At 43.5% G+C, this 71,667-nt stretch overlaps 2 protein-coding genes across 5 annotated transcripts in view; one reads left to right on the top strand and one right to left on the bottom strand.

Annotated features, from left to right (window-relative positions):
• The window catches only part of QTRT2 (queuine tRNA-ribosyltransferase accessory subunit 2), a 24,117-nt gene extending 21,005 nt beyond the window's left edge, over positions 1–3,112 (top strand). For 2 of the 3 annotated variants that reach the window (XM_059391940.1, XM_059391941.1), the window contains one exon: positions 960–3,112. In XM_059391940.1, the coding sequence (XP_059247923.1) occupies positions 960–1,191 (232 nt within the window). In that variant the 3' untranslated portion in view covers positions 1,192–3,112. The remainder of the gene's footprint in view (positions 1–959) is intronic. The other variant, XM_059391939.1, reaches the window with a different exon arrangement.
• A 34,697-nt stretch (positions 3,113–37,809) lies between these two features.
• On the bottom strand, positions 37,810–70,100 carry DRD3 (dopamine receptor D3). 2 transcript variants are annotated; one of them, XM_059388118.1, is made up of 7 exons: positions 69,831–70,100; positions 60,336–60,448; positions 51,061–51,203; positions 43,458–43,654; positions 39,320–39,455; positions 39,173–39,220; positions 37,810–38,006 (listed from the first exon to the last, which is right to left on the bottom strand). In XM_059388118.1, exons 1-7 carry the CDS (start codon positions 70,098–70,100, stop codon positions 37,810–37,812), a joined length of 1,104 nt encoding a protein of 367 aa, XP_059244101.1. The 2 variants fall into 2 exon arrangements, with proteins under 2 accessions (XP_059244101.1, XP_059244100.1); XM_059388117.1 differs by having other exon boundaries at positions 39,173–39,455.
• Positions 70,101–71,667: the final 1,567 nt, after the last annotated feature.

Raw genomic sequence — 71,667 nt, 5'->3', positions numbered from 1 at the left:
TCGGTTGTTTTGTTTTGTTTTGTTTTTTTAAGATTTTATTTATTTGACAGAAAAAGAGCAGCAGGGGGAGCAGCAGGCAAAGGGAGGAGGAGAAGCAGGCTCCCCACTGTGCAGGGAGCATGACGGACGTGGGGCTCAATCTCAGAACCCTGGGATCATGACCCGAGCTGAAGGCAGACACCCAAGAGATTGAGCACCCAAGCAGCCTCCCCCTTTTTAAAAAGATTTTATTTATTTATTTATTTGACAGAGAAAGAGAGAATCATTTGCTATATTAATTCATTTAATTCTTATAATAACTCCCTAAGGTAGATGCTGTTATTACACTTATTATCATAGCAGATGAGAAAACAGATACAGAGGGACAGTAAGTGACATGCCCAAGTGAATTGTGAGCCAGACATCAAGCCTAGGCTCTATAGCTCTGGAGGCCTTCCTCTCGAACCCCCTAGTGGTCTTCATTGGGAAATGACCGTAAAAATGCCTGTCTTCAAACGTGGTTGCAGAGATTCAGTAAGACAGTATATGTCAAAGTGCTTTGCAGTCCACCCACACACACAAACTCTGGGAGTGAAAGGTCGTACCGTGTCTTCTGTACTAGTTCTAGTGGCGAGGGTGAGAAGTGTGTCATGCTTCAGAACAGCATTTACTCTCACTGTGTGCCCTTACACTATGACTAACAAAGCTCAGTGTGCAGGAGTGATCCCGGGGCTTTCGATGCTCTCTGTAAGCCTCAGTCCAGGAGGTTAGGTCTGTCAGGAAGAAGACTCCCAAGTTTCCTGACTCATCATGCTCTAGGTTAACTTGTTACCACATTGTCATCCTAAGCAGGTGCTCAGCACTATATTTGCCAATGAGGTTATTAATTATTGCTTATGTACTGGCCGAATAGATAGCCTAGGCTGTGGATGTCTTGTAGTCCTAATTGTTTGGACTATCACTGTGACTTCCTTTGGCAGGTACCAGGAGGACTTTGATCCACTTGTGAGAGGATGTTCCTGTTACTGCTGTAAGAATCATACTCGTGCATACATCCACCATCTGCTGGTGACCAACGAGCTATTGGCTGGGGTCCTGCTCATGATGCACAACTTTGAACATTATTTTGGATTTTTCCACTCCATCCGGGAAGCACTAAAAAGCGACAGACTGGCACAGTTGAAAGAGCTCATCCGCAGGCAAGCATCTTGAGACCTGGCACACGCGAGTCTGACTCTTCACACTGAGCCTGTCCTGCTGTTGGAATGTGGGAAGAAGAGAACAAGAAATGAACTTGGCTTTAACCATTTATATCGGAGAATGAGATCTGCCCATAAATAAGGAACGTTTGAACTAAACTCTGCCCACTTGAGGCTCAAGAGATTTCTTCTCAGGACTTAAGTGACCCAGACTGATCAGAAAGAACTGAACCATGACCTTTAGTATTTCAGTGCTAACTCTTTTAGCAAATGGAGATTCATTAGTCAAAGACAAAAGCTTTGGTTGTGAAGGGACAGCCTTGAAGTGGGGTTGATGAGATTATGTGGGTTCGTGAAGTTGGATCAGAGCTTGAAAAGATGATTGGTCCCGAGCAGCATGACTTCTGTAGACGCATGCCTGTTGACTGTAAAAGGAATCTGGCTGATTTGAGAGCTTCATAGTTTTAATCCTTATATTCTCAGGAGCATCTTGGACACTTCTGCCTTCCCAGCTGTCTCCCTGCTGCAATCAATCAGAAAAGGCTCTTGTGACTTAACTAGGCTCATGTCTTCATGGGATGTGGGGCTCACACATCACTCCTAGGACCAATTGGCCCCAGGCACATGCCTTCATTTGACCACATGATCTACGTGTGACTTGTCTCCCGAGAGCCCATGTAGTTGCCCCTTACGAGCCAAAAGTTTGCCTAGATGCTTTCGTCTGATCAGACAGATCCGCTGTGGTCTACCCTTCAGGCTCATTAATAGTCTCGCCACATAATAACTGTGGCTCCATCACTTGGGGAGATTCATTCACCATGTGTTCACTTGGACAGAGCCCTGGCCCAGCAATTGGAAGACTGGGTTTCAGTTCTGCTCAGCTATGACACCAGACAAATGACTTACCCCTCCATGCCTATTTCCTTCTGAACAAACGGGGATAGGCAAGGGGGTAAGACCACATGAACTTCCAAGATTCTATCTAGCTGTAATGTGGGGGGAAAAAAGTTTTAGATTATCTCTGCAGCCTTCTTGTATCCTGATCCCTGTTGGCCTGGTATAAAAATGGAGTGGTTCCGGGAATCAGGCAACAGTAGAGACGTTTGAGAGCCAAAAAAGAGGTTCAGGCTGTGACTTCAGAAGTGGTTGGTGAGTTGGCATCAGCAGATCCTGAGACTGGGAAGACCTTCCTGGATCATCTCTAATTCTATGAGTTTTTTCTGCTTTCACCAGAGGAGTGACATTCATGTTGATGTGACAGGTGATTTTTATTTTCTTTGGGCTTTTCTCTGTTTGTCGTGTTTTCTGTAAGAGTATATCCACACATAGTTTTTGTAAAAGCAGCCAACAGAACCCAAAAAACACCTTTGTTTTTGTAGGCGCATGGAATATATTTGTTTTACTTTCTTAGGCTATAATTTGCTATTTTTTCCATTTCAGAGGGCATTACTGAACATCATTTTTAATTATTATGTGGTTACTATATTTTTATGTGTTAGATATCTTTTTTTTTTTTAAATTAATGGTCAGGAATGTCCTTGACATTCCTATAATCTCTCCTCCATGAATGGCAAACGTAGTTAAGAAAGAGTATCCGCTCTCAAGGATCTGCTTGCTTTGAAGTATATTGGACTAGACTTGTTCATATGTTTATATTCCTGTTCAATGCCAAATCCATTGTTGGAGGAATATTAATATCCCAGAATCCATATTAAATTTCTGAGTTTTATTTATGTTCAAAATACTGGATAGTCTTCTCAAGCATTGTTCATTTTTCTGGGTCTTTTTCTTATTAGCACATTTGGAAAAAATGGTTTTTTCCTTTAATGTAAGTCTGTTAAAGTCAATAGCCAATAAATATTTTTAATTAAAAAAATATACTGTCTTGTTTCCTGTAAATAGTAGTGAGTCTATTAAGCAAACCATTAAATTTCCATGATACTAGAAATGTTCTCCATTGGAAAAGAATTTTTTTCTACATTTATTTCATCTGCGGTCATTGTTTTAAGTGCACTCATACTAAATGCAGAATCCAAGGAGATTTAACAATGTATCTGTCTCTTTAAATTATACAATTAGGGACCTTAAGGCCATGCTAGCACATAATAAAAATAATAATAACCATAAACTATTGAGAGGATTTTTAATGTACTGGACACCTTAGTAAATGCTCTCCTTATATATCTTGTTGACCCTCAGAGCGCGGTTATGAGGTGTTGATATTGTTCCTTTGTTAAGAACTGGGTTTCAGGAAGGCTGAGTAGCCTGCCTGAGGGCCTACTAGGAATTTCTGGAAGGTTCAGTAGTTTGCCTAAGGACCTAACACTAGTTAGCTCCTAAGTTAAACTTCAGTTGTGTCTAAGATTCTGTGGTTGAGCATTGCACTGAATAGCCTCTTGTGACTTGCCCCTGGGTTGAAGGGGCTAAAAGAAGGGAGAGAACTAGAAAGGCCATGAGGCCCTGAGGTGCTGGAGGCTTCTAGAGCCTCAGTGCAGCATGTCCTGGCTCCTACTCCCGCCATGGGGAAGGGCCGGCACTGGCATGTGTCACCCACGGTCCCATGCTGGCCCCCGCAGGTGCTATTCCACATCCCCCACTTCCTCTCGCCCCCAGTCTTGGAACTACAGCCACACCCTGAATGGTGTCCAAAGGGCTGGGGTCTGCAGTTAGTTCAAGCGGACTCGGAATCTGGGAGTCTGAGGTGTCCTAAATGTCTTAGAGGAGCACCACTCTAGTCTTCTCTGGGAACAAAGTGAAAAGAATCTTCCAAAAATTTTTTTTAGCCAAATACTTGGGTAATTAAAGCATTTTAATAAAAATTTCAAACAAAGACCATCAAAAGGTCAAGAATCGAGTGTGTAAGCAGCTATCTGATCCAGGATTTTTTTTTTTTTTTTTTTCCCTGTCGAGGCAGCTTGGAGCTCACTGAGGAACCACAGAGTTAAATGATGATCCTGTGCCTTCCTGATTAGGAACAGGCTGCTCTCTGCAGTTTGATTAGTCTCGCTCGGAGCTGTGGGATTACAGCTTATTAAAACTGACAGTGCTGTGGAGGGGAGCCGGGAAGGTCAAACTTACACGCTGAGCCAGCCACTAGCAAGGCTCTGCCTTTACCTGAAGGTTTTGTGTAATTGGCATTCATTTTAATATTCCTTTTTGTTTCTTTCCCTGTTCTTCAATGTTCAGGTCTCAGCCTCACTTTACACCTTTTCTCTCCCATCCTTCTCAGGGGAGTCCCTGACTTATGACCACACAACCCAAAGAACAGAATGCAAAAAAAAAAAAAAAAGCCCAGGGCAAGCAATGTGAATTAGGGTAACCATACATCCTCCTTGCCCAAAACGGCCCTGGTTTGTGTCTGTGCATCCAGGCATAATTAAAAAGAGCACTTTCAAAAGTGCCATAGTTTGGATGACAAATTATATGGTCACCATGATGAGTGCTAGAGATGCTCCAATTGGAGAGCAAGTGCCTCATCTAAATGGGACAGCTGCTCCCCACCTCTCGCCACTCGCCGCTGTGGGGCCAGAGCTGTCAGAGCTTCTGGTCTTTCGGCAAAGCCCCAAATCTGGATTTTCAGAAATCTCACAATTTGTAAACGCTGGTTCCATTAAAAAGAAAAAAAAAACCTCTGCCAGCCAAATAAAACCTAGGTGCTCCGAGCTGGCAGCCTCAGGTTTAGAATTTGGAGGGAAAGCTTTGTGACATCTTTAGCATTTTAAATTTTTTCAGTGACTCATCAAAACATACAGAAAAAGCACCTCTGGTTTCTAGCTCCTGCGCTGATTAGATTCCCACATTAAGAGATCCCCACGTTGTCCCAGCCCCATGGCACGGATCCCCAGAGAACTCCTAGCTCCATTTTAAATCTGCTCAAAGAGAAGGAATGCATCGTCCTGTTCAGCCAATTTTATGGATGAGAGCGCTAGGCCTGGAGAAGGACGACCAGCAGTCAGTAGGTCTTTGCTCTCCAGGACTTGAAACAGATGCATGTTTCTTCCCAGTTACCACTCTGGCTCTCCTACGCTTCCCCCGTCTTCTGCTGAGCTGTGCCCTTCCAGTACTCACTTTCCAGTGAGCCTTTCTGACTCACAAAACCGGTTTGTACCAGGACATAAGGGCTCCCATCGCACCTTCCAGCATTAACAGCAATCGGCCTGGCTGACACAGTGAGAGCTCAATTACGGTGCGTCAAGTGAACAGATATTCTCGGAGCAGCTGAGGCCTTCTCTGCGGATTGTAGCCAGCTGAGCGCTGGTTAGAAGTGACTCGCACAGCAGTGCATGGTGGGACCTGGGCTGAATGTCTTGTCAGTAGTGGCTTTATCTCGCACTCGATGCTTTGCAGGCTCCCAGTGACCTGGCACATTTCTTTTTTCTTCTTTTACTTGGTTCGCTTTCTACCCATTAGCATCTCCTAGGGCTGGCCTCAAAGCAATTTCCCCTGCTTTGACAAGAGGAACTCGGAGTGAACTTTTCTTTTGTTCTCATTCCTCACGATGCACTTTGAGACCAGGCTGAAGCTGCCAAGAAGTTCAAACGGCCCCGAGCTTCCGCTGGTACAATTCAGAGGGATTAGCACGTCCTCTTTGCACACTCTCCCTAATGGTCGCCTCCTTCCCTGAGCCGCTGTCCCCTGCGGTCTGCTCCTTTGTCTGAGAAACACATTTTCTCTTATTATCACCTAGTTCCCTGCCTGTTTCGGATGGCTTCAGCTCGCCTCCTAATGAAATCAAGATGTTGCTATTAATGGTCTTCTCTTTGCTAACAGCTTAGACTCACTTCCTTTTATTTAGTCCTTTTCCCCTCCCTCCCAAGCCACATACTCATCTCTGCTTCAAATAAAAATTTCCTAACCCTTTCATAACTACTGCTTTAGAGCTGCTACCAATAAGTCGTGACAGGGAGGAGATAAAAGGGGACAGAACCCAAAAGGTGAGGGGGGTGGTGTGGAAGGGATCCTCCAATAATTGAGAACAGGGCTAGCATCTTCAGGAGTCCTTTTGAGTGAAGAAATTAGGCGACATTAGCCCCCCAGACTGAACATCATAAGCCCCGCGGTCTGGTGAAGTTTTCCTCTAGTTCTTATGGATGGAATGGGAAGATCATTTCCCCTCTAAAAAATTTTCTTCTTTTCTAAAAGTTGAAATAATGCTTATCCCCATCTTGGTATCACTTATATTCATCATAAATCCATTTATAGGATCTAGTGACATAAGAGATGTAAGAATTTTTCAAATCATGCCCCCCAAAAGTTAAAATATTTACCCCCATCATCCAGCATTTTGCATTCCCTACTTACTTATTTTTATTTTGGTTTAACAGGCTTATATAACATTTCCATCATAATTCCGTTTATCATTCCCCATGCTGAAGAAAATACAAGCTATGCAAATATACTCAGTTCCCCCACATGGTAATTTACACATCAAAAGAGAAAAAAAAAGATAGTGACAGAGTATGTTCAGTTTTTTCTTTTTTTACCCTATATCTGATTTTGGTTTGACTCTCCAATTTCATGTTGTTTGAGTAGAAAAGTTGCTTCTAGTCATGTTGAAAAAGTCAGTTCAACTTCACTTTTTCACTAGAACGTTCGCTATTACCCCAAATCCCAAGTGTCAAAAGCCGGATTTATTCTCCTTCGTCAAACACACTGTTTTTTTTTTTTTTTTTAAAGATTTTATTTATTTATTTGACAGAGAGAAAATCACAAGTAGATGGAGAGGCAGGCAGAGAGAGAGAGAGGGAAGCAGGCTCCCTGCTGAGCAGAGAGCCCGATGCGGGACTCAATCCCAGGACCCTGAGATCATGACCTGAGCCGAAGGCAGCGGCTTAACCCACTGAGCCACCCAGGCGCCCAATCACACTGGTTTTCAACTTCAACTTCCTTACCTCTGTCAGTGGCATCTGTCTTCCAGTCAGTCCAGCTGGAAAACTTACTTCTTGGATACAGAGAAGGGATCTCAAGAGAGAGAGAGATCAACAAGACTTGATGACTGACTCAAAGGCATGATTCAACGCGGATTTCCACCTGTTCTGCCCTTCTCGTCCCCTTTCCGACCTCCCCCACCCTCCCTTCCTGATTTACCTTTAGTATTCACTGTTACTAGGCTAAGCTGTCATAAATATTATCTTCTACAGGATACTCCTTGACTCAAAACCTTCAATGGCTCCCAAGTGCCATCCAGGGCAAGGGTGGGCTGGCTGATGAATTCCTAGGCTTGTTATGATCTGAGAGCCAAATTGCCCATAAAAACTTGTTTTTCTAGAATCCTAGACTCTCAGGATTGAAAGAGGAAAGGCTTCTATTCTGGTTTTCTCGGTTCATCAAGGCACCAACAACCAGTGCTCTAGGCATTTGGTTTGCTCAGGTCTTCAGTTCTGTGAGCCTCATCTCCCACCCAGGCTACCAGCTCTGTGAGGAAAAGATAATTCCTCATGGAGGAATGTTTTCCCTCTGTGCATCCTCCCCGCTGCCCTAGCTTGCAACAGCTGGGACCGCTGACATAATGAAAGGGGGAGCATGTAACTAGTTTCCTTCCCAGCACATGTGTGTGGTGTGGCCTCTGCTCCTCTGCCTTAACATATTGCTTGTCCCATTCTGCTTTGCATTACGGTTTGTTCAATAATTCCTGTGTTTTAGCCTATTACCTTCTTTACTGTTCATGGAGGTCCTGCGAAGTTAATATTCTCCGATTTACAGAGAAGAAACTGACTCAGAGAGGAGAAGTGACTTGCTCGAGCATACAAAGCAAGAGACCCATGATTTGAACTGGCTACAATGACTCTGACGCCCAGCATTTTTCCATTTCACTCCCTGACCTCCCCAAATCGTGTTTCTCTTATACAGAGCATCTGCTCTCCTTCGGGAACAAAGGCCAGAGGCAGGTGCAGGCCTGTGCCAAACAAAACTTTCTCCTGTGATCCATCACCTCTCCTGGTTGTCCTCTGGGCTACCACCACCATTATGACTCCCTGGCCCTCCAGGAGAGGTAAGTCAGGATGACTTAGTACCTGTTTTTCTTTAACCTTTTTTGTTCCCAGAAATCTGCCGCAGCATTTTAATAATGAGAGGGGCTGAGGAGTGACCCAGAGATCATAATTTTATTTTGGTCAAAGGCTCATACATTTACATTTAAATGAAAAGCAAAAGGACATGTACATTGTAGAAGGCGGAGGTGGAAATTAGCTTAGCCTTTCTCCGTTTCAGAAAGAGAATTCTTTGGTGACACAGAGAATAACATTTTAGGGCTGGAAGGAATGTTACAGATCATTTATTCAACTCCCTCAGTTTACAGAGGTGGGACGGGGGCCCAGAGAGATGGTGTGCCTGACCTGAGGTCCAACAGGAAAGGAGAGGCAAGGCTTCCTTTCTCAGCCCAGCCCTTCTCCCCATCCCTCTCTCTTGTTCTGCTTGGATGCGGCCTCAGTATTCTATAGCTCCTCCATCATAGACAGCGTGCTTATGGTGCTTAATTTTATATGTTAACTGGACTGGGCTAAGGGATGCCCAGAAAGTTGGTAACACGTTATTTCTGGCCATGTCCGTCAGGGTGTTCCAGGAAAAAATTAGCATTTGAGTCAGTCGACTGAATAAAGAAGAGGCTATCACCAGTTCAGTGGGCTTCGTCCAATCTGACGAGGGCCTGAATAAAAGCAAAAGGTGGAAGAAGGGTAAATTGGCTTTTTTTTGCCAGAGCTGGGACGTCTATCTTTGATGGATCAGTGCTCCTAGTTCTTGAGCCTTCAGATGTGGATTAGGACTTATACCATTGACTCCCCTGGTCCTCAGCTTCTCCAGGCCTCCAGCTTGCAGATGACAGATAAGATCTTGGGACTTCTCGGTCTCTGTAATCGTGTGAGGCAATCCCTATACTAAATCTCCCCCTCCTCTCTCTCATCTCTCTGTCTCCTATGGACTCTGCACCTGGGGAGAAGAATCCTGAGTGATATTATTTCGACACTCAGGCAGTGGCTCTGGCCTTCCCAGCAGCTGGGATAATGGCGATTCTTCAACACAGAGGTTGTTAGTGTGGCCAGTGATGCGGCGGGCACAGAATCACACGAAGAGGGGAGCCGCAAGCAGGACACAGTTCATTCTCTCTCCAAGGGAGGAGAGGGGCCAGACATCTAGAGAAACACCAGCGAGTTTCTGTCCAGCTGAGCCTTTTAAGGAGTTTGGAAGAATGTGAGAGGGTTGCAGCTATGTTCATGGGGGCTGTGGGGGTGGGGGGTCAACTCTTGGCCAGGTAGAGCAGGAGGTGGCAGGTTTTTCAAGGGGGCTCTGTCTGGCACTCTTCCAGGATGAGGGGTGTGGTCAGGCTCGAGAAGAATATGTTTTGTAGTTGTGATCTATTCTCTGAGAATGTGGGGCCCCGTGACCTAGATAAAACAAAGAATTAGGACCCAGGCAGACACCTGTGAGTTTTGTCTGTCAGCTTGGCTGCGGGGTGGGGGGTGCTTCTGAATGGATTCCTTTCAGGGATTATTCTGTTTGTAGATACATTCTTAAAAGACTTCATTGACCTCGTTATGATTGTGGGCATCATGGAAGTTAGCAAAGTCGTCTCAAGCCCTTTCCAATGTAGGATGCCATTTATAATCTCCTATGCCCCCTCCCATAATAATAAAGGGCCCACTGATTTTTGTGGAATGCTGGTTTGTCTCAGGAGAGGGGAAGAATGGAGTAGTGGCGCTTCTCTTCTAGGGCCCCAACAGATGATCCTATCTCTTTCTCATGGGTCCCTAATGGCCTATGGAATTTAGTCCAGCCAATCAGTACATAAAAATCCACATCTTGATCTGGGACTTCCCGTATTTTGTCACCAGGGATATTGCTTCGTCACATACATCTTCCTCGCTCCAATTCTCTTTAATCCCCGTATTCATTCTTGCATCCAATCAAGAAAAAGCTATCCACTTCCAAATATGTGTCAGGCACTCTTGATACTTGGGATTCAATGCCAAACAGCTCACAGAGAGCACTTGCCTTCTTGGAACTTTCAGACCACGAGCAAACTCCCAAATTTCATGGGTTCTACAGAATCAGAAAGTTTACTTCGCTCGTGTAGTCTACTAAACCATATCCTAACTACAGAAGATTATAAAACTTTCCTAAGAGACAAGAAAATGTGGAGAACCACTAGATGACAATGTGTGTCGATAAAGAAAAACAAAATGTTAGTTTTTTACTATTCATCATCAAAGGAGCAGAACTATGGGCCAGGTCAGTGAGCTGAGTTCACCTCCAAGCTGGTGGTTGGGGCACTCCTGCTAATTCAGTTTGCACAGAGTTCATGGTAAGGCTCCCAGCAAATCCAGAATCCCTCCAAAAGATACAATCATTCCCATTTTATATTTGAGGAAACAGGTGGAAACAGTAAAATGGCTGCTTAAAATTACTTTGATTTGGGGAATACCTGGTTCTGAAGCCTGCGCTATTTTTTCTACCCTCACCCCCTCCTTGCTTACTGGTTCAAGGGGCCAGGGTAAGTCTCTGCAAAGGGCGGCAAGATAATATAACCTGCCTACTCTTAATAAACATGTTTCAGGGCATTTGACTGGCTCAGTCAGGGGGAACGTGTGACTCGTGATCTTGGGGGTGTGAATTGGAGCCCCATGTTGGATATAGAGATTACTTGAAAATAAAATCTAAAAAAAAAATTTTAAACCAAATTTTGAAAAACGTCATTTAACCTTGATGTCTGAGAAGATCATCATGGGAGTAGAGACCTTTTCTAATGACCCTGCAATTTGTCAAAAACCTTTTGGAGCGACATCTGGAAATCAAGTTTAGGAAAGGAGTTCAGACCAGAAAGCCTATCAGTGAGTACTTATGATGATAACACTGTGTACGTGCTTTAAATTTTAGAAACTAACAGAGGACCATGTCAATCCTTGTTCCATAGAAACTAACAGAGGGCCATTTCAATCTTTATTCCATGAGATGGTCAAGCTAAGTAATTCTGGTTATTAGTTTTATTTATTTACTTGACAGAGAAAGAGAGAGAGAGCGCGCAGCAGAGGGAGACGGAGAAAGCAGACTCTCCGATGAGCAGGAAGCCCGACGTAGGCTCCATTTCAGGACTCTGGGATCATGATCCGAGCCGAAGTCAGATGCTTAACTGACTGCCACCCAGGCGCCCCTGGTTATGAGTTTTTAAAGGGCATGGGTTGAAGTGACTGCGAAGTACTGTACCGCTGCTTTTCTTGTGTGATTTTGGAGTCCCTAACGAGATCCTAGCCACGTAGCCACCTTTGGAGTGTTCTTTTGGAAATTCAGAAAGCAAAAAAGCTGCCATTTCATGGTATTAACCTGTTAGGTGCTCGGTGATACCCATTGATGAATGATCTGTTCATTCCTCAAACATGTGTTGCCTTCTTATAATCCCACATTTGCTAGATGGTGGAGATCCAAAGGCGAAAACGTCAGGGTTTTTTGCACTTGGAGTCACAGCTTACGAGAGAAAATAAACGCTTCGTTGCAGAACGGCACAGTACCCACATTGCTGGTGGGGTAGACAAAGCACCATGGTATGAAAGTGAACAGGTTTCTTTTGCTATGGTTCCTGAACCAAAATAAGAACGTGTAGTTGCCGAATCTACTTACAGGTGTCATAGGGAGCATAGTTGACCTGGCAACTCAGGAAAGGATGTGTAGGGTTTTACCAAGGGAAGAAGATTCCAGGCCACTAATAAAGTGGTCTGAGAATTCCTCCCAGATCTGCCTTGTGTTCTTCCCACAATGCCGTCGCCTCTAATTATCATTCTGTTACTCATCACAGACCCATTCAACCAAAATTGGCTGACAGACGAGGCAGGCAGTGTCAGTGATACAAAAGAAAGGAGCATTGCCTTTTTTTGATTAAAACAACAACAACAACAACAACAACAAAACCAACCACCCACAACCTCCAGAGTTAAGCCCTGGAGGAAGATGGTGCTCCATGAGGGGATGGCTAGGTAGTAGTTCCAGTGGGCTCCCTCTGAGATTGAACTTCCTCTGGCGGCCGTGGACTGTCTCCCTCCTGTGAGCTTCTCCCAAAGAAACACTGCTTCACACTGGATTTGAAACATTGGTTTCCTTCCCAGAAAGCAGGTGAAATTCCATTTTCTTCACATAATCGAGCAGATTTAGACCCACAGTCTTTTTTTCCCCCACTTCAGCACTGGTGGCAGAGGGAACACAGGGGAGATAGTGCCACAACTGGATGTCTCCTTCCAAGCCAGGGGAGGCTTTCCAGCCATTGTCATGCCACTCTTGGAGTCAGAAGTGATTAATGTATCAACAGGTGAATCTACCTTCATTTTCTCCTTTGCAGTGGGTTCCGTAAACAAAACCTTCTCCGTTCTTTGACGGTAACATTAAACAGCGAACGGGTGCCATTTTCTTAATAGTGGTCAATCAGCTCGTGTCCACTCTCATCCCTTCCCCTTACTCTCACCTGGATTATTTTGAAACAAATCTCAGACATTTTATAAATTCAGTTGTAAATATTTCAATATGTATCTTTAAAAGATAAGGACTCTTTTTAAAAAATGTAAACACAGTACTATCATTTCATTTAAAAATTCATAATACCTTACTACAACCAAATACCCACACAATATTAAAATTTCCTCCATCACCTCATAATTTTATTTATTTATTTATTTTCAGCATAACAGTATTCATTGTTTTTGCACCACACCAAGTGCTCCATGCAATCCGTGCCCTCTATAACTCTATAATACCCACCACCTGGTTCCCCCAACCTCCCACCCCCTGCTGCTTCAAACCCCTCAGATTGTTTTTCAGAGCCCATAGTCTCTCATGGTTCACTTCCCCTTCCAATTTCCCCCAACTCCCTTCTCCTCTCTAACTCCCCTTGTCCTCCATGCTATTTGTTATGCTCCACAAATAAGTGAAACCATATGATTATTGACTCTCTCTGCTTGACTTATTTCACTCAGCATAATCTCTTCCAGTCCCGTCCATGTTGCTACAAAAGTTGGGTATTCATCCTTTCTGATGGAGGCATAATACTCCATAGTGTATATGGACCACATCTTCCTTACCCATTCGTCCATTGAAGGGCATCTTGGTTCTTTCCACAGTTTGGCGACTGTGGCCATTGTTGCTATAAACATTGGGGTACAGATGGCCCTTCTTTTCACTACATCTGTATCTTTGGGGTAAATACCCAGTAGTGCAATTGCAGGGTCATAGGGAAGCTCTATTTTTAATTTCTTGAGGAATCTCCTCACTGTTCTCCAAAGAGGCTGCACCATCTTGCATTCCCACCAACAGTGGAAGAGGGTTCCCCTTTCTCCATAAAAAGATGCTAAACATTAATGGTTTTACATTGATAATGTGTCTCAATAATAGTACTTTTATATATTGTGATAACTAAAATATAGTATTAAAATTAATTTCACCTATTTATTTTTACATTTTAGATGTGGCTAGTAGAAAATTTTTAATTATCTGAGGCACCTGGGTAGCTCGGTGGGTTGAACCTCTGCCTTCAACTCAGGTCATGGTCCTAGGGTCCTGGGATCGAGCCCTGCATCGGGCTTTCTGCTCAGTGGGGAGCCTGCTTCCTCCTCTCTCTCTGCCTGCTTCTCTGCCTACTTGTGATCTCTGTCTGTCAAATAAATAAATAAAATATTAAAAAAAGAAAATTTTTAATTATCTACGTGGCTTACATTCTATTTCTATTGGATAGTGCTGATCAAGAGGCTTGATCAGTTTCAGGTTTGATTTTTGTTGTTGTTGTTGTTGTTGGCTAGATGCTTTCATAGGTGGTGGTATGTTCTTCCATGTGGAGGCACATAATGGTTGTTTAGTTTTTGTGCTGTTAAAGATTGATCAGTAACCCCAGCATTATATGATCTCTCTCTGTCTAGTATTCTATTAGCTTTTCACCTGGTGCTTTGAGCAGCCACTAATGATCATTGCCCAGATCCATTCTTGCATTAGAGGGTGCTATGGACTGAATGCTTATGTTCTTCCCCAAATTCTTATTTTGGAAAAAACAAACAGGGGGAGCAGCAGCCAGAGGGAGAAGCAGGCTCCCTGCTGAGCAAGGAGCCCAATGTGGGGTTCCATCCCAGGACCCTGGGATCATGACCTGAGCTGAAGGCAGATACTTAACTGATGGAGCAACCCAGGCGTCCCCTCCAAATTCTTGTTAAACCTAACCTCAATGTGATGGTATTTGGAGGTGGGGTCTTTGGAAGATAATTAGGTTTGGATGAAATCACAATAGAGTCCTAATGATGGAGTTAGTGTTCTTAGAAGAAGAAACCAGAAAATTAGCACTCTCTCTCCACCCTGTGAGGATACAGCAAGAAAGTGGCCATCTACAAACTGGAAAGAAGGCTCTCACCAGGACCCAAAACTGCGGGCATCACTGGCCTCCAGAACTGTCAGAAATCAGTGTTTGTTGTTCAAGCCACCCAGAATATAATATTCTGACATATCAGCCTGAGTTGATTAAGACAGTCTGTCATTCTTTCTGCCATTATTAGTAAGACTATTTCTATTAAAAAAAAAAACAAAAAACAAAAACTTGCCTCCATCAAGGATTCGGTTATAGTGAAGTTCAAATTATATGGAATGAATGATTCTTTCCTGTGTTTACCAGTTGTCAAAACAATGGGTTGGTTCTTTGGCATCCTCTAAAAGTGACCAATGAGGATTTGAAAAAAACTTAACATTTTAAGTATTATAATGAACTTCTGGATTTAAACCGTTTAGTGTTTTAAAAGCCATTCTAGTTATCTTTTTTGATACTCAGATTGTTTCCACTTTGGTCAGAGGAGGGACTATTTCTGTAGGTTTCTGATTCTGACCCAACCTCAGTCTTTTTAAATATTTTTCTTTTTGGTATAATAAGATGTTCCAGGATCACATTTTAAATTTCCTGCCCCCAAGTGGGAATTAATTATTTTCCTTTAAAAAAAAATGTGTTATGTTAGTCATCACACAGTACATCATTAATTTTTGATGTAGGGTTCCATGATTCATTGTTTGTGTATAACACCCAGTGCTCCATGCAATCTGTGCCCTCCTTTAATACCCATCAACAGGCTTACCCATCCCAACAACCCCTTCCCTTCTAAAATTCTCCATTTGTTTCCTGGAGTCCATAGTCTCTCATGGTTCCTCTCCCACCCTGATTTTTCCTTTCTCCTAATTCCCTTCTCCTAATGTCCTCCATGTTATTTCTTATGTTCCACACATAAGTGAAACCATATGATAATTGACTTTCCCTGTTTGACTTATTTCACTCAGCATAATCTCCTCCAATCCCATCTAAGTTGATGCAAAAGTTGGGTATTCACCCTTTCTGATGGCTGCATAATATTTCATTGTGCATATGGACCACATCTTCTTTACCCATTCATCTGTTGAAGGGTATCTTTGCCCTTTCCACATTTTGGCTATTGTGGACACTGCCGCTATGCCCATTGGGGTGCATTCCAAACAAGTTCTGATTCCTTTTATTGGAAAGTACTTTTTCAGAGGCTATGGTCTGGATTCTGGGAGTACTTATTGCTAAATTTATGGTCATTGCTTCTAAGTTCTTTAGTGGGAAGAGAAAGGAAATACATATTTTTTAAAAGAGAAAATACACAGTGAATTCAGGTCCAAACTTTTTATAGAAATTTCATATTTGCTATTTGTACCTCTTAATACTAAAATCTCAGGTCCTAATGACAGCAGTCTAAATAATTATTTTGCTTCATCTATACACAGACATATGTAATAATGTCAGAATGACAACTTTAGCTTATTACTGACAAGTAATAGCTCATAATAATCTTAAGATTCTTTATAAATTTTTCATGCTCTTGGAGACATACATGTCTTAGAGAAGAACAGTCAGGGGTGCCTGGGTGGCTCAGTCTTTAAGCGTCTGCCTTTGGCTCAGGTCATGATCCCTGGGTCCTAGGATTGAGCCCCGCATTGGGCTCCCTGCTTGGTGAAGAGCCTGCTTCTCCCTCTCCCTCTGCCTGCCTCTCTACCTGCTTGTGCCCTCTCCATCTCTCTGTCAAACAAATAAATAAAATCTTAAAAAAAGAGAGAGAGAGGTACAAATTACTGTGATTTTTAAGTCACTTGAAATGACTCCTCTCTCTGATTAAATTAACTTTCTTCACAGACTCATTTATTTCATTTTGCTTTTAATTTTTACAGGTTGCTTCTTGTCATGAATATTTGATCCGGATAAAGGTACATTTTTTCTTTTAGCACTTCAATTTTTCCATTCTATTCTCTTATTGCATACTTGGTTTTTGAAGAGAAGTTTGTTGTAATTCTTATCCTTGTTCTCTACAGATTAAGTTGGTTTTTTTCCTCTAGCTTCTTTCAAGGCTTTTTTCCTCCCTCTTTGTTTTTGGTTTTCTGTAGTTTGGATTTGACATTCCTAGGTGTAGCTTTTATTTTTATTTATTATTTAAAAATATTTATCCTGTTTGATGTTCTCTGAGCTTTCTGGATCTGTGTTTTGATGTCTGTCATGAATTTTGGGCAATTCTTGTCCATTATTATTTCAAATATTTCTTTAGCTCAATTTATCTTCCTTTTCCTTCTGGTATCTCACTACAATATGTTATACCTTTTGAAATTGTCCCACAGTTAATAACTACTCTAGGTTCATTCTTTCTCCCTCTCTCTCTCTCTTTCTTTCTTTTTTAGAAAAGGAGGGGTGTGTACAGAGGGAAAGGGAGAGAAAGAATCTTAACAGGTTCCATGCTCACTGTGGAGCCCAGTGAGGGGCTTGATAGATCCTAGCCTGAGCCAAAATCAAAAGTTAGACACTTAAGCGACTGAGCCACCCAGGCATCCCCGTTTTTGTTTTTATTCTTCTTTTTGCATTTCAGTTGTGGAAATTTCTATGGACAGATCTTCAAACTCGCTGATTCTTTCCTTGGTCATATCCAGTCTACTGACGTCAATTGTACTCTTCTTGTCTCTTATTGTGTGTTTTTTTTTTTTAAAGATTTTATTTATTTATTTGAGAGAGAGAGAGAGAGAACATGAGCAAGGAGAAGGTCAAAGAGAGAAGCAGACTCCCCGTGGAACTGGGAGCCCTATGCGGGACTCGATCCTGGGACTCCGGGATCATGACCTGAGCCGAAGGCAGTCGTCCAACCAACTGGGCCACCCAGGCGTCCCTCTTATTGTGTTTTTTATTTCTAGCATTTCTTTTTTGATTTTTCTTTGAGTTTTTATCTCTCTGTTTCATTTCTCCCATCTGCTTTTGCATCTTATGTACTTTCCCCATTAGAATCTATAATACATCAATCATAGTTATTTTAAATGCCCTGACAATTTGAAAATCTGTCATAGCTGGGGCTTAGTTTGTTTCTTCACCCTTTCTGATGGCTGCATAATATTTTATTGTGCATATGGACCACATCTTCTTTACCCATTCATCTGTTGAAGGGTATCTTGGCTCTTTCCACATTTTGGCTATTGTGGACACTGCCGCTATGCACATTGGGGTGCATTCCAAACAAGTTCTGATTCCTTTTATTGGAAAGTATTTTTTCAGAGGCTATGGTCTGGATCCTAGGAGTACTTATTGCTAAATTTATGGTCATTTTTCTTTTTTCTTTTTTCTTGTCTTCTAGTATGCTTTGTATTTTTTTTTTTCTGTTGTTGAAATCCAGAAATGATGTATCAGATAGTAAGAACTCAGGTAAAGAGGTCTTTAGTGTGAGGCTTTATGTTAATCTAACTAGGAGTTGGGCTGTGCTTAATGTTTCTTTTAGCTATAGGTGTTGAAAGCTTCAGATTCTTATGTCCTTGTTTTTTCCCACTGTTGTTTTGGGTTTCCTTAAAAACTCCTTCTTAAATAGAGCCTGCGCCTTGGAGCTCTTTCAGCTATTTTCTAGTTCTTACACTGGGGCCCTGTTGATATGGCAGTAAGGTGTGTGGGAGGGGAAATGTTCTATAATATTATTGTTAAATCTCAGTCTTTTAGAGGGGCTGTGTCCCCAAGGTGACTTTCAGAATGTTTCTTAGTTTTTTTTTTTTTTCCTGTTTTTTTGTTTTTGTTTTTTTCTTGCTCCCTGCCTCCCTGCTTCCTGCCTAGTAGGTGAGGCAGGAAGGCTAGAGAAGGATTTGGGTAATGACCCTTCCCATGAAGTGGTATAAGACTCCGGTAAAAAGTCTTTCATCTGTAATATAGGTCTTTGCTATGAAGAAAACTCTGGGCACATTTCAAAATGGTTCTAGTTACCCTCTGTTGCAAGAGACATGAAAAAATTTTTCTTTGTTCTTCATCATGAGAAGCTGGTGTGGGACCTCCCAATACTGTGGCCCCTTAAAGTCTCTCATTCTCACACTAGTTCATACTCAGCCTCCAGCAATCTGTTACAATTACCACTGAAGAGTTCCTCTCAGTTTATGGTTCTAGAAGCTTCTGCCCCAGGTGAGCTGGTATCAGAAAAGCTGTGGATTTGCTCGTATTGCCAAGTTTCTAGGTGGTACATTGCCCAGAGACCTCAATTCGCTAATGGGTCCAAGAAAAATTGTTGATTTTCAGTTTGTTCAGATTTTTTCTTGTTGTAAATATGGGAGTAATGTCTACCAGCTTTTTACATGTTGGAACTAAAATTAAAAGTCTTTACACATTTATTTTAATATGTTTGGGATCATCTGATTTGTATACTGATATTAAAAAAAAACCTTGAACTTTCATTTATCATAAGAATGTTCCCATGTTATGAAAATCCCATATAAATATTATTTAAAGTATTTTCTAAATTCCTACATCTGCTTTGGACCAATGCTGTCCAATAGAACTTGCTGTGATGATGGGAATATTCTAATATGTTCTGTTTCTCGAGTGACCACTAGCCACAGGTGGTTACCGAGTACTGAAAATGTGTCTATGCAGCTGAGGAACTGGATTTCTAAAATTTTACTTAACTTTAATTAATTTAAATTGAAATAGTCATATGTGGCCAGTGGCTACTGGATTGGATAACACAACTCTTGACACACTACCTTTCCTTCAGAGCTTCTTTTAAAGCTTGAACTTACAAATGTTTTTTTTTCCCCTTCTGGGACCTTCATGGATGTTCTTTGCCTTCTATGGAACAAGCTTCCCCAGACTCATTTCATGGAAAACTTATTTCTATCCTAGAGGTTTCTCTATGTATTACTTCCTCAGATCGGCCTTCCCTGGCCTCTCAGTCTATAGAAGGCTAGTTTTCCCTATTATTCTTACTCACGAAAGCCTCCTTCCCTCTCTTGTAATATTACCCCACCTGATAATGATATACTCATGTGTATGCATCTTTAATGTCTATTTCTCCTGCCAAGTTACCAGCTCCATGAAGATAGACATCCCATTTGTATCGCTCATCATTATGTTTCTGGGGCCCAGCATAACCCCTGGCACATATTAGAACTTAAACAATCAAAGGCAACAAAGTAAGTGGGATTGTTTGTGCAGCTACCAGGACAACACAACAAGAACCAAGTAGTTATTTGTTCTCTTTCTGTTTTTGTTTTCTTTGACAGGAATTCAAACACACATTCCTATTTCAACCGCCATGATATTGCTTATGGTTAGACAAAATTGAATAAATAATTTAAGAACTTTAGAATTTCTCCTACATTGCCCTAAGTTGAAACCTGGCAAAGGTCTGAAGGCAACAGCGGTAGGTGAGTGGAGGGGTAGGTGGGGCAGAGTTAGCAGGTATGCTTTGCTTTTTTCCTTGTTGAAAGAATTTACTCAGTTTTCCAGCTTTTCTAGAATTGTCACAGAATTCTTTCTTTCTTACTAACATGTCTTACAGCTGCTCTTTCTTGTTTCTGTACCAATATTTAATGTATTTTCACTTGATAAAGCTATTTTTCTCCTTCCTCTCCATTTCTACCCTACTAGAATACCTTCCCTTAACTCACAAGAACTTGGCTTCTTCACTTCACCTGTCTTTGCAAATCCTGAGCAAGTCTTACCCTTCTCTCCATCCCCATCTCTCTATTTCAGTCTTCTAGACAGCTTTGTCTTTATAATATTTTCAAAAGTGAAATAAATCATCTAAGAAGATCATCACTTCGTTATCTAATGAAGCTTTGTTATCGCCTACTTCTTCAGCCTTTTCCTAGTCCCTATATATGTGAGGACAGGGCAATTCCTGATTAAAAAAACTCAGTGCTCCTTGTTGTGATGAGTACTGGAAGTTGCATGTAAGTGATGAAACAACGAATTCAACTCCTAAAACCAATATTGCACTGTATGCTCACTAACTAGAATTTAACCAGAAATTTGAAAAGAGAGAGAGAGAGAGAGAGAGAGAGAGAGAAAGCCCTCAGTACTCAATGTTCTTTGCTCAAAATCTTCCCTCAAGACAATTCATTTCTACTCAGTTTCACACTCAAAATCTCATCCTTGCTATTTTTAGGCAACATACCTATGATTAAACACAAGTAGTAGATATTCCTTTATAGATAGATCACACTTACCAATCTAAATTTTCTTACACATGATTTTCCCCTCAGAAATTCTGTAGTAGAGAAGACAGTAGAGAGGACAGAGAACATGCCTTCATTTTACTCCCCAAGAAGCTGAGGCATGGAGAAGATTTATTCCTTAGAATTTTTCAGCAGAAGGTGAACTTTGAAGTTTATAGAAGCAGGTCAGTGAGGAAATGGAAACCCTCAACTGTTAGGGGTTACAGAGATAGCCAGTTCCTTCTAGAAGTGTTTTCTTCCCTTGGCTCCACTCATGGACTTCTCTGGAGACAATGGTAGGTGAGTTTGCCTGGTACCAACAAAGGCTTGCTTCATACATGAATAGCAAGTATTAAAGCCCAGGGGCCTTACGTGCATCCTGGAAGGAAGCAGGAAAACAACCAGAGGGGAAAAGGACAGGAGGACAGTGGGGGGGGGGGGGGGGGAGGAGATTAAGTGACAGAGGAGGAAAAAGGTGTGAAATAATTTGCCCCTAATTGGTCCTTATGAAAATTTGATATATGAAAATTCCTACTTGAAAACGAGATAAATAAAGAGGGAATTATTTGCATTACAAATTAACTCTTCACTTCAAAAGAGTATTTACCACAGGTGTGATTCTGTGATGTGAGAATTTAGAAAGGAATATGACTTGGGGGAGGGAGGAGGTTTAAACAATAAAATCCTGATTATATAATATAATAGGAAATAATCCACAGATAAAGGGGGAGACATCTAAAGAAAGAGGTGGTTGTACAGGGAGCTCTCTGCAGAGCTCAGGTTTTAAAAAGGTACACCAACAAAAGACAGAGAGAGGGGATTATAGATAAGCTTGAACACAAAAGACTATCATGCACCTTCAAGAACAAAATAAAGGAGGCTAAAGTCAGGAATAAACCTAGCTTTACAAAAAGTGCTAAAGACTGTTATAAGGATGTGAAAGCTTTGCTTAGAGTTGAGAGAACAAACGTGGGGCAACTTGCTCTTTGAGTAAGTGAGGTGGTGCAATGTTAACGGGAGTTAGGTAGTTCTTACATTTTTCTATTATTTATTTGCTTCTGTCTTTTCCAAGGTGCAAAAAGACAGAGGAAATTGGATTTTTCTTAGGTGGTGTGGAAGGAGTGTATTGATATTAGTCCACCTGGGCAAGGAATGGAGATTCCCAGGGTCTGGGCATCAAAGACAGGAGGAGACCTGGGGTTCCCCAGGCCAGATTTGGGAAATAGGTGGGGAAAAGACCTAGGGAAGGACGAAGTCAGGAGGACGGTGATCTGTCCCTTCCCTCTTCCACAATCTATTCAGATCTTGAGTAAATTCCACTAAAACTTATTGTTTACTATAAGTGGATTTCTTATAGAAATAGAAGATGAAACTCAGCTTGGTTCCCCAGGGGACTTGGGGAAGATGAAAACCCACTTTCAGATGCTGGGGACAGAGAAAAGAAAGGGACAGCAGGATATACCACCTTCCATTCTGAAAGGAAAATGCAGTGAGAATTGAAGTCCCACATGGGTGAGAAAGCTAGAAAACGGGGAACATTTCTAAATAGATTTAAGTTTCTAGTGCTGGAAGCATTCAATGCCAGGAAATTGAAGTCCTGTGCAGAGCAAAGGGGTTCTCAGAGCCTTTATTATAATCTATTGGTGATTACAGCTAATGGAGGAAGTGCCTGGAGACTGAAGGCTTTTCACAAATGGAAACATGTTAGATTCTACCAACTGTGAATCAGTAATCCCTGACATCCATTCTACGGCAGATGATTCCTGTAAGCTTAAGCCAATCATGATATTCCATTCCCTTTGCCAGGATGGATTTTAGAGTGCAACAGTGACTTACTCCTGGTTCATAGGACACAAGCAGGGGGCAAGTGGCTGCCTTTGGCTCAGGTTATGATCCTGGGGTCCTGGGATGGAGCTCCAATGGGGTACCCCTGATGGGTGGAGAGCCTGCTGCTTCTCCTTCTCCCTCTGCCTGCTGCTCTGCCTACTTGTGCTCTTTCTCTGTCAAAAACATAAATAAAATCTAAAAAAAAAAAAAAAAGACACAAGCCGAGGTCTGCGAGGGGTAACAGGCAAAGAAATGACATGAAGAAGTGGAGAGTGGGTCTGCTGCTGGTGGACATCGTTGTGTAGGACAGGACTCCTGAACTACCCCATCATTACCTTGTACTAATGGAGGTAGGGAGTGAGGAGCCAGCTTCTGTGCAAAGCCAATACAAAATTCCCGCCGGGATCTGAAAGTGGAGTATTCCTGGGAAGTCTTTTATTAGCTGATATGGAGTAAAGTGAAGAAGCAATTGCCATTAATTTATGTAGAAACATTTGAGCATTCCCTAAACACCCCCCCCCCCCAATAACCTTTTGGGACCTTTCTGATACCTTAGGACACACCTTGCTAACAGACGCACAGAGAAATCAAGATGAAGTACAGATGCTCCCAGACACCATTCAAAGCTCTGATAGCTGGATGCTGAGATGCCCTGTGGAGCTCCCGGGGAAGGAGATGGGCGCAGCCATTTTGGCTGCCCGGAGGGCCTGAAGCCTCACTAAGGGCTTGCTGCGACATAAGCTCAGAGCACTACTTTTGCTTTTCACCTTCTTTTGTATAAGAGAAAATGCTCTTTGGATTTCTTTGGTTTGCAAAAACAGGTGCCACTATAGGTCTTTGTGAAAGCAAAGTGGTATGACTAGAAATTTCAGAAGGCAGGAGATACCTATACCCGGGGGCAAGCAGAGAGGTGAGCTAGAAAGAGCCTAAATCCATTACCCTGATCCCCAAACCAGGCGAAGACCACACCAAAAAGGAGAATTTCAGATCAATATCACTGATGAATATGGATGCTAAGATTCTCAACAAGATCCTAGCAAACAGGATCCAACAGCACATTAAAAAGATTATCCACCATGACCAGGTGGGATTCATCCCTGGGTTACAAGGATGGTTCAACATTTGCAAATCAATCGATGTGATAGAATTGAATAAGAGAATCACATTGAATAAGAGAAGAGAGAAGAACTACATGGTCCTCTCCATTGATGCAGAAAAAGCATTTGACAAAATCCAGCATCCGTTCCTGATTAAAACGCTTCAAAGTATAGGGATAGAGGGAACATTCCTGAACTTCGTAAAATCTATTTATGAAAGACCCACAGCAAATATCATCCTCAATGGGAAAAAGCTCACAGGCTTCCCGTTGAGATCAGGAACACAACAAGGATGCCCACTCTCACCACTCTTGTTCAACATAGTATTGGAAGTCCTAGCAACAGCAATCAGATAGCAAAGAGAAAAAGCCTAAATCCATGATGACGTTGGTAAGTCACTGAGTCTGCCAGCCTGAAGCTCATACTACTTAGAGTTCTTCATAAGTGGTAGCAGTAAACTTGCTCCTTAAGGCAATTTGAGACAGGGTTTTCTGCCATTGGGGGCAAAGAAATCCTAACTGATAACAATAGTATGTATTGGATTCAAAAAACATTTTACAGATATTTTCATACCAGCCTTGATATAAAACTAACCCGGGGCTAGACAACAGTGGCAAGTGTCTCTGTGGATGGCCAAAAGAGTGGTAGGAACCTGTGCATATCCTGCAAACATTGTTTGGCTCTGAGGATTCGAGCCAGCCTTGATGTTTTACCAATATCCTGACCACATTCCCTTTGATATCTTCTTCCATTTGAAGGTAATTCGAATCTCAAATCCAGTCTAAGGCAGAAGACAGAGTTACAGTTCAAACGGACTTTGCAAGCTGGAATGCTAGGATACAACCAACAAGTTGAACAGATGACAAATACAAGATCCAGCACTGGCTCCAAAAATCTAGGACACATCTTAGGACTGAAGTTCAAATGAGGGAGACTTGGTTTAGTAGAATTTTAATGGAAGACATCTGGGAACTTTAGGTGAGTATGGATTATGGATGTTATTGTCTACTGCCTGGATTCCTCTTTCAAAATGAAAACAACAATTCTCCCAGCTGTGGGGGTTTTGGTAGCTAATGGCCAATGGCTCTCAGCTGAGTCCCTCTCCAGACATGGTCCTCAGCTGAAAAGAGTCATGCTCCTCCCAAGTTGAGCCTTTTCCTTGGAGATAGCTGCTTTTCATACTTGATTGATATGTGGGTATAAAGGCCTGGTCCATGTACCTAAGGGTGGCAGAAGTCTGAAGGGCTGTCTCAGATCCAGGGAACCCTATGTGATCTGCTAAAGCCCTTGTTATAATTGAATTGTAGTAATTTGGCTCATAAGATCTGGGGAACTCAATGGCATAGGAAATATCATTGATAAGAAAAATGCCCTGTAGATTTAATGGTAAGCCTCAGCAGGAAAACCCAAATCGACCCCTAAGATTCAGAAGTGAGGCAAGCTATCTGTAGCAGGGAAGTATATACCTTTAGAAAAACAGCTCCTGGGGCGCCTGGGTGGCTCAGGTCATGATCCCAGGGTCCTGGGATCGAGCCCCACATCGGGCTCTCTGCTCAGCAGGGAGCCTGCTTCCTCCTCTCTCTCTGCCTACTTGTGATCTCTGTCTGTCAAATAAATAAATAAAATCTTAAAAAAAAAAAAAAAAGAAAGAAAAACAGCTCCTGGTACGCTACTGGTTCTTGGCAGAATCAGGGGAACTGACCATATGATACCAAGGGTCCGTGCAGCCAGAACTGCCCATCACAAATTCTGTCAGACCCCCAACAACAATCTGAAGGAAAGAAAGTTGTACATCCAGGGTCAGGTATGAGCAGAGCCAGAGAGCAAAAATAATAAGCTGCATGGTAGGTGGCCCAGACCTCTGTGGCATTCACCACTCTTGCACTAATACTTCATGCTTAGCTCATAATTATGGCTACCGTGGGGTGAGAAGAAAAGCTGAATTTGGTCTATGAGTAGGTAAAATCAGCATGTGATTGAAACTAAAAGTAGCCTATGGCTGTACTTCATGGGTGCCATCCACTCAGGGATGTCTCTGAAAAATAGAGATAAGTGGAATTCTTCCTAATGGACAAAGCCTGTCAAAAGAGATACTTTGAGATAAGAATATATATCACTCATGGGCAGTAGTGAATGACTTGACTAGTGAACTCTCCACAACCTAGGAAATATAATGTCTTAGCTAGTTGATGCTAGCCAACTTGTATCAGTGCTGGTGCAATAGGCACAGTTAGGGAGAGATGGAGTCACCATCCTAGCAAGGTTAATTGATCTTGATCATCAGGAGAAGGTAGTCCTTCTCTTACATAACAGAGATAGAAAAGAATACTTCTTTGCCCAATTTTGATGATAAGGGACAAATACAACAGACATAGCCTGAGAATGGTGAGGTTGTAGGCTATGTGTGGCCCCAAAATGTGGGCTCTTTCTTGCTAAGGCTGCTCTAATTACTGCTACTGTTGGAATATCCAGCCTCCTAGCAACAGACACTTGCACTGAGCTCCCAATATGGCCCCAGCTCTTGAAAGATCAACCAGCTTCTTAGCAGCAAGTTAATTACAACAGCTGCTCCCATATTGTGATTCATCTTGATTAGAATTGACCAGAACTGACTAATACTCCAATTTGGACTTGCCCTTCCTACTCACACAGCCTCAGCCAGACATTGCTTTTGCCGCATTTGATCCACTGGAATAGAACACTGGCAAAAATAGCATCAGACCAAGGTAATTGCTTATATCAGTGGAGGTATGACCGGCCATGCGCACATGACCGTGAGCTCCACTGCTTCTATTACACCTCCCAGAAGCTGCTAGTCTGAAGGAACGTGCAGCGGTTTTTCGGATGCACAATGGAGGCATCAACTTGGACATGATATTCTGATGATGGGGCGCCAGCTTTCAGACATTGGATATGCTCTAAATCAAAGACCATTGATGTTGCTTAACCCATCAGTAGAATACATGGATCTAGGAAACAAGAAATAGAAAAAGAAGTGTTCCCACTAAACATTATTTTCCCTGACCCGCTTGAAGAATTTTGTACTTCTTGTCTCTGCTCTTTTGGACTCTGTGGATTTAAAGGGGCTTGTTCTTCTTATTTTTAAAACAACTTTATTAAGGTGTATTTTACATAGTGTATAATTCACCTACTTGAAGTGTATAACTCAATGATTTTTAGTAAGGTTACCAAGTTGTACAACCATCACAATAAATCAGTTTTAAAATATTTGTATTGTCCCAATAATATCCTCATGCCCATTTACTAGTAATCTCCATTCCTACCCTCTGCTCCAGGCAACCACTAATCTTCTCTCTGTATAATTTTACCTTTTCTGGACATTTCACAGAATGGAATAATACCACATATATAGTCTCTGGCGGTTTGCTTCTTTCTCTTAGGAAAAGATTCTGAGATTTATCTATGTCATAGTATGTATCTTTAGTTTGTTACTTTTCATTGTTGAATAGTATTTTGTTATATTGGATACACCATATTTTGTTTATCCCTTCACCAATTGATGGATGTCTGGACTGTTTCCAACTTTTGGCTGTTGTGAATAACACTATAAGGAATATTAATGTACAAGTCTTTGTGTGGATATTTGTTTTCATTTCTTTTGGGGAGATGCCCAAGAGCAGAATCACCAGATGATATGGTAAATCTATGCTTAACTTTTTAAGAGACTGTCAAACCATTTTCCAAAGCAACTGTACTATTTTGCTTTCTTATTGGCAATGTGTAAAGATTCCCATTTCTCTACCCGCTTTCTAACATTTGTTATTCTCTGTCTTGGATGACTAATGATGTTGATTATGGTTTTATGTGTTTATGGGTGATTCTTTATCTTCTTTACTAAAATGTATGATTAAATATTTTGCCTTTTTTTGGACTGGGTGAGTGGGTTATTAGTTTTCTTATTATTAAATTGTAAAAGTTATTTGTATATTCTGTTATATCTTTTTTTTTTTTTTTTTTTTTTTAAGTAAGCTCTATGCTTCAGCAAGGGGCTTGAATTCATGACCCTGAGATCAAGAGTTGTACGCTTTACTGACCGAGCCAGCTAGGCATCCCTTGTACATTCCAGATGCAGTCTCTTATCAGATACGTGTTTTGCAAACATTTTAGAAGCCAATCTTATTGTTTTTAAATGGTGCCTTTTGACATGCAAAGTTTTGAGTTTTCATAAGATCCAATTTATTCTTTCTCTTTTGATGGTGCTTTTAGAATCTCATAAGAAATCTTTGCCTATGTTAAGGTCTCAAAGATTTTTCGCTTGCATTTTCTTTTAAAAGTTTTATTGTTTAGCTCTTATATTTAATTCTGTGCTCCATTTTGAGTTAATTTTGGGTTATGGCATGAGCTGGGACCTAAATTGTATTTTTGCATCTGAATATCTAATTGTCCTAACACCATTTGTTTAAAAGGCTCTCCTTTCTTCAGCAGATTACCTTTGTTGAAAATCAATTGACCAGAGATACAAGGATTTGCTTCTAGAATTTCAGTTGTGTTTCATTGATCTATATATCTATCTTATGCCAATACAGCACTCTTTTTTAAAAAATCAATGTATTTATTTTCAACATAACAGTATTCATTGTTTTTTCACCACACCAAGTGCTCCATGCAATCTGTGCCTTCTATAATACCCACCACCTGGTACCCCAGCCTCCCCACCCCCCGGCACTTCAAACCCCTCAGATTGTTTTTCAGAGTCCATAGTCTCTCATGGTTCACTTCCCCTTCCAATTTCCCCCAACTCCTTTCTCCTCTCTAACTCCCCATGTCCTCCATGCTATTTGTTATGCTCCACAAATAAGTGAAACCATACGATAATTGACTCTCTCTGCTTGACTTATTTCACTCAGCATAATCTCTTCCAGTCCCGTCCATGTTGCTACAAAAGTTGGGTATTCATCCTTTCTGAAGGAGGCATAATACTCCATAGTGTATATGGACCACATCTTCCTTACCCATTCGTCCGTTGAAGGGCATCTTGGTTCTTTCCACAGTTTGGCGACCATGGCCATTGCTGCTATAAACATTGGGTACAGATGGCCCTTCTTTTCACTACATCTGTATCTTTGGGGTAAATACCCAGTAGTGCAATTGCAGGGTCATAGGAAGTTCTATTTTTAATTTCTTGAGGAATCTCCTCACTGTTCTCCAAAGAGGTTGCACCAACTTGCATTCCCACCAACAGTGTAAGAGGGTTCCCCTTTCTCCACATCCCCTCCAACACATGTTGTTTCCTGTTTTGTTAATTTTGGCCATTCTAACTAGTATAAGGTGATATCTCAATGTGGTTTTAATTTGAATCTCCCTGAGGGCTATTGATAGTGAACATTTTTTCATGTGTCTGATAGCCATTTGTATGTCTTCATTGGAGAAGTGTCTGCTCATATCTTCTGCCCATTTTTTTATATGATTGTCTGTTTTGTGTGTGTTGAGTTTGAGGAGTTCATTATAGATCCTGGATATCAACCTTTTGTCTGTACTGTCATTGGCAAATATCTTCTCCCATTCTGGTTGCCTCTTTGTTTTGTTGACTGTTTCCTTCTCTGTGCAGAAGTTTATGATTTTGATGAAGTCCCAAAAGTTTATTTTCGCTTTTGTTTCCTTTGCCTTTGGAGACATATCTTGAAAGAAGTTGCTTGTGGCTGATATTGAAGAGATTACTGCCTATGTTCTCCTCTAGGATTCTGATAGATTCCTGTCTCACGTTGAGGTCTTTTATCCATTTTGAGTTTATCTTTGTGTACGGTGTAAGAGAATGGTCGAGTTTCATTCTTCTACATATAGCTGTCCAGTTTTCCCAGCACCACTTATTGAAGAGCACTCTTGATAACTGTATCTTTATAGTAAGTTTTGAAATTGGGAAGTAAACACTCTCCAACTCTGTTCTTCTTTTAATAAGAATTAATTTTGGTTATTCTGGATTGTTTGCATTTCCATATAAATTTCACAATCTGCTTATAAGTTTCTGGGGACTGGGGGGAAAGTCCTGTTGGACTTTTGAGAAGGATTGTGTTGCATATACAGATCAATATCAAGAGATTTACCATCTTAACAATATTGAGTCTTCTGATCAGAGAACACGGAACCTCTAGGTCCTGTTCTTTTTCTATTTCTTGTTAAAGTTAAAAAATCATTAAGGCAAAATTCATAAACATAAAAGTAACCATTTTTAAATGAACAATTCAGTGGCATTTAGTACCCCTATCTATTTTGAGACCAATATCACCCCCAAAGAAATTGTATATCCATTAAGCAGTTACTCCCCATACCCTTCTCTCCTACTTTTGGAAACCACCAATTTACTTTTATTTCTATGGACTTAACTATTGTAGATATTTCATAAAGGTGAAATCATACAATAGTGACCTTTTGTGCCTAGCTCTTTCCACTTATTATAATGTTTCTGAGGTTCAACCACATTGTAGCACATATCAATATGTCATTCCTTTTTATGGCCAAATAATATTCCATTGTATGGCTATACCATGATTTGTTTACGCATTTGTGTGTTGATGGACATTTGGAATCTTTCCAAATTTTTGGCTACTACGAATAGTGCTGCTATGAACATTTCTATGCAAGTGGGTTTCTTGGTTTTGTTTTGATTTTTGTTTTGAATCCTTGTTTCTAATTATTTAGTTTATACACCTAGGGATGGAATTGCTGGATCATGAAGTAATGCTAGGCTTAACTTTTTAAGGTAAAGAACCTTGTTCTTTTTTTTTTTTTTAAGATTTTATTTATTTGTCAGAGAGAGAGAGAGGGAGGGAGAGAGAGAGAGAGAGAGAACAAGTAGGGGGAGCAGCAGGCACAGGGAGAGGGAGAAGAAGACTCCCCACTGAGCAAGGAGCCTGACGTGGGACTCAGTCCTAGGCCCCTCAGCTCATGATCTGAGCCAAAGGCAGATGTTTAACCTACTGAGCCACCTAGGCATCCCAGGAGTCTTGTTCTTAAAGGAGGAATATGTATAGTAGGGGATGAAAACCCCATTAAGCTTTAAGTTATGGCTTTTACCTAGTCATTTGGAGCTCCTAGTGCCAGAAGGCCAACAGATAAGTGATGGAGCATCCTGGCAAATATAATTGAATCCTGATAATCAGGAGAAGTTAAGGATGTTGTGACACAGTAGGGATGGGGAAGAACACATTTGGTGCCTGGATGGTCCACTGAAGTGTCTCTCTGGATTCCTTTGTTTAATTTTACCACAACATAGGTAAGTGTAGCAGCCATGGCCTGAGAAGGTCACCATAGCCCACAGGGTCACCCCATCAGATATGTCCCTAGACCAGAAGAGTGCTAACCGGTAGTGAGAAGAATCTAGAATAGATGACAGAAGAAGGTGATGATGAGAATTATTTTGGCATTGAGACCAGTTGCTTTGACAGAGATTATAGGCCATCCCATTCAACTTCCACAGGAAGAGAGACAAACTAGATTCCTGATGAAGCTGTTTCTAGAATTTACTACATAAGGAAAGTGGAGTCAAATGGCATATAGTGCATGATGCACACCCCCTCTTCAGAACTGAGGAATTTGTTCCCCCAACTTGCCAGGAGAGTTGATAGTGAAATCTTTCAACTGCACAGATCTTTCTTGCCTAAGGCATCTCTCCTTCCTGGGGATAGTCCACCTCCAGTTTTTGGCTTGGGCCATAAAAGGCCCTGCCCCCTGAGAAATCCCAGTGAGATTGTCTGAGTTCCTTGTGTGACTACATCACATTTCAACTCCTCCCTCTGCTGAATCCTACTTCTTTCACGTACAGGTGGTTGATCCCTAAGGTATATCCCATTAAAGTGACCCATTCAGGGTGTGGATTTCCTTCTTAGGGTTGCAATATGATTCCGTGTAATTTGTTGGGTCATTCAAAATTAAACATTCCAATCATGCAGAAATGAGTCTGCAGCACTCTGAACTGGTTAAACAAACCATATTTAGAAGATTATATTCTTGCTGGGCCCTTGCATTTTAACAGGAATACTAACAACATGGCTACATCCAGAAGAAATCAACAAAGATGGAGAGTGCAAGAAAATATTACCTGGAGTAGAGAAAGAGGAATTGAGACTTTGGCAAACTGTCTGAGACACCCCACAAAGGTTGCCATTGGGAAAATGGAATAGAAGTTTCTGTGCTGGAGAAAAGAATAGGAGCACAAAGGTAGATTTTATAAGAAGGCAGATTTTGGCTGAAAGGTGGAAAGAGTTTTCTAAAGGATGGCCAGTCACATGTATTGGGAAGAAGTGATCCAGCTTTTTAATACAGCAGGGTGGTGACCATGGGTCAGGGATATTAGAGAGAATTTCTTCAGTGACTTGGAGACCAGGCTAAAGTCCCTCCCAAGTTTCAAATCCCATGATTTTATGTTGTGAAAAATCACAAGCTTTTCAAGGGTCTTTAATATGAAGTCTTATGGAATCTGCTCAAAGCATAAGGCAAGACTCCATTATGTAAGTTTTTCTTAAAGGCAAACACCATCTTTACCATTGCCCATCTGGAGTGGTGCTACATGAAGTAGGGGAGCTACATGATATTCCTTCAGTTTTCCTCAGCTCTAATGAGTTTGCTATTGCATTCCTTTTCATTTCATTTTATTTATTTTTTAAGACAGAGACAATTAAGGATGGTCTTTGAAGAGTTGGACTTTTATTAATAAGCATGCTTGTAGGTTTTTAGGGCTCAGAAGATAATTTATGAGCTTCTAGAATTATGTTTAGCATGTCTTATCATAGCTTAGGAATTCAGACTTACCATTTTATTGATAACAAATCTGAGTGCCAGGAAGTTTGCACACTTGACTCAGGCCACTAAAAAGGCTATATGCCAAGGCTGGAATCTGACCTCTTACATTCTGAATGACACAACTTTTGTGCATTACCCCAAGTCATCCAAGTTCCAAGTCCTCTTGCCTTCCAGATCACTTTCTCCGTATTTTATGGATTGATTTGTGTCCCCTCCAAAAGATATGTTGAAGTCTTAAACCCCAGAATCTGTAAATGTAAGCCTCTTTTGAAAGAGTCTTTGCAGATATAATCAAGTCAAGATGAGGTCACATTGGATCAGGCCAGGTTTTAATTTGATAACTTATAAGAAGAGGGAAACTTGGACACAAACACACACATACAGCAGGGAAATACCATGTTAAGTTGGAGGAGAGGTTGGAGTTATGCCGCCCCACTTAGGGATACCGAAGATTGCTGGCAACCACCAGAAACTAGAAAGAGGCAAAGAAAGATCTTCCCCTACAGACTTCAGAGAGAGCATGGCCCTGCCAACACCTTGATTTTGGACTTGGAGCTTTCAAAACTATGAGAGAAGTCTCTGTTATGTTAAGCCCCATGGTTTGTGGTCATTTGATACAGCAGCCCTAGGAAATGAATGTACTATATCCGGGGCACTTTTCTCAGGAAGGAAGAGGTGGAGCAAGAGGAAACACATTCGGCTCAGACATCATGAAGAACACAGACAGAAAGTCTTGAGGGGTGTGTGTATTCTGCTTCTCATTCCCTGGTCAGGAGATGAGCAAAGACCCCCGACCCCCCGCCAAGGTCACCCTTAGCAAGCACACACCTGCCATCAGCCTAACATCAGATCATGCTATACTTGGGCATGTGGCTGGCAGAGCAGGGAAAGGGTGTGCTGTTAAGGACTAGCCATTTGCCTAACAACTTCACTACAAATTCAGCCAAGTATCCTGGGTACATGTAGGGAATAAAAGACAAGAGAAAAATCAGATTTCATGTGGGTGGCTGAACAGATTGTGCCTGATAACATGAGACAATTAGAGAATCAGCAAGGAGAAAGAAAGATGGGCTGTGAACCAGAGGGGAATAAAAATAGCTGCTTGGGGGGGAGGGATGATGATGATGATGGTGATGGTGGTGGTGGTGGTGGTGGTGGTGGTGATGTCAATGATAACAATCTCTCACACTTGTTACAACTTTATAGTTGGCAAAACACTTCTAATTCATGATGTCTAATTGTTGTCTAGTGAGGAAGGCCATTGGGGTGGGTGGGGCAAGAGGTCCCAGGACTTGCGCTTGGCACTGACTCCCAGGTTCTGCCTCTGTCAGCGTGTGCGACAGAGCTGAGCTGACACTGGCATCACCCTCCACTGAGTCTCTGTGTCAGGAGGTAGTCATGGAAACTCACTCCCTTCCTAAGCTGATGAGGAGAGAATTAGGTAGAAAGGAGGAATCAAGTTAATTGCCTGTCATCCCCTCTCTGCTCTTTGTGTGTTGATTCAAATTAAGCTTTTTCGGTTTTCTGATGTCAGCAGATACCAAAGGATGAGAGCACAGGCCTGGGAGTCAGGACCTGCAGGAAACAGCCAGTTCTTAGAAAATCCCTGAACCCTTCTGCTTCTCTGTTTAGTTCTGACCCAAGCATTCAGGAAAACAAATTTCTTTGCCTGACTCCTAACCCCCTCTCCTGCCCCTCGATTTCTGGCCCAAACTCTCTGAACTGCCTTCATTTTAACCATCTCTGACTCTGCATCCATTTAGTCAGCCATTACCCTCCTCTTGCAGAGAAAAGAGCAAAGAATTCTAATTGAATTCTGCATTTATTGAAATTCACTGTAGCTCAGAGGGAAGTAATTAAATAAGTCAGTTAAGTAAGTCGTCTGTGATGTGTGTTGCCTACATGGAGCGAAGTGGAGGGAAGACCTAGAGGTTTTCGGCAACTGGGATCACCACTAGCTTGGTTGTCACCTGTGCAGAACAGGAGGAGGTCTCCAAAGATGAGGCCCTTTCCTTTCCCGTCCTATGATCTCTTCTCTACAGCCAGATGGAATTATTTGAGATTCCTTGCGTGCTCCTTGCTTGTTCATATCTTCAGCTCTTCAAAAGGTTTTCTCTGCCTAGAACACCCTCCGTACTTCTGAATTATGTCTTAACCCTGACAATACTTGTCTGGGAAGCCTCTTCAGGGCTGAATAGAGGACTTCCAAAAACCACGAAATCCCTTTACTATAGACAAAGAGCAGGTCATCAGTGTACACACAAATTCGACCTCCCCACTGTACTACAAGCGTTGGGGGCAGGGACCCTGTCTCCTTTGATGATGTTTCCCAGCACTATACCATGCCCCGCACATGGAAGGTGGTAAATCAGTATTTACTGAATAAGCAGTTCGATGAAAGGAGTATAGAGGTTAGAGTATAGAAGAAAATATTTACTTATGATTTAGAGTTGAATGTTGGTTGTAATCTCTCTGGATTTCTATACTATTTGCATTTCACCCAAATAGTATGGTGGGCCCTGAGGCCTTTTTTTAGGGCCCAGAACAGGTTTGCCCCAAGAACTCTGCCTTGCTTCATTCAGGCCAGCGTCTCTCCTGGAACTTTTCACCACGTTGGCTCTGAAAGTAGCAAGCTGTGAGGTTAAGTGCTGGCTCATGGTGGAAACTACAGAGGCAGAGGTGGTAGAATGAAGACTCCCAGGCTGAAGGGGCTGAAGAGAGTGCTCGGAATTCTTCTAGAAGGTTCTTCCTGGACCAGAAGAAAATTCTGGGAAAGGGATGTTGTCTCAGATTAGGGATAAGAAGGCTGCTGTCTAGGGAAAAGATGCCCCTCAGTAAGGATGAAGGTGACAGGATGACTCTCTCCTTGTATCTACATGGAGTTTATAGTTTTTATAGAAGAGTTCAGTATATTGGCACTCTTATCTGTCATTAGCCAATGGGGACAATTATTCTGGACTTCCGTTTCCTTTTATATAAATGAAGGAGAGAGTAGAACCAAATGCTCTCCAAGGTCTGTCACCTGTTTTTTTTTTTTTTTTTTTAAAGATTTTATTTATTTGTTTGACAGAGATCACAAGTAGGCAGAGAGGCAGGCAGAGAGGGAGAGGAGGAAGCAGGCTCCGCGCTGAGCAGAGAGCCCAATGCAGGGCTCGATCCCAGGACCCTAAGACCATGACCTGAGCCGAAGGCAGAGGCATTAACCACTGAGCCACCCAGGTGCTCCTGTCACCTGGTTTTATACAAACAGATTATGACTTTGCTGTGTGACTGTTTTAGAAGTCAAACGTAGCAGGAGAGTGAGAGCATTGCATTGGGCAGGCCGCCTCGGGAAGTTAAGGGGTGGAGGTGGGTCAGGCAGGCTGAGGATCTTCCTGGGACCATGGCTCCGTTTTTTTCTCCCCGTCTTACTCTCCCACCCATTTTCCTCTCTGGTGGAAAGCAGTGAATCCTAGCGGTTAGTTGCATGGGCTTGCGAATCAGGTAGATGTACACTTAAACCCCAGCTCTGCCCAGTTGAATGTGTGTGACCTTGGCCTGTTAGCCTGTTTCCTCACCTCCAAAACTGAGTTTATCTTCTCTTAAGGTAATCCTAAGGTTTTAATGACTTGGTGGAAAGGAAGGATACACAATATTTGCCATCCTTCTTCTTCATAAATATATTACTACTGACACTGTCTATGTTTTTATTTTTAGAACTCTCATTTTGACATGGAATTTTATTAATTTTAACCCACTGTCCTACTTTTTTTCTGTTTATTTTGCATGGAAAATCCTAGGAATCATGTACTTTTACTTCTTCAGATATGTAACAGTCTTAGTCCCCAGTTCTGCTTGCCCAATAAACCCCTTGAACTAGACGGCATGAGGTACAGGAAGCTAGCAGGCACACAGAATTTTTCCACCAGACTTACAATATAAATACTACTTTAGGCAATAACATTTTAAAAATGCTGGCATTAAAAGCATTCAGGAGTAACAGGTAACTAGTCACTGGGGATATAAATTTCCTTCTTACACACTTAAGGGTTAGAGGGATAAAGATGGGGCAAAGAAGCCTTGGATTCTTTGTAAAGTTCTTGTGTACTTCAAAATTTTACCAGCATCACAGTGGACATCTGTCACACCTGTGCACTAACAGCTCTTCACAGTAAATTTATTGAAGTTCAAGATGATAACACTTCATAAATTATCCATAAATTGTATCTGGATTCTCTAGGCAATGAGAAATAGCTTCTGTAGGTGAAAAGGGAAGTGGTGAGAATATTCGAGTTCCTTCTAACTGCAATTTTGAATAACATCAACACATTATTTCTATTATGCCTTTCATTTCAGTTGTTGGAGTGGCCCTGTGCACACTCTGCACTGGGCCTTTATGAAGACTATCCATGTAACATCTTTGGACAGCTACCCTGCCTGCTGCCCTCAGTTCTGAGGTCCTCTGACAGTCTAGGGGGAGTCCCTACTAACCTTACAGGTGAATGAAAAAACACAGAAGCAGGTGGTGGGCAAGAGCTGTCTTCTTCATTGTCATCAATCCAGAGCTTGGGAAGTGACTGGCACTTTGTAGACACTTAAGACTTAATGGGTTTAGGGTCTGAAAGTATTGGGTCTCTGTTAAGTAGGAGATGAAGATGCTTGGGTAGGAAAACCTTATAGTGTTATGAAAAACATTATCTAAGGCATGTTATGAACCATAGAGTTTAAAGTGAATCTATAGTGGGAGTGGCCACTTCCTTAACATCCTCATCCCGAATTACTCTGGAGTTGAGTCTCTGAGAATACAGGAATGGAGTCAGAGGACCTTCTTAGTGAGAGCTACTGGGCAGGGGTAGCAAGGTTTAAAAGCAAGCCCAGGTCCCAATGTGGGACAATGTCTCCCATGGGGTGAGGAATTTCCCTCATCAGCTGCAGCCAGATTCTACAGAGAATAAGGTGCCCTTATAATTCAGCATACAGCAAACAAAAGGAATGACCACAAGGGTATAGGCCCACAACTGCACAAGGTCAGCCTGTTGGTTTAAGTAGAGGCTTGAAGGAAGAGAGACTGGCTATTCTGCAATGGTTTACTGGCTGAGATTTCAAGGACCCCTGGCGAGTTGACAATTATATCTGTTCATTTTTTCCATCACTGTGATGAATCATGCCTCTGATGACAATTGTGTGTGTGTGTGTGTGTGTGTGTGTGTGTGTGTATGTGTGTATAGAGTCATGTTTTATGAGCTTCTTTCTGAATTATTGCTTGTCATTCAGGGACCTCCCAACCACTTGAAGATTGCCCGGATGGAGTCAGATTTTAGCTGGGGAGGTAGAACATTCTGTTTAGGAAGAAGCAGTTGGTTAAACCTGCCACTCAGGGAGGTCCTGGCTCCGGGAATCTTCTTCCTATCTCACGCCACAGAACACAGCGCTGTCGTTCTCAGCGGGCCCTGGCCGATGGCCTCATGGCCTGTCAGCTAAGGGTGGGCACAGGGAGTCCATTCTCCTCTCCTTCAGCAAGACAGGATCTTGAGGAAGGCTTTACGGAACTCGACATTGAAGGTGGTATAGATCACAGGGTTGAGGGCACTGTTCACGTAGCCCAGCCACGTGGTGGCGCTGTAAAGCTCTGGGGACACATGGCAGGCTTGGCAGTGAGTATTGAGAACGTGGGTCAAAAAGAAGGGCAGCCAGCAGACAATGAAGGCCCCTGGGTTGCAAAAGAAGAGAGAAACTGGGTCAGGGGTTTGCTTACTCCTTATGTTATAACATGAAAATGACTCGCGGTTGTTTGCTTTGTGCCAGCCACCATGCTGGAATTGTACATGCCCCTTTAATTTTTACACCAACCCTATGAAGGAGGTGTGATTAGCCACCTCATTTTTCTTTCTTTCTTTTCTTTTCTTTTTGGATGAGAAAATTACATGTTTACATCTTTGATTCATCTCAGGCCTTTGTTCCTAAATCAACTTTTCTAGTTTGATATTTAGGTAGCTCTTTACTAGTCTTTTCTACTTCTCAGTTCAATTCAAATATTTATTTAATGTCTAGCCGTGCAAGACGTGACCCTAGGCACTGACAGGGAAGAGGACCTTAAAGACATGACTGACATTTCCTGCTGTTGAAATTACATCCAGGTATCCTCATGAAGTCCCTGAGACATGAGAAAGGAAGGTTTGTCAATGACAGTGAACAAGATGAATCGCCTTCACTAACTCTACATGCTATCTGTGATTTATCAACTTTTTCTCTTTAAATACATTTTCTATTTTTCTACTATAAAAATGAACCCTGATTTTGTACATTATGGAAAACTTGGTAAATACAGAAAAGTAGAAAGAAGAAAAATAACCACCCACCACTCAAAGACAATCACTTTTGACATCTTGGTGAATTAATTTTCATGTTTTTCTTTCTCTGTCTTTGAAATAATCTAGATGTTATCACACCATATGACAGCAGTTTTTTGCATCCTTATTTTTTCACTTAATATTTTAGAATAAGTAAGACTTTATTAAATATCCAATATATGCCAGACACTTTTATTGAATTATTATCTTATTTATTATTTGATTTATCCATTTTAATTTCATAGGATAGACAACAAACACAATTAATAAATGCAATTCAGTTAGGTCACATGTTCAATTTTATATCTCATAATTTCAGCCCAGGCCTTTTGAATTTTCCCCAGAGTTAACATTGATACACAAACCCTTCTCAATTGTATTGCAAGCATTTATAAATATTACCACTATTGGATTTCCATTTCTGACAAATGTGTTTCCTTAGTACCCTCTGCCAGCTTCAACAAACTCAACCTAACCCAACCAAATTCAACCCAACTCAACCCAACTCAACATGATCCAAACTCACCAAGCACAATTGCCAGCATCTGGGTTGCCTTCTTCTCCCGAAGTGGCACTCCACGAGGCTGCAAGGGCCCCAGCTTTAGAGATGTCGACAACCTGCCATTACTGAGTTTTCGAACCTCTAAGCTGAGCTTGGGTGCCATGGTGGGGCTGAGGGAGTTCCGAGTCCTCCCCTCCCTCTTCAACTCTCCCCCGGCCTCTTGGAATCCGGGTCGCCCCAAGGCAGTATCTTGGCAGATGCTGTAGTAACGCTTCAGCTCCATGTGTGCCTGACTAGGGGAGAGTGGCTGTAGGTGGGACAAGAGAGGATCCTGACATTTTTGGGGACACTGTTTATCTTCTGCATGTTCCTGAAAAGGAAAGGGCATGCAAAGAAGTTAGAGGAAATCATCATTCTGTGAAACCTCCGGAGAGCACATCTGAGAATGTGGGATCATGAAAAGTTAAGGTACATGAAATCTGCTTCTGACTTCACAACTAAAAAATACCTACCAGTTAAATGAAACAAGATGGGATTGGGAGGGAGACAAACCATAAGTGACTCTTAATCTCACAAAACAAACTGAGGGTTGCCGGGGGGAGGGGGTTTGGGAGAAGGGGGTGGTATTATGGACATTGGGGAGGGTATGTGATTTGGTGAGTGCTGTGAAGTGTGTAAACCTGGTGATTCACAGACCTGTACCCCTGGGGATAAAAATATATGTTTATAAAAATTAAAATAAAAAAACATATATAACCCTCTAAAAAAAAAAAAAAAAAAAAAAAAAATAAAAAATACCTACCAGATATAGAACATTTGAAAATCACAATGGCCCCTTGAGGAGGATAGTATAGGAGTATAGCTTGGCCTTTTTGAGTGAGAATGAGCTAGATATACAGAGGAACATGTGAAATGCTACTAAGATGTAAATCACAAAATCTGGAATGTGGGAAACTCTGTTAGACAAATGACTCAGTTTTTTTCAACAAATAAATGGCAACAACAACAACAATCGCATTTACCAGTTGCAAAGTATGGGTCTTATTTGAATTTTGAGTCAAACTATGAAAGACTTGTAGGACAATTGGAATAATGTGAACACTGACTGGATATTTAATGATAATAGAAAGTTATTTATTTGCTTAGGGTTATGTATTATGGTCATACATTTTATAAAGTCTTCCTTAGAGAGTCTTACAGAAATATTTTTGCTGAAATGTTATGATGTTTGAGATCTGCTTCATAAGAATCCAATGGGCATGGATGAGTGTAGGGGGGAGTGCAGATGAAATGAAATAAGATTGGCCATGAGTTAATTGCATGAGTTAATTGGCCCTGACTTAGTTGTATTTCTGCTTTTTTTATTTTTGAAAATTTCCATAATAAAAAGTGAAAAAGAAAGAAAGAAAGAAAAGATAAGAAAACCCAGGATTTTCACCTTAGCTTTCCTACTTATTAGAAGGACCCTTGGGCAAGTTAATTAAATACCTCTGAATCTCATTTGTAAAACAGAAGAAGTTGGGAAATTTTGGTTTAGGTTGGGTAGACCCTGAGAGTATGTGGACATTTCTGGTTATTTGGTGGGGATGAGTGTGTGCTCAACATCTAAACTTCTTTCCGTGTTTGAAGAATCAGACACTATATCAATCTCGAATAGCAGGCAGGACCCTTTAGCTCCCATTACTGAAGCTATAAAAGTCATATATTCACTCTCCACACATCCTTACTAGACATCTAGAGCTCTGGCACATAAAATAAGCCCAGCCAATTAGAAATTTGCACCAAAGACCTTGAACTGGAGCTGGTGAAGCAGGGACACTTGAGAATTTGTCTAGCAGTGATATGAGTCGCAGGTCTTCCAACCTGGTTCTTCCTTAGGCATGAACATCATCATCTGAAGTTATTCTCCAACCTTCTCACTGAGTCTGAGCTACTTAGTATCCTTCCAGTAAATTCTTTTTTCTATATGTTAGTGTCAACAGCCAAGAATGCTCATTATTCTCTCCTTAGTTCAAGAAATCACAGAGCTCCAAGTGATCCTTCCCAGATTGTATATTGGTGAGTGTATTTTTCAGCTCTCTGTAAACCCTCATCACTACCTTCATGGTGGGCATGAAGAAACACTGGATACTTTGGGTCTGTCTGGCAGAACCCTCCACTCCCAGATGGTAGGACAGACCAATTTCTCCAAACTCCTGGCAATGCCAGCCTCTTGCTTCTCTATTCTCTCTTTAGTAGTCTCCACTTTTCTCCTTTTGGGCTTGGAGTCTCCTCAGACCTTAGATCTGCTGTAGGTAACTTGAACATTCTTAACTATTAAAAAAAATATTTACAGTAAGACTCTCTAACTGCTACACCAGGACTATAAAAAAATGGTTAATTGGCTGTACAGAGATGGGACAAAACTCAGAATGAGTTCTTAAAATTTTATTCCTAATATTGGCTTGGAGTTCAGGGAGAGGAATATTAATCTTCTAACACCTCCATTCTGCACTCAGCTTGTGTCGGGGTGGGGCAGGGCTGGCTTGAATCCTTGAAAGGATAAGGATAAGGGTGACCATGAAATTGTCTTGGTTTTCCCCCTTATATAGTGGGAAATAGGACACTTGAAAGTCTCACATTAGCCTCTCTTCTGTGTTTTTCTTGGCTCTGCCCATGTGTGTTTCATTGACACCCTATTCCTTCTAGCCAGGTGACTCTAGATGGCATTTTCACACCATGTCCAAGCGTCACTGGTTCCAGTCATTGATATCTAGCTCAAGAGTGATATGCTTTCTGTAGATCACTTGGTGATTCTTATTCTGAAGCTCAAATCAGGATTTCATATTTGTTATTTATAAGAGATACAAGTAAAACATTGGGACCATTCCATTCTGTGGTGAAAGTGGAAGCAAGTCAAGTCAGAGTGTTGAGAAAAGGTATCTTATATTTCTCCTGTAACCAAATACATGGCTTACTTACCATTTGTCCAGTGGCATCTGATGGAATTCTGTCCCTTATTGAAAACTGCCGAATGGGGTGCAGCCTCAGACAGGAAGACTAGGGTGGGTTGAAGGAGAGACAGTTGTAGGTTAAGGTCGCCATGGTTGAACCATATAGATGATAATGTTTCAAATATCCTCAATGTTTGTCCATATCCTCAGCTTCAGGTCCTTACCTCCTATTTCATGGGAACCAATATTTTTGTTCTATCCAAACTGTGGGACTTCAATTTTGAGAGATTGACTCTTACTCAGGTCATTAAAGCTTAATCTGAGTATCTGCACTGGACCTCCCTTCAACATCAAATTCAGTTCTCACTCTGTTTATGAAGCCAATTCCTGAGCATATTGACCTTTTCTCTCATAACCTCCATGGCACTTCTATTTTGGTGCTTAATTGTCTTCATCTCAAACCACAAACTTCCTGGGGCTGTTAGTTAACTTTGGGTAGAAGGGTGCTCTATCTGCTTGTCTAGATTCTAAACTCCATGAAGGCAGGTGCTGTATAGTATTCCTGCTGTCCCTTCCCTAGCAGGCGGCAAGCATGTGCTGGACACGGGGATGAGCCGACTTTCCAGATCAAAGCAAATGGAAGGTCAGTGCTGAAGCAGCTCCTTTTCAGAGCCTTGAAAGGCCCAATAACATATCATCAGCACTCCCTTTCCTCAGCTGGTCAGCCCCTTGATACAGAGACACATCTAGTAAGAAAAAGAGCTTTCTATGGACCCCAGTGATTCTTGGAATAAGTGGTTTGCTCAAAAGCCAATCCTGGGACCTACCAGCAATACACGGGACAGCTGCCACCCTACAGCTGCCAATTGATGTGACACTTGTACCATTGGGCATTTGGGGGCAATGAAGAACTTCGATGGAAAGCAGAAGACATCCAGAAACTATCCTATCACCTTTCCAAGCAATGTGAGCTCTAGGGAAGACTCACAATGCACGTTCCGGATTTGATTTCCTATTCTAAATTATTATTATTTTTTTATTTGACAGACGGAGATCACAAGCAGACAGAGAGGCAGGCAGAGAGAGAGAGGGAAGCAGGCTCCCGGCTGAGCAGAGAGCCTGATGTGGGTGGGGCTCGATCCCAGGACCCTGGAATCATGACCTGAGCCGAAGGCAGAGGCTTTAACCCACTGAGCCACCCAGGTGCCCCTCGATTTCCTACTCTAAAGCAGAGCCAATACGAGCAGATTCAAAGGTGGGTGTGATATGTGTGTCTCCGATGTGGCAGCATGAGCAGAAGCAAGGACTTCTGGACACAAGGCTAGGAAGCTATGGGGTCAGGCCCTGTTCTCCCTCTGCCCCTCCGAGGGGCTTACCTGTTGAGGGAAGCCGGGTCTGACACTGATGCACTGACTGTTCTGTCGAGTGAGGATCCGTTTCCGTCTCCTCTGTCTCAGCACCATGTAGATCCTGGTGTAGACGAGGACAGTCACTCCGAAGGGCAGGTAGAAGGACACCACTGAAGAGTAGATGACAAAATCAGGGTTGGAGATGGAGCAGACACTGGGGTCTCCTGTGAGTGAGAGAAAAGGAGAAAGCAAAGCAGTTTGCCAATATGAGACATCAGTGGGGAGCACACAAAATGGCCCCATACCATGTGTGGTGTCTTGACCATTTAATCCTCACAGAACATGGGGAAGCAAGGGTGCTGGGCCCACCTCCCCCCTCACTGAGTCTTAGGTCACATGTGCCTTGTTTGTGGCGGCTTTCACCAGCTCCTCAGTCAGAAGCAGCTCCTCTTTCCTCTGTGTCCCACAGCCCTTGCCTTGCCTCTTCGCTGTGGTTAGCCCACGCGGCTGCTTGTTAAGTTGTGGGGACGGGGATATTATGTTGTCAGTTCCCTGAAGGGAGAAGGTCCAATTCATCTTTGTGCTGCTCACAGTTCCCTTAAAAAGAAAATTACCCAGCAATTACATGCCAGACACTCTCCACACTGGGACTACAAACATGTCTGTCCTTGAAGGGCTCAGTCTAGACAGACAGGCGGTCTTCCTGAATGCTGTGTTCAGTGTCACGGAGGAATGTGGCCTGGGAGCCTGGGGAGAGTGTCATAGAGCAACAGGGCAGAGGTTCCCGGGAGTGAGGCAGCTCCCCAGAAAAGCGCCTGCTGGTGTGGAGGCATTTGTTGAGAATGCCAGATCTCCGATTGGAACCTGAGGTCCAGGGCAGGTTGGGTCTGAAGACGGGGAAATTCTACTTTTTAGGGAATCTCAGGACTGGTCAGGAGTAGGATGGGGAGAGGGCTGTTAGGGAGATTGTCACTGTGGACAATGTGAAATGAGGAGCACCTTCGTCCCTGCTTTATGTCCTGAACTGCACCTGTCCCTACACATTAGAAAGTCCCTGTGGTTTTGCCTTTTTTTGCTACCAGGTATTAAAATTCCTTCAATGCCCAGAATAAGGCCTGTAATGTGCCTCGTCTGGTAGAGAAAAGGGAAGAAAACAAGTATCTTCCAGATGGTGTGCCAAGGACTTGATGCATATCATCTCACCTAATTACTGTGGCACAGGAGCTATTACTGACTCTATTCTCAGATAAGCAGGTTAGGTCTCAGAAAGGTTCAATAAATGGCCCAGCACCCCACACAGTCTGAAAGGGGCCCAGCCTGGATCTGTTTCTCCAGTCATTCTGACCTTAAAAACCAACGTTCTTTCTGTGATTTTGATTCATCTCCCTCTACCATGATAACTGGCCCCCCCTTTATCACTGGGAGGCCAGCACTGTCAGCAACAGCTATTGGGACGCCCAACCACTCTTCATAAAGGGTAGGGGATTCTCAGCAACCCCAGATCTGGCCTTGGAATATATAGCCACAGAAGCGAGCTAGTAAGGAGAGGGCCGCAGCCAGCCACATGGGCCCCTCATTCTGCATTTTGGTCTTCTGAGCTAGGCAGAGGCTAGGTCTGGGGTGGGAGACCCAGGTCTGCCATTTACTAACTCTGGGGCATATGGCTTAACTACGCCAGGCCTCAGCTTCATTATCTGAAAAGGAGGATAAAAATAAGGTCTCAGGGGCACCTGGGTGGCTCAGTGGGTTAAGCCGCTGCCTTCGGCTCAGGTCATGATCTCAGGGTCCTGGGGTCGAGTCCCACATCGGGCTCTCTGCTCAGCAGGGAGCCTGCTTCCCCTCTCTCTCTCTGTCTGCCTCTCCATCTACTTGTGATTTCTCTCTATCAAATAAATAAATAAAATCTTTAAAAAAAAAAAAAAGGTCTCATGGAGGGGTTGTGAGATTAAATGAGGAAAAATGGTAGCTATTATTATTACTATTTATTCTTTACTATGAACTATGTATAATATACCTCCTCTGAGATGTTTGAACATAAAAGGCAAGGTATCATTTGGAATGAAAACCTGGAGAGAGACTTACAAAGAAAACTATCTGTAGGGGAGGGAGAGGAGCAACGGTTAATCATTTAAGAAAAAAAGTGTACTCCGTTCTCAGCGAGGCATTTTAATGAGAGCACTCACATGAGGATCTTGAAGAGCTGCTCCCAAGGGTTTTGATCCTCTTGGGAGGAGGGTAAAATTCAGGAAAAATTAATATCGTCTCGCCAAGTCTGTGTCAGCATCCTTTAGGAAATGGCTTATAAAACTTCAAGCAGTGGTCATCAGATGGACATTTTCTGGTGTTCTGGGGGAGACAGGGTTGGAGGTGGGACAGGGTGGCAGATGCTGGTCTTTCTGAACCTATCAGGATCATGTAGGCAGTGATCAGCCCTCTTCCTGAAATCAGCTCATCTGGGGTCAGCATCTGACCGTGACTTAAACACCTCCTGTGAAGAGAGGCCTGAGCACCTTTTGCTAGTGAGAAGGGGAGCAGGGATAGATGCCCTCCCACTATTTGTCTGGTTACCATTGCTGGTTTTCGGGGTAGGTCCCCTTCGTCCCTCCAGATGTAACTTCGACCCTTCTGTACCCTCCTCTGGGTTCTGGGAAGCTGACCTTTAGATTTTATATGTTAACTCTGACTTTTTTTCCCCCAAGTTTTTATTTAAATTCCAGTTAGTTAAGGTCCAGTGTAATATTAGTTTCAGGTGTAGAATTTAGTGATTCGTCACTGACATACAACGGACCGCCAGTGCTCATCACAAACGAGTGTGCTCCTTCATACCCAAGGGTACTCATGCCTACTTTTAAAAAGCAGGTATAGTATGCTTCCATTTGTGTAGAAAGTGGATACACCGGCACATGCACACACACACGTGTGTGTATGCATACTTGTTTCAAGCATTATCTTTACGATTATTAGTGTTTGCTTCTAGGGAGGGTCACAGGGCAGCTAACGATCTAAGGTAGAAGGGAGACCTACCAATATGTGTGTCGATGGATCTCCATACCTTCTGTTTTATCATGGGCAAGTAATTATTTTTCCATTAAAATATCGAAAGCAAACACATGAGACAGAGTGAAGAGAGAACACAGAGCTATTTTACAATCCCTGAGCCTGCACAGTTATCCCTTCCTTCCTCTCTTATCTGAGTAAACTGCTGCCTGTCCTTAGATCAAGCTCTGTGGTCTCTCCTACAATTTCTCCAGGCCACAAAGTCCTGCGAGGTCTGGCGGTGGGTAAAATGACCCAGGAGGCTGGTAACCAGTGAGTGAGGGCCTGCCCCGGCTCCTACTGGGACTCCCACTTCCCGTGTGTCCTGTCGGCAGGATAGCAATTCTGGAAAGCTTCTCTCCGCTGAGTCCCAGATGAGGTGGTGAAGGCAATGGGGCCCCCTGCCCCGGGGAGATGAGCTGCCTTGTCTTATTATTTGACCCAAACAGTACTGTGCTACTAGTACAGTAGCTATGGGATGAACACAAGAATGACGAATAGAGGAGACAAACGGACAAATGAGCACATAAGCAGTCGCTGGCCGGAAGACAGTGCGGAAAACCGGAGGGTCACGTCTCATTCTCTGAGATGTTGGATGTTTAGGCCAACTAGTCTTAACACTGAAGGAACAAAGGATGGTAAGAAGAACTCAACCACTTACTCATTCAACCAAAGTTTATGGAGCACCTACTGTGTTCCAGGCACCATGCTGAGTGACAAAATCCCTGGCTCCACAAAGGGATGGGAGAGGCTTTTGTGGACTAGCCTGGGAACTTGAGTCCCACAGTGATGCGAAGGGCAAGGCCAAAAGCAGGTTGACTCAACAGTTTCATGAGCTTAAAGCTCATGGAAGGATTTGTCTTCACCCTGTTCCCAGAGACAGGAGAGCCTGATGCATCTGAATTCAGGATGAGCCTGTTATTCTCTTAACTTTCTTTTGTCAACCCGGTTTCTACCAGCTCCAGTGTTCTGAAAGCCAGGTGAGGGATTCTGTTGCTCAAATCTAGTTAGTACTCCTCCATTTCCTTGTTTCAAAGGAAAATTAAGACTATAAGTCTTGTGTCTGTGAAACGAAAGGATCGGGCCGCCCATTCAGGGACTTTTAGAGTTTCCTCTAGCACCAGTACTCCATGCTGTCAATGATGGGGTTTTTAGCTAGACTGCTGGGTCCTTGCTGGGAGCTGGGGCAACACTGATCAGCCAGTTGAGTGCCCCAACCTTGGCACTCTCTGTGACCGAAGGTCCTGCCTTATGTGCATTTCCAGAAATTCATGTTGCCCTTTTCTTGGACAGTAAGAACAACGCCGAGATGAAGGAAACTGAAGTTCAACTTTTTTCTGCCTTATGTTGTCTGATAATTCACAATCCCATAGGGCAGCTCATTTCATTAAGAAGGGCTCTGCCAGAAAGTTCTTTTGTGTTGCACAGCTTAGTGGAAATCCAGCCACTTCCGATATCAGGCGTCATTGGCATTTTCCTGCCCTTTTCTCCTCTACTTTTCGCAGGGTGAGTAGAAACAAATGGCTGAGAGAAGTCATTTATATTGGGCTTTCATGTGAACTTAGGAACTTCCTTATAGATGGAACCCACATCCATCAAGATAATGAAGCCGTACTGTGAAGGTCAGACTGAGGCAGAGGAGGACGGTTGGGCTTCCTTGCCTTGAGTTCTGCTCACTAGTTCCCTGAACTGTGTTCTAGGACAAGGTCCTAGAACATATATTCACCAGCAGAACTGCTGCTGTTCAGACTTTCTTGGAGCAGATGCCTAGTTAAATTTTGACGCACAGAAACCTTTTCTAACACACTATAATCACGACAATAGCAGTAGCCAATATCCACTGGACTTTACAAAGGACCCGGCACTTGGAGGCTATACATGAATAAATGGAGGGCTTACTAATTAATCTTATTAATAAACTTAAAAGTAAGAGAGAGGGGGGCCCCTGGTTGGCTCAGTCAGAAGATCTTGGGGTTGTAAGTTCAAGTCCCACGTTGGGGATAGAGATTGCTACAATAAGTAAGTAAGTAAATAAATAAATAAATAAACGACTGAGAAGAAGTCGTGCTAGAATAAATCATGTACATCTTTCAAGTAAGAGAGAGATTGAAAGAGATGAGAGAGAAGTGAGAGTGTACATGCTAAGCCACAGGCATTTTTTGCCTTCTCAATTCTATATTTGAAAATCCTTTTGGAAAGACAGTTTTCTGAGTTTTGTTTCTGGAATAATAATGATCTCACTGGTGGCAACAACACTGCAATTAGCTCATCATTCATCTTCACTTTAGATGTTGACATTAACTGGGAACTCGGTCTAATGTCAGATTTTGAGACTGTTTTTAACTGTTACTAGGGTGTGTGTGTGTGTGTGTGTGTGTGTGTGCATGAGTACAACAGCCCCTGCCAACCTCCCAGAATAAATAAGAGGAGGCCCCCCACAGACTGAATGCTGGTGGGGATTTGCTGCTGGCCAGGAGTATGCGGTGCTGTGGTCTACTGATGGTAGTGAGTCTCATACTACAGAGTCCAACTTAGACTAATGTATTTTCGTATAGAAACTAAGATACAGAAGGTGGCTTAGTTAGCAGACAAACCCAAAAAGCGTATTCAACACTCACCAAAAATAGCATTTCAATACCAGGCAGCCTTTTAAGAGTTGTGTTAGGGAGTGTTGCTTTGGGGAGTATGTGTGTGTCCACAACCCTGTTTGTGTGTATATAGTGTTATTCAGGGAAAACAACAAAGTAACAAATGGTAAAGGGTAAATGGGAACATGGTGGTAACATTATATTTTAGGAACTCCCTGAGTTAACTAGGCAAATATTCGCTGGATGACTCAACTACCCTTCAACAGACAAAGAAACCTGACCTTGAGCGCATGGTCTGTGTTTGGCTGGTCTACATATGCTATTCCAATTTAATCCTCACTTAATCAGAAAAAAGCTCTATGAAGCAAGTACAGTGGAATTATGTCACACGTAGCATCAGATTTTAGTCAGTGATTAAAGTGAACATTATTTAGAGCTGAAATTTGCTTTGAAAATATCTCCTGAGTTACATGCAAAGATATACATGGTCTTGTTACAGCCCTGAAGGTAGTGAGTAAAGACCGTAAGATACATACCTTAATACGGCATATATTATAAAGAGTTTAAACACAACATGTGGTTTTAGAAATGAAGTTGTTGGTCTTACATGCAGGGGTGGGCATATAAAAAATGCTGGAAATTAACTTGCTCAAGTATATTCTTCAGTGTATTATTATCCCAAAGTTATCAATAAGAAAACTTAGAAAAGTTAAGTAGCTTGTTTTAGGAACACAGCCGGTAAGTAGCAGAACTGAAGTTTGAATGTAACTTTTCTGACTCCAGAGCCTCTCTCTGTCTTCCCAAATGTGTTTTGACTTTTGACTTGTTGGGCAGCAAATGACTCTTTGATGACTATTCATAAGTTAGGATTTGCCAATATTTACATGCAATGTGTTACATATAATATCTGTATACATATAAATGCACAGCTGTGTGACTTGTACATCTACACCAGAAACTAATGACCTTGGAAGATAGTAGGCATTAAACAAATCCAGATGAACACTGGAACATGACTTCATTAGTTCTCTACAAATACTCAGTGATAACTTCATTATATGTGCTTACAGTAGTTTCCATTCAACACAGGAAATTCCTGAGGCTGAAAGATGTACATGGAACAGCCAAAGAAGGCATTGTTCCATATGCGGTGTAAATTTGGATCGATGTCTTATGTCTAAAAAACCAAACATCTTAGATATTCACATTGTTAATCCATATGTCTATCCATCCACCCGTCTGTCTGTCCATCCATCCAGTAGAAGATGTACGATGTGCCAGAATTCATGGCCAGAATTTTTGTATATTAAGATATAATAAATACACTCTTCAGTAATTTAGGGATACTAGTTCCCAAATGCCAGAAGTGATTTTTGTTTAGTACAAAATTAGAACTATATATCCCATTTGAGGGCTTTTATAGTGTTATTTTGCATTGTAAGTCTATTATGTATTGTCATCTTTTCATTAGCAAATCTCAGCTGAATTATTAATATAGTTTAATTTTTTTTAAAGATTTTTTATTTTATTTATTTGTCATAGAGAGAGAAGCGAGAGCAAGCACAGGCAGACAGAGTGGCAGGCTAGAGACAGAGGGAGAAGCAGGCTCCCTGCCGAGCAAGGAGCCCGATGTGGGACTCAATCCCAGGACGCTGGGATCATGACCTGAGCCGAAGGCAGCTGCTTAACCAACTGAGCCACCCAGGCGTCCCTATATTTAATTTTTTTAACTGGCCCCTTGCTTCCCACAAGTACAATGACATTTCTTTCAAAGCAGGGAGAGGCCAGATTTTTCACTAACTGGGGAAGAAATTTATGTGCTAATAATTGATGAGGTTCTGCTTTGTACTTGAATCAAAACCCAAAGCTTTGCAGTCTGTGGGATCCTTATTTGATTATGAGGTATGCTGATCAGGGTAAGACATTTCCAGGCTCAGAAACACTCAGGGTCACTCAAGGGTGCCATGAATCCCATGGGTGTCGGTAAGAGGGGCCGTCACTGTTACCTGTGGTGTTGAGGCCAAAGAGGAGAGGGCAGGAGACAGCAAAGGCCAGCACCCAGACAGCTGTGATCATGAGGGCCACGCGCCGACAGGAGCTCTGTCCCGTGCCGTGTTGATAGTGAACCGGCATGACCACCGCGGTGTACCTGGGAAAGGAAGTGGGGAGGGATGGCCATGATGAGAAGGGATGGAGGAATCATTCCAAAAGTGGACAGAGGTTCCTAGAGAACCAAAGAGGTGCTACATGTGGCAGGAGAAGAAGAGTTTGGTTGGAGAAAGAGAGAAAGGGTATTTGAGTGAAAATGGAGAAAGGTTGCGCTAAGAGAGATGAAGAACTCCCTAAACAGGGAGAGGGGGAAAGAAGAATAAAGTTAGTAAAACAACAGACTGGGCCATTAGCAGGCCCCTTTGCCAGAGGTGGTTGAGGCCCAACAAACCTAAAACTTGTACTCATAGACCCGAACCCTCAAGACCCTGGGTGCTGGTCTGTGTGCCTTTACTTTCACCCACAGTATTTCAGATAATGATAGAACTGGGCCCAAAGAGGATGTTTACCCCTGCTTGTATCCTAATATAAATTCTACCCCTCCTAGTGACAACTATTCCAAGTGGCAGAGATTTTAAAAATAGAGATGAGTAATATCTAGTGAAGACTTATTTCAAAACCCAGTTTTCATGCTCTCTTAGTCCATTCAGGCGGCTCCATCAAAAATACCAGCGACTCGGAGGCTTAAACAACAAACATTTATTTCTCACGGTTCAGAAGGCTGTGAGGTCCAAGATCAAAGCACTGGCAGATTTGATGTCTGGGGAGGGCCCACTTCCTTGTTCATAGATGGCTATTTTCTCACGGGGGTATCACATGGCAAGATGGGCGAAGGAGCTCCTGGGTCTCTTTTCTATGGGCACTGATCTCATTCATGAGGGCTCTACCCTCATGACCTCATCATCGCCCAAAGGTCCCACCTCTTAATACCAATACTTTGGGGGATAGGATTTCAACATACAAATTTGGGGGAGCCACCAACATTGGGTCTACAACACACGGTTTTCCATGGTCAATGCACAGTTCTTTGTGTTATAGGACATTGTCTTTTCTGGGATAATCCTCTCACACATTTCTAGCTACTGAGCCAAAAGATAGCTGGTCTCGTACATCTACTCATGACATCTTCCCCACTTATTCATGCATCTCTTTCCTACCAGCTTCTCTCTGCGATGGCCACAGCCTCCCGGCTGGTCCCTGCCACCAGACTCTAAAAGTAGATTTCATCATGTCCTCTCCATCCTGGGCCCCCCAGCAGGAAACTGCTTGAGAAAGGCAGAATTTTTTTTTTTTAATTTTTAAAATTAACATATAATGTATTATTAGCCCCAGGGGTACAGGTCTGTGAATTGCCAGGTTCACACTTCACAGCACTCACCATAGCACATACCCTCCCCAATGTCCATAATGCAAGCACCCTCCCCCTGCCGCCCCCCCAACAACCCTCAGTTTGTTTTGTGAGATTAAGAGTCTCTTATGGTTTGTCTCCCTCCCGATCCTATCTTGTTTCATTTATTCTTTTCCTATCCCCCAAACCCCCCATGTTGCCTCTCAACTTCCTCATATCAGGGAGATCATATGGTAATTGTCTGAGAAAGACAGAATTCTAAGACAGTCTTCGAGATGCCTGCCCTGTACTATTCCTCACATTGAATGGAGGCTGAACTTGAGAATATCAAGTGCTATCACTGCTGTGATTAGATTACTAATCAATAAATAGACTGAGTGAATCAAAAGGGAGATTATCCTGGGTGGGCCTGGCTTAATCAGGGAAGCCCTTAAAAGGCACTGGGCAAGTTCAATAATGAGACAACTGTCTCATGGGTGGAGAGACAGAGTTCCCAAGTATGATCTGTTACTTGATGGCTCAAATCATGCTGTAGCCTTGGTAATCCTCAGAGGTCCTTGCACACCACAATAGTAAGAAGCTGTTCATTGCTTGCCTTGCGAATCCTGAAGACCTACAAAAGAGGACATTTCGAATCTTAGCCAAGCTCAAGGACTCTATTGTGTGTAGCTGTGTCTACAAAGGCTCAAGTTTTCTTTGTCTTCTCCTTGTCCAGGGAAGCCAGAGGCCAGATTCAGAGCAGGATCCTCCTTAGTTCCTCGTGGGTCCCTCAAGGCTTGGGGCTGAGGAAGGGAAGAACATACCCTGGGCTGGAGGGGCTGGGCACACATGCCTGCCGAAATCTTCACCTCTTGTGCACCTGGCCTTAGAACTGACGTGTTAGTAATTGTATTCCCACAAAAGCAGCTCTGAGGGAGGAGATGGAGGTGGACTCTGCGAGACTAGGCCTTGGTAGCACGACATGGGGCAGAGGTGGTTTCTTTCTCAAGAGGGAGAAACAGAGGTCCTTATTTAATAAGCTCAGATTAAGATCCCACCATTCATCCCAGCGGCAGCCTGTGAGATCTCGGTTCCCCTCTTCTGAGGCACAAACGCTGTAAATCCTCTCTTGAGTCCCTAACCCGGCGATCAAGGAGTGGGCGAGTCCTACCTGGTGTTCCTCTAGGCTTCTCACTCTTCTCGGTACTTTGAACTCTGCTGGGTCAGTGGGCTGGGGCTTGGAGTCAGATCTGTCTGGCCCCTAGCAGTGATCCCTGAGGTGCCTTGGAAGAGAGGCTGAGCCTTGAACCCAAACGGCTATGGTGACCAAACAGCCACTGGGAGATGGGAAAGAAAGGTATGACCCACTTCCTTCTCACCGGACCTGCAGCTGTGCCCAGCCTTCTATATACTTAATGTCCTTTCGTGAAAAAGACGCTGACTCCCCCATACATTTGTGGTGTGCTGCTCAATGGCTAACAACTGGTCTTCAGGAGAAAACAGCCCTAACTGGTACCATCTGTCAATCTTCATGGTGCAAATACTCCCACCGTTGCCCATTTCAAGCTACACCAAAGGTTTAATACCTGGCTCAACCAGTTCCTAAAATTTTGCCTTGCAGCTCTTGCTAGTCTTCATGAGCTGCCGTAAGCCTGCCGCTGAGCACACTGTCCTAGGTACGCGTTAATAATGTTCAGCAACTCCCTGGAAGCTCCCGTTATTCAGTCAGGGTAGGCAATGCTGGCTCCATTTTATTTCATTTGTTTATTTTTTAAAAGATTTTATTTTTTTAATTGACACAGAGAGAGATACAGTGAGAGAGGGAACACAAACAGGGGGAATGGAAGAGGGAGAAACAGGCTTCACATTGACCAGGGAGCTCCATCCCAGGACCCTTGGATCATGACCTGAGCGGAAGGCAGATACATAAGGACTGAGCCACCAGGTGCCCCCTGGCTCCATTTTATAGAGGAGGAATCGGAGACAGAGAGAGGTTGCTTGATGAACTCAAGGTTCCAAAGCTGGTAGAAGAGCCAGGTGTCCCCCCACTGAGGCCTGTGTCTCTCCTGTGTGCCCCACTCTCTCTCAAGGGCACTGTCAAGTCTCTGAGGACTTGTGGGGACAAGGGCTTCCTCAGGGCAGGTGGCCTTAAAGGGTGGTTTCTATTTGAGAGTACTTCGGATTCCCAGAAACTTCCTCAGTTAGTTTGATTCTATTAAGTTAGGGGGTGGGGGTGGGGGGGCGGGGCGGGGGGCGGTCCTGTTAAAATACAGATTCCCAGGTCACGCCCCTGGCTATTCTAATTAAGCACTTCCAGAGTGGAACCCAGAAATGTGCATTTGCATTTTGAACAAGCCAGGGCATCTTACAATCCCGGCAAATTTGCGAAAAGTCTGAATTAAGGAAAATTTCTGTCAAAAGATTTCTTGATAACTTGGGTAAGAAGTGAGAGATGAAACTACACTTACTGCTGTTACGTTCTATTTTTTTTTTTTTCGTATTGTTTTCTGAACACGATTAAACTTTTGGAAAAAACGAGCCCCCCCCCCCCCCCCCCGGAAATCGCCCACACGCAGGATTTTCCCCGCCCGGGAGCCAGCCGCGGGGTCAGAGCCGTAGGTGCCGTTCCGGAACTAGCCAGCGGAGGGCACCCTAATGCAGCGAGAGCTGCCAGCGCCACCGGGTGAGAAGTTCACGGCTCACCTGCTGGCTCCCCCCCGCCCTGTGGGGGAGGCAGGAAGGGAAGGCTCGGCTCGGCGGGGTACCGGAGGCCTGCGGGGACCCTGAATCCGCACCCAGGCAGGCCACTCCGCCTCTGGTCTCCTCCGGAACGAGCCGCAGGTGACCGTCTGCCGCGAGGGCGGGGCTGGGCCTCCCAGGTCCCCCCGCTGCGCTCCCCGCGCTGTTCCACTCCACGTGTCCCGCCTCTCGCTCCCTTGCCTCCTCTCCTGGGGGCTCCTGGTTCACCCGGCTCTCTCGGGCCTGGCCAGAGCACTGGCAGCCTGCAAGGCTGTTAAGCCCGTGGAGGTTGGAAGCAGACTGATTTAGTGTCTGAATCCCAGTTCTTAGATTTAACTGCGTGGCCTTGGGCCAGAATTTGGCTGCCCTGAGACTCAATTTCCTTATCTGTGCATTGAGGGTAATGATGCAGCGGGATAGGGCTCTTAGGGACATTGAATAAGATTATCTCTGTGAAGACTTTTAGTACGATGCCTGGTACCTATTAAGCATTCAAAAAAACCCTAGTATTATTATTGTCTTATTATTGTGCTAGCCCAGTGTATCTGTGATTATCTCTATCAGGGGGTAGAGCCAGGTTTTGCAGCCAGGCAGTGGGGGCTCCCAAACTCGAGGCCCAGAGTGTGGTAGGTGCGCCTGAGTCAGGCAGCATGCGACAGAAGAAAGGGTGACTGTATTCTTTCTCCTGCACCTACCAGAGGTGTGATCTGGGCACCGTCTAGCCTCAGACCCTTCACTTGTAAAATGAGGATAGTTCCCCTGTCTTGCTGGGGGTGCTGTGAGGGTTACAAAGAATGAAAAGCTCTTAGCTTGGCCCATGGTACATGCTACGGAAATGGTAGCTATTGGATGGCTTCTCTTTTTAGATTCATGCAAATTCAGATTAGCCTGGAGGACCCAGGTTACTGAAGACATAGGAAATACACTTCTTTGACTCCAAGGACATAGCATCTACAGTGGCGGATGCTGGTGTGGCCAGGGGCTCGCTCTTGGTGCCCCATTCCTACTGCCACCATGGGGGAGTCAGGAGACACCTGTTTCAGTCCCAGACCTGTGTAATGGGCTGTGGGAGCCCCTCCAGCAGGTAACATTTCTGCACACACGAGTTCCGCTTGTCACTCTACTGAAAGTCTCAGGGTCCTGGAGGAACAGTGACCTCCACCTGAAGCCCTCTCCTAGGCTGGGAGGTGTGCGTGTGTGCGTGCGCGTGTGTGGGACTTACGTGGGTGCTCCTGCAGGATGCTGGCGGTGGGGGAGGAGAGAGCCTGGCCTGGGTGGGAGGGCCTGAGTCTAACTCCCTGCCTGGGTTTAATGAGCCCCAGAGCTCTGTGAGGGCTGCTTTTCACCACCTTTTCTTTGGTCAGACAGGGGGTTTCAATAAATCTTTAGTTCTGTGGACTCCCCTCCTGGAATTGTTGAAGGAGAAAGCTTTTTGCAAATGACTGGAAAGCCCTTTGCAAATATAAAGTGCTTATTTAGATGCAAACGAAAAATCCAAGGTGCCTGTGACTCATCTGGTACCTATTGTGCTTGCTGCAAAGACGCGGAGGCTTGCCTGTGTGATGGGTGCCATTTGAGAGCCACTTAAAGAACTCCCTGGTGAATGAATTTGGTTGCATTATTCCCGGGCCCCTAGCGGAGGACTCTAATTCTCACCGCTCAGAACGTGTCCTCCTCCTCTGACACTTTCTCAGCCTTCTGCCCGAAGCTAGTTCTGACCCTGGATGCTGGGGGAGGGGGCCGGCCCCCTGGGGAGGCAAGGAGCCAAGGGGGGTGGGGGGAAGAGGGGCTGGTGCTTTTTTAAAAAAGAAAAGGCAGCATTAATCCAAGCATCCAGGGCTATGCCTAAGAATCTAATGACAATAGTATTACTTGCTTTCAAACCTCTTTTTATCATTTCGTTTCCTTTCCAAGCTCTTACTACCCTGTTAGTACATATCAAGGCTTCATGGCCAAAAAAATGCTGAATCCATTTGGTCAAGTTTGTCAGACTGGTGAGTAGCATTGTGTGCAGACCAAAGGTCTGCATGAATGACTGCATTTTTAATGAGTTGACCAGCTATTTGGCATCTCATGAACAGAATTTAATGCTGTGTACTGCACACGGCCCTGAAGGATGATGGAGACCGCTTTTCCAAGGCCGATTTTCCTTCCTAGAACAGAGGAGAGGCTCCGTCTTGAGGTTTTGTGAGGATTGGGTTCATGCGACATACAAGCCAAGAAGAAAGCATCCTTCCCCACTGGGGTGTAAGGCAGGGCTTGTTCCCCAGATTTCAGGTAGTGAGGGCAATGCATTCTGGGGCTTTTCCTCAAGGGAATGGAAGCCAATGTGAGGTTTACTCTTTTGGTGGTGGTGGGAAATGGAAGTGTAGGTCAGGCGTGGCTGCTGCCCGTGGGAAGGTGCTCTAGGGCAGTTGGAAAGACGCACCCTCTCCTGACCACCTCGAGGTCTGCAAAGAAACGCTGGCTGAATTCAGTTCCCAAACGCGTGTGCTGGGCACAGCCTCGCCTGCCGGCCCCACCAGCCAGCCCCACGCGTGTGAGTGTGTGTGGATGGAGAGCGGAGGCACCATCTCAAGAGGGTAGAGAGGAGGGCTGGGAACCAGAAGGCAAGGAGGGGGCTGCCCCACAGCCTCTTCTGGGAGCTCCAAGGCTGATCTTCACCCACTCACTCACGTTCTTTCTGAAGGTGCGTATTTGCACTCTGAACACTGGCTACCTTCAGGCCAGGACCACTCAGCCCCGCTTAAAATTCTTCATTCAGCGTTTATAACCGGCACGGCAGGGAGACTCACAGGTGATAAGGAGCTAGGACTACTGTATGGGTTTGGGGTAGGGGAGGTGAGGATAAGCAAACCAGAGGCCATCTGCTTCTTATATCACTTATATATTTAGGTACTGAGTGTCCAAAAATCACACAAAAATCTTACATGTTCTAAGCAGAGTTCTATTCTCAGAGAGCTAAATATGTTATAAAATCCCTAACTATCCCTTCATTTTAAAACAGCTTTATCAAGATACAATTCACGTATTGCACACTTCATTCACTTAAAGTGTACAATTCAATGTTTTGGGGGGTATTTATGGAATCATGCGACTATCTCCCTTTATTTTTAAACACATTCTTTAATGGTACGAGTCCCAGCCTTATGGACACGTTCTCTAATTCTCCTTCTCAGCTGGAGGCAACCAACTGCTTCTTGAGTGGTAAAAGTCAAAAGACTATCGGTTGACTGATTCTCCTGCAGTATATCACTAGAGGGGGGGGGGTTTCGGGTCCACCCTTTGGTTATTGTTCAAGATTCCCACATCAGCACATGAAAGTGACTTTAGGCTGTTGGTAGAGAGGGCAAAGGCCCTGGTCCTGCAAAGGTCAAACACTGGGAAACGAGGAGGACCTGCTCTAGGACCTCTTGTTAAAGGCAGACTGGAGATGTCTTGAGATAGTTATAGAGAAAGCACCGTGATGGAATCAAGCTGTAGAGATTTGCAAGGGCTTCATGGGACAAGGGGCAGGTGCTGTAGACCGTGAAGCAAAAGAGGGATGTGGGGCAACCCAGAAAGAGATGAGATTGAAAAGATAGACTGAGGCCATAGGGCAGAAAATTTTGACTCCTAGGCTGTGAAGGTAATTCTGATATTTACTCTGCAGGCCAAGGAGACGCTGAAGAGTTATGGGGGCGGGCAATGGGCCTTTGGACTTTAGTCCTGGGGAAATGATTCTGAGAGAGGCATGTGGGACCAATTAGGAGACTGTGGCAGAAGTCTGCTGACAGGTCATGGGAACATAAAATAAGCAGGCATACTAAGAAAGGGAAATAGGGCGGGCTGGGGGGAATGGCAAAAAATGAAGTCCAGAAGCCGTCAAGCCATTCCTAATTACTCCCAATTAGGAATCACCAAGAAAGAGGAAGGGGACAAAACCTGAGATTCTAAGGCAATGATGCTGCCGAGAAGAGAGGACGGTTTGGTGCTTTGACGGTTTGGCTTTTAAAATTTTGAGGAGCCAATCAGCCATCTAGGTGGTAATATGGTTTGAAACTCAGGGGAGATCTCAAGGGTGTAGCTGGAGATTTGAGGGGGCTTAGCACAAAGCCCAAGATTATGAACTTGGAGTCAGATAGACGTGAATTCCAATGCTGGCACTGCTTCATACAAGGGGTGTGTCTTTAGGTCAATTCCTTAATTCCCCTCAGAAGTTGGAAGTGAAGCCAACAGTAGCGGGTCAGTTGTCGTGGAGATGGAACGAGTGAGAGCCTGTCAGAGCCTGAGCACAGTGGGGTCACTTCTCAATGACTAGAAGACCTTGTTTGGGCTCCCCTGTTCAAGCTAAGGAGGGGATGGATGGAGCTGCTGGGAGAAAATGGCGGAGGAGAGAGAAAAGGTGGGACAGGAGGAAGAGTGAGGAACAGAAGTGCCCAGGGCCGGGGCACCCTGTTCTTCGGGATGGAAAGCGATGCCACGTGGGTGGAACGTCCCCGCATCTGAGTCACAATCAACAGAGATCCACTCACTCCAGCAACCGAAAAGCTATTCTAAAGAGACATCATTGTTTACTTGTTTGCTTTAACCTCTCTGAAGGAGACAAACAGACAAACAAACAAATAAATCACAGCCGTACTTCCTAAAATTGCCCTTCCCCCATCCACGTCTCTCCTCTCTCCCTTCCTTGCAGATCTTCCCACGCTTTTCTCGTTCCTCTTTTTCTTCCTCTTTTTCCTCCCTTCTTCCCCCACGTCACCAAAAACAAAACAAAACAAAACAAAACACCCCCCCCCCCCAAAAAAAATAATAACAGGAAATTTTCCTCCCAACTCTCGTCAGCTTCCCTTCTGTCCTTGACTCCGCTCCCTATTACTCCTAATTAGGAATCACCAAGGCCCCCAAAGGGTGGTGAAAAGGTAAAGCCAGAATCATAAGCCTAGGAAAGCTTATGGGATGATTGTTTTTCTCCTGTCACTGGAGTTTGTTCTCTTCTGCAGATCATAGTTTAAAAGAAAAAGAGCGAGAAGAAGATGTCCTGGTGGTTGAGTTCCACTTGGCAGGGAACCCAGTGCCCTCAAACGCAAAGCCTGGATGCCCCAAACAGCAGGAGGGGCTCCCCCAGGCTAGTGTCCCATGCCACCTGGCAGCCGAGACCCGCCCACAGGGAAATCCCAGCCCTACCTGTCGATACTGATGGCGCAGAGGTTCAGGATGCTGGCCGTACACATCATGACGTCCAGGGTGACAAATACATCACAGCAAACACGGCTGAAGTTCCAGACTCCACCTGTCACCTGAGCGGCAGAGACAAGTCGGTCAGTGTCCCCCGCGACCCAGTCATCTCGGCTGCCTTCCCGAGGCTCCCCTGTACCTGTGACCTGCCCTCCCTGTGCTTGGCACCGTTGTTGCCAAGGGCAGGCAGAGGCCGAGGGAGTGCCGGGCAGCCCAAGATGGTCACCCAAGAAAGGACAAATTCACAGAATGTGAGAACATTAGAGCTGGAATTCGTCCAGTGTTTCTCAAAGTGTGGCCAACAGTGGGGTGCTCAGTAACGATACACATTTCCGAAGGCTTCCCTAGGCCAACTGAGTCAGAATCTCTGAATCGAGAGTCGATGAATTTTCATTTTTAAATAACCCCCCTCCAGTCCCTCCCCACCCCTGCGCCCCCACCCGCATGCCCATTCACCAGGGTTGGAGAATTATCGATCAAGTTCAACCTCAGGAGGAAACTAAAGCTCATCGCGGTTAAACAATGGGCCCATAGACGTCCAACAGGTAGTGAAAGAGTCTGGGTGAGAGCCAGATGTGTGCCCTGTGCCCAGTCCGCCTTTCTGAAGCCTTCTGCACAGTGGAGCGCCTACCCTATACCCAGAGAATACGCTGAGGACACATTTTCCACAAAACCTTACCTCTAAAATGAAAATCTATCTGGCTTCTGTTTTAAAGCTGGGATGCATTCTGGAATGGTATCTGTGAGAGCCTATGTGAAATCAGTCTGTGCCAGCATGCCCGCCTTGAACATCCCGGCTTCAGTGCCCAGGAGGTGGGCGGAAAGGTGGGTGCAGGGCATTGGAAAGGGGCGCAGGTCCTCTTGTCCACTCACAGCACCAGGGAGGACAGTCCTGACCTCACGCATTTAGGAATTCTGAGAATGAGAAACTCATGAAAAGGGGGATGTATGGTCATAATAGCTGATTTACGGGAGCCAGGAGAATGAGGGATATTTTTCTCAGTCCATAGGATGCTTGTATGCTGCAAAAGCTTCTTGCAGAAGCTTTGAATTTTGTACATTAAATCTCATTTTAACATATGTCTCCTATGCAATATATGTCTTAAATTGGGTAAAGCCCACTTTTGTTCTGTAAAGTTGTAAATGCCTGTTTGTGTCTGTGAGCTGGGGTGAAAATATAGGTGAGAGAGGATAGTTACAACAGCAAACTCCAGTGCGTGCTGGGTGTTTATTTGTTCGTTCATTCATTCATTCATTCATTCAGCAAGTAGTTGTGAAGCCCCTAATACTTTTTTATAGAGGAAGCATCTGTTATGTGTTTTAAGAGGTTTTAAAAATGTGTTTTGGGGGGTGTACTTCGGGTGGCTCAGTTGGTTAAGTGTCTGCCTTTGGCTCAAGTCATGATCCCAGAGTCCTGGGATCGAGCCCCACTTCGGGCTCCCCGCTTAGTGGAGAGCCTGCTTTCCCCTCTGCTTTGTGCACACGCTCTCTCTCTCTCACTCTTGCTCTATCTCAAATAGATAAATAAAATCTTTAAAAATATATACTTCCGGCCCTGTCCTTGAAGAATGTATATGATAACTGAGGAGCAAGGCATTCTTAAATAAAATAACCAGAGATCATCATGAGGGCCTAACATTCTCAATAAACAATCTAATGTTTATTGAGGACTTACCTTATGTGGGTCACTGGCCCACGTGACCTATTTCAGGAATTTCTATAGCTTTGAAACTTTAGATTCTGAAAACTGAATTTGTTTTTTACTATATGGGCTCATAAAGCTTTTTGGGGACAAATTATACATTTATCTGATAGGAAAGTAAATGACTGTTAGTTAATTCTGTGGGAGCGGAGACTTTGACTTGTTTGCTGCCACATCCCCGGCTCCTAGAGCAGGACCTACCATGCAAATATATTCTGGAAGAGTGAATGGTCTCTGACAAAATCTGTATTAATACTGATAGTTAACATTTATTGGATGCTTACTAAGTCTTGATGTTCTGCGAAGCACTTGATGCACATGACTTCTATTGGTGCTTATCATCCTATGAGAGATGGCTACTGTTTTCATGGTAGAGAAAGGGACAAAAACTGGGAGAGGGTCGGAACCCCACCTGGGGTGGAAACAGCCAGCAGACGCAGGCAGTGCACAGGAATGCAGGTCACAACCTGCCCTGTTCTAGGGGAGCGTCAGGTCAGGAGGGACCAGGTGCTGGAAAAGGATGGGAGTTGGGCTAACACAAGGGGAAGGGAGAAAACCATATGCTCATCAAGGATTTTTGTGTAACAAACAGCATCACCTCCCTTCTCGGAAACGGGCACCCTCTTTTCGATCACCTCTCTCACAGGGTTCCAAAAATAGTGCAAAAGACAGGGGTGGCTGCTGGCCTTGGGGTCTAGTGAAAGCACACACTGGGCAGGTTTTTTGCTCCCTTGCTTTTTAAGCCCCTCATGGCCAAAGCCCTTCAAGCTGTGCTCTGACTTCTCTTGTGCGCCCCACCCCACACCCATTCTGGCTGGCCTCTTCTCCTGTCTCTAATTCTGCCTTCAAAATCCCCATTCTCCTTGATCTCAGCTAAGTGTCAAAAAAACAAAAACAAAAACAAAAACCCACGCTGACCAGTGGATTGAAGTAATTCCCACTAAGGTGCTGTCACTTAGGCTTCCCTGGGTCTTACTCCTTAAAATAAGTCTTTAATTGGTGGATGTGCAGTGGAAATACTGATTTTACTTTATTTATTTATTTTTTTACTGGCGTCCTCCACATCAAGTAAATAAGAGTAAGCAATCAGTAGAGCTGCGAAGGGCCATGACCACACCTAAGTAACTCTTACAATGTTCTCACAGCAACCTGATGAGGGAAATAGTGTTTCTAATTTATCCGTACAGAAATGGAGACTGAGAATGGTTGTGTGATTTGCGCAAGGACGCGTAGCTGGCAAAAGAAGCTGGAATTTCAAACCCTTAATCTTAACAATTACTCCATCCACGTCAGTATCTTGCTGTGCCCCTGCTGGGAAGCACACAGGTCCACTCAATCCTACCATCGTAGGAGGGATGAGAGCTGGCACTGGCCCGTCCTACCACACAGCCCATATTTATTGAGGGCCTGGTACTTTGCCTGGGGGGGTATCCTGAGATAAATGAAACCTGTTTTTGAACCCCAGGGCTTCAGCATATAGTGTGAGCACGTAAGGGGGACAAACATATGAGTGAGTGTGGGTGAACTGAGGGCCCAGGAGAGACAAACCAAGAAAATAACTACGATACATTGGGAAAAGTGCTGATGGTGAGGTAAGGACAAAGTGTGGGGGGAACATAAAAGGGAAAGCGAGTTTTGAAATTAAGGCAAAAGAAAAAAAAGTAAAAACAAAATCTGATGGATTTAAGCCTCTTTAGAGACATGATTCTACCTTTCTCCTAAATTCTAATGAATAACTCACTACAGGATTCTGCACAGCCAGGTGGTGTTACTCTCACTTGCTAATGAATATAACTAACTCCCTTTGGCAATGCAGAAGGTGGAAGTAAGCAAGAAAGTGTCTTCAGGTACGAAGTTGGCTATTGATTTCCAACAGACACAGCCTAAGGCAGCATTTCCCAAATTTACTGATTATAAGGCAGCATTTCCCAAATCACCTGAGGCTCTATTTAAACAAAATGATTCTCAGGCCCCACTCAGAATAATAAGTCCCTCCAGTGATTCTTCTACTGCCTGGGAGGTTGGGGAAACCCGGGTCTGGGGATTTGGGGGTGGAAGTGGGGGCATGACATTGTCTTCAGAAATCCTCATCCCTAAAAGCAGGGGTCCTTGCCCATTCTGTGTCCCACGGATCCCTTTGTTCTCGTGGTTCCCTTCTCAGAAGAATATTTGTAAGTGTATATAGTAAAATACATTAGATCACAAGGAATACCAATTATATGGAAATATAGTTACCCAAGTATTTTAATATATGTGCTTCTTTAATAATGCACTAAATAACAAAGCCTAGCGACAGGTCCAAAATTCCTATAACTTCTAAGTACTTGGGAGTGTAAATGGTATTTCAAGGTGTGTACGACAACTGTAACGCGATTTGAAAATAGAAATATCTGTGATTTCTCTTGGGGACAGTAAGGATTTCTTCTTCTGTGGGTTGATGCCTACCTTCATATTTGAAGAAAATGCTCAATTTCAGTGTAGTGAAAATAAAGAAGTAATTTTATTTACATCCAAGTTGATGGACTCCCCTGATTAAGAATTCCTGCTCCAAGGGATGGGATTTTTAGTTGTGTGGGGAGATGTCCAAGGCGCAAAAATGGAATTACTTCTCTAACCTCTTCATTCCATTTTTGTTCGCCACATTTGGAATCTTTCTGGGGTGCAGAGGGATTGTGGTGAGGCGAGATAGGGGATCCAATGACCTGAATCCCAATGTCCTCATCTGTGAAATGGGGGACAGTTTACAGATTAGTGGCTGTGAAATGTTCATTTGTAGCAGGTGGCCAGCTGCTTGCATGAATTACCTAAAATAGGAGTGGGGGAGGAGCGCTGGTATGATTACCATAGACTTCCAGGGCCATCCCTGGAAATGCTGGTTTGGTGGACCTGGGGTAGACCCAGTAGTTTGTATTTTGAACAAGCAGTTCTCCGTAATAAAGATTTAGCTCAGAACTGCTCAAAGTTTAGATGTGTAAGAGTCATGGAAGAACCCACTGAAAATGCAGACTCTCCCTTATTTTTACAATGTCATTACAAGGGTCAAAGTTTCCTCTCCCCAAAAATAGTGTTGCTCTTTCCTGTAGTCACTATCCGACCTTGATTTCCTGCCTCAACACTTACCCCCTGCTCTTTTTTGCTTGGTGTATATTACTCAGTTCTCACGTCTTTTTTTTTCCTGTCCACACTGGGACCCAAGTAGTCTGAGTTTAGTATTCTAAAGGTTCCTCTGGCTGCTTACGTTGCCTTTCTGCCCTGATATAAGTGCATTAAATATCACAAAGGATGCCTAACCAAGTAGAACAAAATGGGATGTTTGTGCTTGGAGAGAGAGCTCCACACAGACTGCAGCTTCTAAAGCAGGAAATTAAAAACTTGAGAGGGAATCAGAGATAGAACTATTTGTTGTGGCACAGAAAAGAGTTTTTGAGCAAGTGCTGCAAACTGAATTAAAGAGATGGCCAGGACTGAGCCCACTGAAATAGAACCTACTCTGAGATCACCTGCATGATTTCTATCCTAAACTTGCAGCTAGGCCCGAGGACAAAGAAAACTGAAGAAGGTCAATGACTAGCCCCTGCTGGTCACCCAGCCCAAGCCAGGCTCCTGAGTGCCTTTAATGATGGGGATGGTACCATGAAAGCCACTGTGTTGTGTCTGTGCTGCCATCCCCTGCCTTTGTTCCAATAGTCCTTGGAGTCCACTGTGAAACTGTGAAATTCCGGAGCAAGTCTTTGGTGTGCACCATGGAAGGAACATATTATCTCTGCTAAAACAACTCTTTCATCCAGTGATTAGTTCAGAGAAAATCATGTGCTAGAAGCCAGTCCAATCAAGTACATCTTAACATTTCTAGTAAAAATTCTGGGACACAGATTTTCCATCTTGGTGTGAACGGTGGGGTGCACACATGTGAGGCCTATAGTTTAGACTATGCCATGGGTAAGGCCAATTCCTAGAAGAGAGCTGAGAGAATTGTGGAGAAATGGAACTGGAGGCTGGTTCCAACTGTGCCTGCAGCCCACCCTACCACGGGACTTTTAAAGTTCTTGGTGTGAAAGCAAAATGCATTCTGTTTGTTGCTTAAGTCAATTGGAACTCAGTTTTCTTTTACTTACTACTAAAAGTGTCTTAACTGAGATATTTATAGTTCACACCTTTTAGTTATCAAAGTACTTTCTCACTGATGACAGTTGAGCCTGACATCAAGCCCATGAGAAAGAAAAGTATACTTGTCACCTCCATTTTATTCCTTTGCTTCCAGGTCTTCTGACTTCCAGTTCTGAGTCTTTCTCATAGCATAACCCTGTGCAGGAATGACATTCATCCCAGTGAATTCCAGAAACGCAGTGCTCTGTGACATTTTGTTTGCCCAACTCACAGTAATTCTTCCTCATACCACATCCTCTTTTTAAATAAAACCCACATTTTCACTTTCTTTTCTCTCCTCCCATGTATCCTTCCCTTATGATCCAGTTTTGGTTAATTAAACTTAAGTGAAGTGCCTTAGGAGAAACTTTGAGGCATTCCAGGGAAAGGGCTTTCTCTTTCCCTCTCTTTCTTTCTTTCTTTCTTTCCCTGCTGTCCCCACCTATCCTATTCTTGAACATGGCCATGATGCTGAGGGCCATGGCAGCCATCCTTTGAGCAGCACGAGGAGGTAAGCCAGCTTGTCAAGGGTGGAAGAGATTGGTCCTTGACGACACCATGGGGCGGCTAAATTGACACCAAAAATCCCCTTCCTCCAGAATTCTTGTCGTGTGAGAAAAGTAACTCCTCTCTGTTTAAGCCACAGTGAGTAAGGTTTTCCAATATTTACAGCATACACACTGGTGCCTGGCAAAATTAGGCCATTTTCCTTCAAAGGAAGGAATCCGGCCAGTATGAGCCAATATTTCCTTCAAAGAAGATAGATGTATTCAAATCAAAGCACAGGAAGCTGTGAATTTGGCAGCTAATTTGGCCACTACATTGTGTTCCTCTCATTTCTGTGCTGTCCTCTTGGACAAACATTTTGTGCTTGTCCTCAAGCCTACAGCAGTCTCTGGACTGTGGTCAACACTGCATCCTTTTCTCTTTCCAAGGGAGCCCTTAGGTATAATCATGTAATTGCTAGACCAGTTACTCAAACTGGACCACAATTAGGACAAGTTAGTATGATTAATGCTTTGCTCTTCTCTGAGATGCATGGACTTATATATTCACAGTCCTTTGAAGGGCCCAAGGTACTCTTTTCTCTCATTGAGATACCCTGTCTGCTTCTGAGGTTCACAGAAATCAGGCAGGTATTTAAGATGAAGAAAATTATATACTGTGTTGGGTTAGGGAGACCTGGTCCTTTGGAATAGAACCTTCTAATATCTTAACTGGTTGCCTGTTAATTATGGCTGCTTTAAGTCATGTTCTTTTATTGAGAGAGACCCTTAGAGGACTGTTGGCGAAAGTGGTACTGAAATATTAAGTTGCATTGACAAGAGCTTTAAAGCAAGTAGGGAAGACCAAAAAGAGGTCCAAAGCCCATTTCCCAGTGGCTCTCCACTGATCTTCTTTATATAATTGCAGACATGTTTGACCATGCTCTTGATTGCTGAAAACTTGCACCAAATAACCTGTTGGACAGAATGTGCACTGATTTTTATGAGAGGGAGCCAAGGGGAGAGATCATAGATCCAACCTGCAGAGAGTCCAGTAAGCCTTTGGCAAGATTCATGCTGGCTCTCTGTGGGGTCGGTTGCTCTTCTATGCTCAGCAGAAGGGGGACATCATCAATTTTGGCAGGTGTGGCTGACAAGGGATGCCATGTGTGTCTAGCATGGAAAAATCACAATGTCAATATACTACACCAGTATCTACAGAGATTTTCCAAAATGGCCTATCCAGAGTCCTGGAAGTAACCCCAAAGAGATAGTTGAATAGGGATCTTGGGGGGCTTTGTTATAGATACCTGAAGACTGGCTTTATTTCAGAGGCAATTAATTTAATATATTTATTAGAGTGAAGGTCCTTCTTTCTGACATGCAGGCTTCTGAAAGACCTAAGAATCCTTGTAATGTATAGGGGTGGACAGAAATACTTTGAGGTATGGTATGGTGATGTTATGAATCATTAACTAATCCATTCTGGTTGGTAGCACTTTAAATCTGCCTACTCTTGAGCAGAAATATCACATGTGTCTAATTTCTTTTCAGTCTCATTATTATTGAATGTAAAAAAAAAAATAAACAGCTCATTGAAACAATAGATATGGTTGCAGACGGTGTAAGCAGGAATCGCCCATCTAATGCATACATTATAGAAAAGAGTCATTTAATCATTCATACAGCAAATATTTATTTAGCACATATTATGTGCCAGGTAGTGTGTTTGGACTACAGGGGAGAAAAAAAAGAACAAAGCCATAGCTTCTGACTTCAAGGTTGTCTCAGTCAGTTTGGGTTGATGGAAAAGTCAAGATAATTACAAGATTTTTTGCCATCAGGATTATCTTAATTGGGAAAAATTAACGTTTGGTTTTTTTCCCCTCCAACTCTTCCCTTAGCCTTTACATCTATCCCAATCAGCCTAGATGTTTTTCTGCTTTTGCTTTCCTTTTCTTTTTTCTTGGTTTCTTTCCTTTATGTTTCCCCTTTGAGATCATAAGTCTAATTTTAGTTCCCAGTCATTCTTTAATAGGGATACCAGCCTAGGCAGTCTATGTTTGAGGTTTTTGCTCTCCTGTGATATGTCATACTTAATTAACTGTCACCTTCACTATTAATATTAACTGAGATATTAATTTGATGAATTTTAATTTCTCTTAATCATAGCATCATTTTGATCCTTCACTGGATACCTCTTTAAAATGATACATGATACACAGTGCAGGGGAGACATATTAATGGTACATTAAAGTGTTTTTAAAAAGCTCTTTAGTAATTGCATGTTTTCCTGGTAAGACTATCTGTTTCTTGAACAGGTGTAGGCACCCTGATTCCTTTGTTAGCAAATGGATGTTTTGTCTTGATCACCTCCTGACTCTGTTTTGCACTCTCAAATGAAAATACTTTCAAATTTAAGAAATGTTTCTCTCCAGAAGAATTCTCCAGGGTCTGCTGCATTATCTGACTGGCGAGGGCTCTGTACTATTAATGGAGGCATCAAAAATATAAATGTGAAGGTTTGGTCTGTTTGGTAGCAGAGTCTGTAGAGAGCTGGTACCCAGGAGGAAAGAACTGAGTGCAAGGGTAACTAAACTATCAAAAGAAGTCTGATCTATTTGCAGACTGTTTTTTATCTTTTCCACTTAGTCTTTACATTTTTTTTGTTTTTTCTATTATTCCTTCTTCATCTCCCTCCCCCCCACTGTTGTCCTGCATCCTTCCAGCACACCCCTACCCCCCTGTATACATTAAAACACTGATGAAGCTGCCCACCCCGCTGCCCCCCTCCCCCCCCCCCCCCCCCCGACATCTTTGAGACATGACTGGCACAGCGATTAAACCTAATGCATTTTTAGGATGTGTTACATTACTCAAGTCCAGTCACCTGGTTGCTGGAGACCCAGGAGCACAATCGTTCCTGGCTCCTTCATTCTGATGTGGGCATGTCATGTCGGATAATGGGATAAAGGGAGAGTGACGGGACCTCTCCTTCCTTCCTAGTCTCAGGATCATGGCAGGGAACATTTTGAGTCCAGAGGCCAGGAACGCAGGGAAGACAAAGACAAGGATGGTCACACAGGCAGCCCGCAGGTGGGGCTCACTCACCTCCAGGTACACCACCCAGGGCATCACCAAGGTGGCCACCAGCAGGTCAGCCACGGCCAAGCTCACCACCAGGTAGTTGGTGGTGGTCTGCAAAGCCCGTTCCTTCAACACTGCCACACACACCAGACCGTTGCCGAAGATGATGGCCAGGATCAGTGCGCAGTAGGAGAGTGCGTAGTAGGTGTGCGGGCGGGCCCGGCTGGCCCCTGTGGAGTTCTCTGCCCCACAGGTGGAGTTGATCTGGCTGCTCAACTGGCTCAGAGGCGCCATAGCCCAGAGGGAGAATAGCGACCCCTGTGGGTTTCCTGGAAGAAGACAGAAAACAATGTGGGCAAAACTGGACCCCTTGGAGCTTGGCCGCTTGGGTACATGTTTATGGATTGCTTCAGCAAATATTTATTGAGCACTTCCTTTATGCTTGGTACTCTTCTAAGCACTGGAAATACAACAATGAACAAAAGGGAAGATATTCCTGCCCTCATGTTGGGGCCCACTGGGGGAGGAGAATACAGTAAGAAGTAAGATAAAGGATGCAGTATGGAGGAGAATACAGTAAGGAATGAGTTAAATAAAGGATGTAATACGTTCAATCATGAGATGCATTTTGGAGAATGATGAATCAGAAGAGGAGGTGAGGAGACGGTGAGGATTACGTGTGTGTGCATAGGCTATCTGAGGGCAATTTTTTTTTAAACTTTTCCTAAGTTTCAAGCTTTTTTTTTTCTTTTTAAAATTTTATTTATTTATTTGACAGACAGAGACCACAGGCAGGCAGAAAGGCAGGCACAGAGAGTGGAAGGGAAGCAGGTTCCTTGCTGAGCAAAGAGCCGGATGCGGGGCTCAATCCCAGGATCCTGGGATCATGACCTGAGCCGAAGGCAGAGAGGCTTTAACCCACTGAGCCACCCAGGTGCCCCATCTGAGGGCAATTTTTAACCAGGATAATCAGGAAGCCCTTGTGAAGAAGGCGGCACCTGAGTCAAACCTGGAGGAGACGAGGAAGACAACGCTGGAGATATCTGCAGGAAGAGTGGTCCAAGCAGAAGGGATAGCAGATACAAAGGCAGGACAAGGTGCTGTGTGGAAGGCAGCAGGCAGTCCAGAGGGGCTGGAGCCCAGTGAGGCAGATACAGAGTGGAAGGGTGTGAGATCAAGAGGCTGTGCAGGGCACTGAAAGAGCTGTGCTTGGACCCTGAATGAGATGTAGAGCTGTTGCAGGATCAGATTCCCAGCTCTGCCACTTCCAACTGCTGGACCTTGGGCATGTTACTGCACCTCTCCTCTCTGAGCTTCATTTTCCTCCTCTGCAAAGTGGAGGAAACAATGGAATTCACCATAGGGTCTTTGTGAGGGCTAATTGAGCTATTAAATATGTAAAGCATTGAAAGTGATGATACCTAGAAAGCCATGTAAGTGTGAGCTCTTTTTCTCATACTGGACAGTTTCTGTTAGCTTCCCATCCCCCTTTCCTTGTTTTCTCTCCACCCTCTTCTGTTGCCCCATCTGCCTTTCCTCCTGCCTCCCTCTGTCTCTTCCTTTAGTTTCTCATCTCTGTCTTGCATCTTGCTTAAGGCACGGTGGGTGTGGGATGGCGGCTTGTGGGAGAAGAACTCAAGAGTAATGCAGTATAGAGACAATGTAGTGGTTTTTATACTTAAGGAAAAATTCATGTGTGGAGTTTTGTTTGAAAACTCCTAATTTTGAAAGACTGGTTGCCAATTAAAAAAATTTTTAAACTCTATGAAGTCCCTTCTCACCCCCACCCACAAAATCTTACATCTACGGGCCAATGGCCCATAAGCATAAATTTTCAACTTCTGAGCCCTCACTTTTCAAA

This window comes from Mustela nigripes, chromosome 2 (genome assembly GCF_022355385.1).
Source record: "Mustela nigripes isolate SB6536 chromosome 2, MUSNIG.SB6536, whole genome shotgun sequence".
NCBI classification, from domain to species: domain Eukaryota; kingdom Metazoa; phylum Chordata; class Mammalia; order Carnivora; family Mustelidae; genus Mustela; species Mustela nigripes.
The sequence above is the reverse complement of the archived record's forward strand: the minus strand, read 5'-3'. Positions and strand labels throughout refer to the sequence as shown.

Coding starts and splice junctions, on each gene's coding strand:
- DRD3 (XM_059388117.1), bottom strand. CDS start 70,100: ATGGCGCCTCTGAGCCAGTTGAGCAGCCAGATCAACTCCACCTGTGGG. Junction 60,449..69,830: donor CCTGGGTGGTGTACCTGGAG/GTGAGTGAGCCC, acceptor TCTGCCGCTCAG/GTGACAGGTGGAGTCTGGAA. Junction 38,007..39,172: donor GATGCTGGCAATTGTGCTTG/GTGAGTTTGGAT, acceptor TTTGCAACCCAG/GGGCCTTCATTGTCTGCTGG.